Genomic DNA, 71,310 nt, shown 5'->3' with positions numbered 1-71,310 from the left:
GGACTTGATCTCAAGATTGGACTGGATCTCAGGGTTGGACTAGATCTCAGGGTTGGACTGGATCTCAGGGTTGGACTGGATCTCAGGGTTGGACTGGATCTCAGAGTTGGACTGGATCTCAGGGTTGGACTGGATCTCAAAGCTGGACTGGATCTCAAAGCTGGACTTGATCTCAAGAGCTGCCTCCTACCACAACCACTCCATGATTCTGTGACTCTGCAGCAGCACATGGCACAACAGCAGCACTCATCTTCTTTGAAAGCAAACAATACCCAAAGTACAGCATTGCTCATTATTAATTGTTCGTTAGCACAGTTCTCATTGCCATAATAAAGTATGTCTGTTTCCAGACTCTGCTTTCAGTTGCAATTTGACACACTATAATACAATAATTATAACTGGAAGTGCAGCAGTGATCAGATCCAAGAAGCATTTTGGCTGCAGACTCCCAAATTTTCAGGAAGTTCCAGTGCAGATCTGCACCTTGCACCTGGTTCCTGTCTGTGTAATGGGCAGAACCAGCATTTCTTATCTCAACAGCCACCTGCTATTTCAAGACAGCCCAAACCCCACAGCTTTGGAGATATTCTTGTTTAGAGTCAGACTCAAGGTTTTCTAGCCAAGGTCAAGTCTGTTGCTGTAAAATATTCCACCTGCTCCACTGTATCCTGCATCTCTGAATGTATTTTAAAAATGCAGGGTTTAAAATATTTGAAGAGGAGACATTGAATTAGAGCAGAACAAGACAAGAATAAAAATGTTTTTAAACAGATTTGATTTTTGGATTTTTGGCAAGTTTTTCAAATTGCTTTTGGTGACGCACATTGCTAAAATGGAGCCAGAAATAAACTGTTTACAAGAAATTTTTTTCCAGTAAGTGAAAATCCAATTATTTTGATTTGAAGGTTTTGGCATTTTGTTTTTTATTTTAATAAACATTTTTAAATATTTGGGAGATGGTTCTCTAAATGAAATAAACAACCACAGTCTGCAGAGGACTGCTCTCCCAAGGTGATGGTCCTTCTCCAGCTGAAGAACCAGGCACAAGAGGATAAATCCTGGGTCCCAGATCTTCAATGAGAATTTTTACATCATAGGAAGGTCTGGCCTCAGAAGCTGAGAATGCATTTGCTTGGCACCTGTTTCAACAAGCATGCACTCCATTACAAGTAAATGTGCATTGTTACAGTAACACAATTGCCCTGACAGAGTGTAAATTCAGACTGAATTTTTTTCATTTTGCTTTCTGCCGGGCACTTCTGGTGGCACTTGTTCCTGCATAAAGTTGCCTATATCCCCATTGGGGCTATCACATGCATATATCACCTATCTGCCTATATCACACTGGAATTCTCTTAAACCACAGCTACTGTGGGTCAGCTCTGAATGAGATTTTCTGAAAAGTTACCCTAAAACAGAAAGCATCATTTCAAGAGCATTATTGATAGACATTGTCTGCCTGGGCTGACAGTGGACATTGTCTGCCTGCACTTCAGGGAGGCCTTTGACACAGTCTCACTTCAGGTCCTCAGAGAGAAGCTGTTGTTTTAATGCTGGATAAGCAGGCAGGGATTTGGCTTGGACCTGGTTGAGTGGCTGGGACCAGAGGCTGGTGGTTTGTGGGATCTCAGCACCTCAGGATGGAGGTGCAGAGAGGCCGAGACCACCCTTGAGGGGCTCGGGAGTCCTGGAATGTTGTCAGAAGTGTCTGGTGGCTGGACTTTGATCTGACACAGGAGATGAGACCTGTATGAGGACTGGGAGGATTTCACTGGGGTAAATGGTGAAGGGATAAGTTAATTAGAGTGTAAAACACAGGGTTTAGGATTTTGGTACAGGGGGGTCTAGAGAAGTAAGATGGAGGAATTGGGGCGTGTCCTGTCCTTCTTCTTCTTCTTCTTGGCCTCCATCTTCTGTGGTGATGGTGGCACTTGGGGATTGGTTATTACTAAAAGTGCACCGGTTAATAAGAGTAGAAAGTATTGGAGAAAAATGATAAATATTGTACACGTAACTTCGGGTATAAAGATAAGTGACCGCCCCGGGGGCTCGCAGTGTGCCCATGGCTGACTTGCTGTGCAGACCTCTGTCGGGCTGAGAGAAAATCTTTTAGATAAACAATTAATAAACACCGAGACCGAGACAAGATCAGAAGTCTCTCCTCGTCCTTTGAAGCGCCGGGCTCTTCAAGGCCATCCCTGGGCCTTTCCAGGCCACCTAAACAGCACCAGAAAACCTTACAGTGGTCCATGGTGTGGAGTCTGCTTGGAGGGCAGCACCCAGAAATTGCACCCAGGGGTGACACACAGAGTCCAGCCCGGTGTAACCCTCACTGACACCTGGGATGATGGGCAGAGTGTGCCCTCAGCAGGTTTGGAAGGAAGTCACTGGTGTGCCAGAGGGTTGTCTGTCCATCCAGAGGGACCTCAGTGGGCAGCAGAAATGGGACAACAGGAACCTCATGGAGTTCAAAAATGAGAAGTGACAAATCCTGCACACCTAGTGAGGGAAAAATGCAGGCACCAGGACATGCTGGAGACCACCCAGTGGGAAAGCAGCTTGATGGAAAAGGACCTGTGGGTGCTGCTGAACATCAACTTGGGCATGAACCAGCAGCATACTCTTGTGGTCAAGGTCAGTGGTATCCTGGGCTGCATTTGACAAAGTACTGCCAACAGGTCCTCCAGAAGGGTAATCTCACATATTCACAGAATTAAGGCAAAATCTGAAGTTTTCCCCATCCTCAGTGCAGCCAGTCAGAGCCACTGCGGCACATGAGATGCTGTGGTCCCCGTCTCTGACTGCTCCCCATCAGCACAATTTCATGCTTTTTGTCCCATCTAGTTTAAAAGATACCTTCCAACACAAACCATTCAAGGATTTTGTGTGCTGAGCCTATTACCTTTTTTTTTCATGATTGTGTGGGTCCACACAAATAATTTTGGCTCCTAACTTTAATAAAGAGAACCCTGCACTCCTTACCATGCTATGCAAAATGCTGCTAGCCCATGTTGGGAGGGTTAGAGTAACCTGCATGACCACACACCTCTTGCTGTCCTTTTTACTCCATTTACTTTGTGCCATTTTGGCTCAGGAGGGTTTTCCTTGAAGACAGACCTTCAGCAGAGCTGGTGATGGGGATGCCATAGGGAGGTGCAGTGTCCATCCTCACTTGCATGCCAAGATATTGTGAGCCACATCTCAAGTACAGGCTCCTTGTCCTCCTGTAACCCCTGGCAGCAGCACAAACCACGCAGCAAAGCTGCTGTGTCTGCCTTAGAGGCTGCTTTGCTTTTGTGTTGAAATTTCATGAAGCCCTAATAACTCTTACTCATAACTTTACAACTAAAACCTCACTGCTATTGACCCTGAAAAAAATGAATATACAAACAAAAGTCTGAGAAGTGAATGCAGAGCTGAAGTAACTTGCTGATGAGGACTGTAATGGCTTTATGGGTGAAGCATGTAACCTCTGAGTCCCTTGCTTTGGTTTATCTGTGGTGATGAAGAAGAGAGAAAGGCCAGCTGAACACAGGAAATAGGCAGACAAGATCCACCTGTCCTTAGCTATTGGTTATCTTTGCTACTGCAAGGACTCTCAGGAAAGAAAACCTAATATCTGACAAGATTTGTTATAAAAATCATCATCACCATCTCCATCTTACCAGTTTACCACATTCAAAATGGTGGTGTTGGGTAAACACCATGCAAAAGAAATTACAAATGTTAGTAAAAAAATCTCCTCCATCAGAGTTGGACAAGTCCTGAAAACACTGAGCTAAAGCACATTGTGTAAGTGGCAGTCAGGCATAAAACCAAACAGAAAACATCACAAGTTTGGTTCACAGCTCAACAACAGCTCCATACATCCTCATCTACCAAACAAGTAAGGAAAATAAAATGCTTAAAGAAAAGCATTGGGCCTTTGTTTTCCCTTCCTGGCACTCAAAACTTGGCCCCAGATCTACTGTGCATTTCACTGACTACTGAGAATGTGTCTGACAAACTTCAATTGAGTTTTGGGCATTTAAGTAAGCAGCTGCTATCCTCCACAGCATTAATTATCCCCAGTCCTGTCCAGTTCAAGAGCCAGAGACAGTGCAGCCCTCCTTCAGCTGCTGGAGGTGTTGATGGTTGCTTGTTGCTGTTCCTTTGGTTTCTTTCAACTGGGGCATTCTCCTCTGGGAATTAACCCCATCAGTCTTGAAGGTAGCCTTGCAAAAATAGGATTTATATAAATTGATGAATAAGTTCCCCAGGGAAACTGGGGATTACACGCCCCTGGAAGCGTCCAAGGCTGGAGGGTGCTCTGAACAACCTGGTCTAGTGGAAGGTGTCCCTGTCCATGGGGAGGAGTTGGAACTAAATGGTTTTTCTAGTCCCTTCCAACCCAAACCTTTCTATGATGCTGAGATAGGACATGTTTGGAGATAAGATATATAGAGAAAAAAGATATATAGATAAAAAAGCAGCAATGCCCAGGGGAAAAGGGAGGAGACATTTTAATGTTTCAGGAACATTCAGGTTCAGCCCCTGAAGTATAAATGTACTAATCCATTCTGATTTCCTGAAATGATTGAATGCATACTTTAACAATATGGATTCTTGCTTTCAGAGCCCAGCCAGCATAAATCACAAATGTGCATTGTCTGCAATATATATGCCACATTTTATCACCTTGGTTCACGGCTGATACTTAATTTAATGCTCACCCGTTCATATAATATATTGCAGGATATGCATCACTTCACGGTTCTGCACCACGGTGCTCAAATTGCCTATGGTATTGATCTAAATGAAGATTAAACCTCAGCATTCCTTAAGAACCTGGGCTCTCAGAGCACTAGATGGTGCTAGAGAATGCTCTTAGCCAGCTCCGGGGCTGCATCCCCATAAAATCCCTCCATGTACCATGTACTTTGTGCTGTGTAACAGCATCATCTGCATCCAGCACGCACATTCTCAGCAGAGTTTCAGACGGGCTGCTGGCATTGCTCATCACTTTTCCTCTCTGGGTGATGAGAAGTTGTTTGTTGTTGCCAGGGGCAAGCTGTCACCCTCAGGAGTCAAGCACCCAGATCTTGACACTGTCTTCAAAAACAGGGCTCACATAAATTTTTTAAGTGTACTTTTGTTTGCATTCTGCGTCCTAAGCCCAAGGAGTGCTATGATGCTATTTATGTGCTCCCTGGGAAAGCATGGCAGTGCTGGGCACTAAAAAATCAGAGCCAGGCATGGGTCTGAGCAACAAAGTTCAAACCACAGCTCAGACCTGACCGGGGGGAGAAGGCAAGTTTGGTTTTGAACCATCCAAAGTAAAGAAACCACTGTTAGAAACCAGAGGGAAACCACCCTTGGAAACCAGAGGGAAACCACCCTTGCAAACCACCCTTTCTCACCAGAAGAGAAAGACAATCAGGACACAGAGCAGGGAGTTGTGCCACTCTGTGTCTGCTAAAAACTAGAGTAATTTTTTTGGCTGGAGCACATGCTGGGAGAGGAGGGTGTCAGGGAGACCAGAGCAGCCTGCACCCAGCAAAAGGTTTTCTTGTGTCATTGAGGGCAGAGGGAATTTTTAGCTGGTCCCATAGGGTTATGCTGGGAATGTGTCCTGTGACGTGTGCAGAAAGGGAAAGCAAGCGAGCTGCACTTCACCTCAGAGATGACCCTGGCACCAACATCAATGGGTGATTTTGTCACCAGCAGCTGCACCACGTGAGGACAGGCTCTTGGAGAGAAACCCAAGTGTTGTTCCTCCTGCTGCCAGTGCCCAAGGACGTGGGGTGTCCCAGGGAACCGAGGCACACAGACCCTGGCAGCATAACAAGGGTGACACAGGCACTTTCCCACCAGGACAGCTCAGCTGTGAGGCTGCACACTGAGCTCTACAAAACCCAGGTGTTCATGGGGCAGCCATAGAGCCTGGAGCTATTGACACCAAAACCTTGTGGCTTCAATTCCTCACTTCGGAGCTGGACTTGGTGATCCCTGTGGGTCCTTTCCAGCTGTGAATACTCTGTGATGCTGTGTTCAAATCAGCAATATTTTCATGGCTTTGGTGCTGTGAGGTGCTGTGAGGTGCTGTGAGGTGCTGCCCAGCTGTGAGGTGCTGCCCAGCTGTGCCTATCCACAGGGTGGGCACACTGTGGGATGGCACAAGGTGACACTGAGCCACAGACAGCTGCTGGCAGCTGGAGCAGCCACAGGGACACAGGGACACAGGGCAGCCTTGGGTTGGTGCTGGGGGCACAGCTGGGACACAGGGACACAGGGCAGCCTTGGGGTTGGTGCTGGGGGCACAGCTGGCAGCCAGCATCCCTCCTCATCCTCCTCCTGCAGGGCAGGACAGCAGCTTCCCCAGGAGCTGACACCACACGGGCTGGGTCCCATCCTGCCCACACAGCATCAGCTGCAGCTCCCCCATCCCACCAGGCTGCAGGATCAGCAGGGACCCATCCAAACCACAGCTCCCAGGGCAGGATGGACAAGGCATGATGGGGCCCAGCACGTGGTGACACATCTCCTGTGGCTGTTCTTCCTAAAACGGGTGCAGCTACCACAAGTTGATGCAACACCAGGGTGCAGCCACTGGCCATGCCCTGCCTCATCCCACCAGGAGAGTCCATGAGGAGCAGTGCAGAGTGAAAACCATGGCTTGTAAAACATGGAAATCCAGGTGGGTGTCATGGGCCCTGCACTTATGTGCCCCTGATACCACAGACTGACAGCACCTCCTCCTTTTGGCACATTGAACCTTGGTTTCCTTAATGACACGTGTTCCCATTCTGCTCCTGCTTGATGATGGCATTGAAACCAGATGGAAACGCTTTGAAAACTTATATATGATGTCATGGAATTACATCATCACTAAATCAACCAATCAGACAACAGCTAAAGAATGACATATCCAGGGAACCGAACTTTGTTTTCAGCACCATTAAGACGTTTGAGGGACACCGATCTCATTAGGCCCACAGCCTGTTTAGAGACATCAGTGGAATCATTACCATTTTTCTTCTTGTTGAAATCAAATGAATTGTTTGTATGAATTTCAAGAAATCCCTCGAGCACTCAGAGAAGGTGAAACTACAAACCAAAGGGGAAACCCCACTGCTGGGCTGGCTCTCCCAGTTCAGCAATGTGCTTAAAACCTCTGCACTGCTGAAGGAACTTGCCATGGTGCCTCATCCCTGTCTCATGTTATATCACCACAGCCTTCTAACGTCACACAAGGAGGGAAATTTGCTTTTAATTGATTGTTAACCTACCCGTGTCCCTCTGTGTGCCTTTTATTTACATTAGCAGTCTGAAAGAGCAAAGTATTCCCCTTCACATTTCACTCTGCTGGAGAAATGGGTTTGCTGTCATCACTCCTCATAAGCACAGCCTGAGACCTGCTTTCCCAAGCTCTCCCTTCCACCATTTGTCTTTACTACCTCATAGCTGTCAGCTTTTCTTCTAGCTGCTACTATGAAATGAGCACAGGGTCGTTTTGGCCAAAATCCACTCAGGAATCAAGAATTGGAGGAGGAGGGGAACAATTGCTGATCTTCGAAGGGAAAACTGGAGAAATCTGGGAAAGTATCAATTGAGAGTTACAACCCTCAGCCTCCAGATCGAAAATCGCCATTAATCTTACCCAATAATACATTCAAGGGAGCTGTAAGCATTTATTCCAGCATCACCAGGGTTCTCTAATCCTTCTGCCACAAAGAAACCTCTTCTCTTCTCTTCTCAAATAATTTGAAATGTGGAGAAACCTTAAAGTGGCATTCAGTTCTCCTATTGCAACAGCTGTATTAAACAAAGATTGAGATTGACTGTGCTCTGCGACTGCCTGATCTACAGGATTTTCCTTAAGCAATTTATTTCATCCGTGCTGCCTCAGTTTCCCCACCTGTAAAATGGACTGAGTGGGAGCCTCTGGTTTGACAGTGTGTGCCAAGATCTGTCCAAGGAGAAATGAGTTTTCCAAGAGCTCACTGATTTTCTTTCCCAAGCTGAATGGGTACTCAAACACATAGAGATTTAGGTGAGAAACATTCCCAAGAACCTGAGAGAAGTAAATAGCCCAAATTACTACAGAGAGTCCTTGTTTGACCATCCCATTAAAAACCAGTACATCATGTTCAAGCTCTTTAGATGTTAGATGTTTTAATAGACAATCAGATAAATACATTTATTTTCCCCAAAGAAAGAAACCTTCTGCAGAAAAGGCCACTACATTCCAATGTACTGCAACTTCCAGCTGGGCCAGAAAGTTTAAACATTTCTTTCCAGGCTTTTGGTTTCTCAGAAGATGGAGGCTTTTCACTGGCTAGTGAAAATTCAGATGATTGTGTCAAATACTGCCAGGATTTCAGAATGAAAGAAGAGGTCCATCAGGACCAAAAAGAGAAGGCAAAGAATAGGCAAAGTATAGGCAAAGAGAAGGCAAAGAGAAGGCACCTTTCTTTACTCTGTTCAAGCATCTTGGCATCCTGCTGGGTAATTTACCCCCATTTTGGGGACACAGAGAGAGCCCAATGAAAACTTGAAGAGGGAAGGGGGCTGAATTCTCACTTTTTCAGCGAAGTCCTAGCTAAGAACCGCCCACCAGAGGGGTGCTGGCTCACTACACAATCAGATACTAACACTCCAACACCCACTCTGTGCTCTGAGTGGTGACCAGTGGTGGCCCCGATTGTCACCTGGGCGCTGCTGGCGCTGTCCCCACCTGCCTGGCACCAACCCCCAGCAGCCCAGCAGCCCCAAGCCGGGTCTGCCAGGGCACTCCGGAGCCAGGCTGTCCCCTCACTGCCCTCCCACCTCTCCCTCGCCGGCAGCCAGGACTTTGTGTCCTAAAAGCTCATTCTTTCCATAGCGTAAAAAATAAACCAGCATGTGCTCCTCCGGCTCCACCACGGCCCCGGGTGGGTTGTTGTTGTCGCCGGGCTCTGGCTCTCCTTAAATAACAGAATCACAGCTGGTCTGATCCTGCCGAGTGCTGAGTAACAGCTCGTCCCCAATAAATTAGGCAGGCACTCAGCGCCGATATTCGCATCCGTGTCCTCCCGGATTATCGGGCTCTCCTCCTCGCTCTCTGCCCGGCCCCTCGGGGAGCAATTATCTGTGAATGAGAACAGAATAACTCTTTTAGCAGAAGGTTTCCACACTCGCGCACAAGGAGCGCTCTGAATGGATTTATCATGCTTGCTAAAAAGGGAGGTGGCAAAAAATCCTCTCTCCCCCCCCCCCCCCCTTTTTTTTTTCCCCTATATTTTAAGGAGAAATCCCTGAAGCGGCAGCTGTTCCCCGGTGGCTCCACACACCAGGGGGAAAAGAAAAAAAAAAGAGGAAAAAAATAGAGAAAAAAAATGGATATAGTAAAACTTTTTAAGGGAGGCATGAATCGGTTCTTCAGAAAAACAAGGCAGCGGTGCCAACTGGAAATGTTTGCTTTGGGGGTGAGTTAGATGGCTGGCGTCAGCCAGGGCTAAAGACATGCCAGCGGAATGCAATATTGGGGAAGCAGCAGGTCACTCAATCACTGGCAATTTGCCCAGGAGCAACTGGATGCCTTCAGATTTTTCTTTTTTTTTTTCCCTTGTGCGTGCATGTTGCTTTTTTCCCCCTTTTTTTGCTAGGCAAACAGAGCCCCAGCAGTTTTGAGGCTGGGGAGCTGGAGAATGGTATTTCTGAAAGGCACGTTTTTCCTGCAGGAATACCCCCGTGGGTCTGCTGGCCTGCACAGCGGTGACATCTGGGACATCTGGCAGAAGGGTCTGTGTTGGGATGGAGGCTGAATCCTGCTGCAGATGCAGAGCACTGGGCAGCCCCAAAGAGGGGATGGAGCAGAAAGATGGGGCAATGCTGCCAAAAATACCCTCCAGCAAACTAGAATATATTTTTCCTCCAGCAGCAAGTATCAAACATTACAGAACAAACTTTTATTTGTATTTTTGGGAAGCAGTAGGATTTTTTTTTTCAAGGTCAATATGCTTTATGGGAGTGGAGAAATGAGGTAAAAGACAAAAAGAGAAATTTCCCCTAATGAACAATGTCCATTAACTCCTCACAGCACAGGAGGAGGGAAAGACCCAGCAGGCATTTTTGTCTGCACATCTGTAGTTTTTCATTGCTATATCATTTGTGCAGAGGGCCAGGCTGCACACAGAGCCCAAATAAACCAGGGAGGGAAAGCGTCCCAGGAGGAGAGGCTCTAAACGAGGTGCTGGTGCCTGACTTGCAGCAAGCAGCAGCATTAGGGATCTGCCTTTTTGCTAACACGGGAAATCAGCGCTCAGCCAGCAGATGAATGCAGCGCAGTCACCAGCACATGATGGGCTGATGTCGGCCGTGGCAGCTCTCCAGAGGTAAAAAGGAGCAGCAAAATTGCCCTCCTTGTTGCCTTCTCCATCCATATGAATAAAACCCAATGTGTGAGAGGGAGGGCACTGCTTGTGAAAGCAAACCCAAAGACCAAGTTTTACCTGAGACTCCAAACTTGCAGGCTTCAGTCCCACTCTGAAGCATTTTCACACTCAAACAGCACCATCATGCCCACCCAATTTCCACCACAGTTTCACCACTCCACAAAAAGTCACGCGGGAGATTGAGGCTGCAGGAGGATGAGAGGCAAACTGCTGCAAGAACAAATCTTACCAAGCCATGAAAAAACTGGAGAGAAAGTAGAGATGTTGGGAAGCAAACCACAGCTATGGTCAGCAGGTAGGGATCCCTGAGGGGTCTCCTAAGCAGGGTCTGTGCTCTTCTGATGTCTCCTGACCTGGCAGCTGCCCTTGCACAGTTGTGACACAGCCACCAGCCCACCCAAGTCCAAAGACCACTAGGCTTTGAGCTGCAACATCAGCGCAGGACACAGTACCCATTTGAAATGCAGCTTTTTCCCCCCACTTTTGGTTTCCAGAGTCATTGGTCCAGCAAAAATGGTTTTAGTTTGATCACTCTTGTCTCCCTACCAACACCTTCCTTTTTACATTTTCATCCTGGTTTTTACTCTTGATCCAGCTATGGGGAGAAGGAACTAAAATGCCCTCAGCATTCAAGGTCTGCATCGCTCTCCTTTTCTGAGTCCATTTCCATCTCATTAAGATGGATCATTTGAACAAGAGTTTGTCATTAGATCACTGGACCAAGGCTTTATTTAATATGATTGCTTCCTCAGGTCAGTCTCCAGCTTCTTGTGTGATCTTGAGAAGGATTTCCTCTCCCCAGATCCTGCTACTGTAAAATGGATATTGTAACTTTTCCTCGCTGTGTTTTTTTTAAATCTCAAGAAAGAGACTGTCTCACACAAAGTGTATGCACAGCAAAACAGTGACAATTATTTAGTTATATTGTAAAGTATCTTTAACCACTATTTAACAAAATACCCAAGTTCCTGACAATATATTGGCAAAAAAAAAACATTTCACCAACTGTCTTCCCACATGATTAATTCTTGTAAAGAGTGTCACACTGGTGTGTCCAGCCCATACAACTAATCTAGGTGCTGTAGTTGTCCATTCAACCTTGACACTAAATTGCCTGCAAGTGCCTTGCTCTTCCCAGAACACCCCAGTGTGGTCCAAGGGAGCACTGATGGGCAGTGAGGAAGGAAAGGGAGGACACACTCAATCACTCCAAAGGATAAAAGTCACGGTGAGTTCTGTCACCCAACCCTGTGTTCCAGGGCTGCAGATCGAGCCAGGGTGGCCAACAGAGTCAGGCAGGACTGAGCCATTTTCTTCTCCTGCCTCAGTGCTGCTGTGTAACTTGGGGAAATAGGTTTTGTTTCCCACGTCTCAGTTTCCCCATCTGGAACAGGGAAATAATTGTCTTGGCTTCTTTTTAAAGACCTTTCACACGAACAGCCCTTTTAAAGAGGTAAGTTGTATTATAAGCAACGGACTCTCATGTCTGCCAAGAACCAAAAGTGATATGAGGGAGATGAAATTCAGGCCACCTCATCAGCAAAGCATGTTGACCTGGCCTTCAAGACAAGGTTAGGGCTCTTGGTGAGAGCCCATTCCTTTTTGGGATGGAAAGGAGTGGACATAGACCCAGCACATGCTTTCCTATTATTAGGCATTTGTATCCATGTATCGCTGCAAACATGTACAGCCCTCAACAACCCACCAAAGCAAGGGCGCAGCAGCTCGACCTCACAATGGGGGATGAGGAGAAGCTGCCAGGTAATTTCCCTGTGATGACTCGGGCAGGATGGACACAACCAGTCCTCACCAAGCCCCAGCAGCTCCACGAGCCCTCAGTGGGACTGGAGAGGGACAGGAGCAGGCAGCGGGACCTGCCTGGGGACCAGCTGGGCATCCCTGGAGGGCCAGGTGGGTGACTCGCGTTTGGCCGGGGGAAGCAGGCGAGGTGCAGGTTCGTGAGGAGCTCTCAAACAGGGCTGGAAGCACGGGCGGGAGCTGCTTTGCACGGCGGGGCCAAATCCGCGGCTGGCAGCGCTCCGCTGTGTTTGTATAAGGATCCGGGCCTGGCCGCGCTGCGAGGCACCGGCTGCGGGGCCGGCATGCCAGCCTGGAGCCCAGACACCGGGACGGTGCCAGATGCCGGGCATATTTTGTCAGCTGTGCAGGCTGTGAGCTGTCACACGGCGCTGGCCGTGCACCTGTGCGACCCCGAGCCGCTGGAACAGCCGGGAACAGGCGGGCTCCGATCGCTGAGGGCTCGGATCGCTGAGGGCCCGTCCCGGCACGGGGCTGAACCGGCCTCACCCCCCGGTAACCGCGGGGCTCCACTGCAGCCGGCACCCATGCAAATGTTAATGCAGCACTGCTCGCTGCTCGCCCATACAAATGTTAATGCAGCACTGCTCGCTGCTCGCCCATACAAATGTTAATGCACCACTGCTCGCCCATACAAATGTTAATGCACCACTGCTTGCTGCCCATCGGGGTTCGGGATGAGCGGCCAGCCCGGCTCCACCACGCCCGGGTGTAGGGGGATAGAACATAAGTAAATAAAGGTACTATAGGATGTAATCTTACCCCCTAAAGAGTTGCAGCTCGGTTAATTATTAAGGATTAGGAGCAGGCCTGATTTTAACAGGCCAGGCCTGTAACCAACAAGAAGAGTGTTATAAAAGAGTGGATTGGTTGGCTGAGGGGAACTGGAGTCAGTTGGCTGCTGTGAGGACAAGGAAGAGTCAGTGCCTGGAGGAGCTGCTTACAAGAAACATCAAGGAGGTACAAAACTCCAGCAATATGGAACCCTTGCAATGTAATGACAATAGAACTCTTGCACTATAATGACAACACCTAGCTGCTCTGGATCATATGATGCCCAGAGCTTCTTGTGCTTCTGGTCCAGCCCCTGGAGCTGATGCAGCTCTGAAGGTCTCCCAATGCAAGTGTTGAATGTTTGGGGTCCTCCAAGCAAAGATGAGGCCAGCATCTTTGGAGAAGAGCTAACACAGTGACAACCAACACAAGTGTGTTAGTGTCATGGTTTGACGCTGGTGCAATGCCAGTGCCCCCATGAAGATATATTCTACTTAATGTCTGCTGTGAGATGTGACCAGAACTAGAGCAAAGCAGGAGCAAGAGCAAAGTGAAAAAGCCAAGCAAAAAGCAGGAGTTAAGTGTGTTTAGTACCCAAAGGCAAGAGCTGCAGCAGGCACTGACAATTTGGAGGTAAAAATCCTCTCAGACATGAGAGATAGCATCTGAAGGGGTCAGGGAGGGAGACATTGAGGACAAAGCTGCATTTACATATTTCATCACCCCCTCCACAACAACATGAGCACCAGCCCTGAGCAATCCCTGCACATCCAGAGGAAAGGTCCTGCCATGTCCAGTCCCTTAGCAGGAAACACTCAGTGTGTGGTGGCCTTCACATTCTCTCCCTCCTTTCACTGCTCACCCAAAGTAAGATCAATCTGACTAATTACCAGAGTTAATTAGCATCAGGATGAAACATCCAACATGGACTGCAGACTCTTAGGAAATACATTTTGGTGCCTTGAGACACAGAAAAATGATTTCTCAAGCATCATGCGCACAGCACAGCCAGCTATGAGACTTTTTCTCTTTTTCCCCACCAGTTCTTGGTTCTCACATGAAGATGATTTTTAATGCCAAAGCATTGTGCTTCATCTCTCTTTATTTCAGGCCACAGGCTCACCACATTTTGGACTGGTTGCAACCCATCTGGTTTCACTAATACTTCTAATATAATATTTATAACTAGCTAAGGGCTGATCATATGACGGGTGTAATCCATAAGTCACGTGCCAGTTGTGGTTATTCTACACCTCAAGCCATTTTTCTGTATTTTGGTGTCCATAGCCTGCTGGGGTATTTCTATGTTTTGTCAATGTTGTACCTTTACATCTTTGAAGAAGGGTGTCTCAGTAACTGAGAGAAAAGGGATCACTTTTTCTCCACTCAGAAATAGGAAATGAGATGAGATAATCAACCAAAGCCTCTGCTTGCCATCATCTTTGGATTTTCTGAAGGAACTTGTGCTTAGGAAAGTTGTTGAATCTAAACAAAAGCATCTTCTCAACAAGTTCCTCCTTCCCAGTGCCAGCAGGATCATCCAACAGAAACCAAAACCAGGTCTGACAGCTTTAGCTCACCCACAGCCAGCTGTGGGAGCCCAACTCCATCTTCAGCAGACACAGGACAATTCCTGGCAGACCATCAGGTGCCAGGGAGGAAGGATCCTCTGTATTAAACAGGGAGTTCCAGCTGCATGCAGGTAACTTCCTTCTTGTCTTGTTCTCTTTGCCCTTCTTACCCCACATTGCCAAGCTGGGCAAGTGAGAGGAATCTCTGCAAAGATGCTCAGACACATCAAGAAATGTTCTTGACCCGTCCCAAATAGCACATCATAAAATACCTTGAAGAAATTTTGAGTGAGACCATATTTGAGGGGGAAAAACCTAAACAAGCAAACAAAAAACCACTTTTTCCTTAGTTTTGAAAAAAATGAATATCATTAGTGTTAAGCCACTGGCACCAGGCTAGGATCTGGCCCCTGTGGCTGCAGAAGGAGACTGAATTCTCCCTTTCCACGGGTGCTTACAGTTGGCCACAGCCTGCAAAAGCAAATGATTTAATGATTCATGCTGGCAAGCAGGGAAGGATGACTTCAGGTTTGAGCTTCCCACATCACTTCTAGCAGATCCAACACGTCAGTGGCCAAGACCATTGCACAATGCAGAGCCAAGAGGTGCTGCCTTCTCAGCCTCTGGGACCCGAGCATTTTGTATTTGGGTTCCCCCCAAACAAAAGAAGGAATGTTGAATCTGACTCCATGTTTTCAGAAGGTTACTTTATTATTTTATGATACTATATTATATTAAAAAATAGTATATTATACTAATGAATACAGAAAGGATACTTACTGAATGCTAAAAAGATAATAATGAAAACTCCTGACTCTCTCCAGAGTCCCGACACAGCTTGGCCCTGATTGGCCAAAGAGTGAAAACAACTCCCAGCAGAATGCAATGGAACAATCACCTGTGGGTGAACAATCTCCAAACACATTCCACATGTGAGCACAACACAGGAGAAGCAAATGAGATAATTATTGTTTTGATTTTTCTCTGAGGCTTCTCAGCTTCCCAGGACAGAAAAATCCTGGGCGAAGGGATTTTTCAGAAAATGTGAATGCCACAGGAGCACAAAGCTGGCTCCCTCTGTGGCACATGGGAATTCAACACCAAAGCAGAGGCTGTGCATCAAGCCCAGGAGAAGCTAAACCTCTCCTTTTTATGCAGAGCCTTTCAGCAGCAACAACCTCTTCCCCGTGGGTCAGTTTATTCAGAACTCAGCAATGGGATTAAGGAGCTCTTCACTGCTTGGATCCTTTCACAGTGGGAAGATCCAAAATCAACGGATGGAAAACAGGATAAGTCCTCCTGCAGAGGGAGCAGGATTGTTTGTGGAACATAATGATCAAACAATGACTCTGAGCACTTCAAACCTGCCATGCCTGGAGAGACGTATCCCAACCCTGGGGGCACTGGGCACAGTGTTAGTGCTTGGTTGGGACCCCATGGGGGATTCTCTGGGGCTCTCTGTGCTTGAAGGTAGCAGAGGTGACAGGGAAAAGGAGCAGTCATCCTCTCAGGCAAATCTCAGCTGTGAACCTCAGGGCTGGAGGCTCAATCCCACGAGGAGCTCTTGAAGGAACTTAAAAACCTCAATTTCCCCAGAATTTGTGACTGAGCAGCCCCAAATAACACATCCACCATCATATGAATGTAGTGTTTGTGAGGTCCCCAGGACAGGTGAGAGATGAGGAATCTGACTCCATGTTCTCAGAAGGCTGATTTATTATTTTACCATATTTATATTATATTAAAGAATACTATACTAGAACCATACTAAAGAATACAGAAAGGATACAGACTGAAGGCTTAACAAGAATGACAATGAAAGCTCATGACTGACTCCTCAGTCTGACACAGCTGGCTGTGATTGGTCATTAAGTAAAAACAATTCACATGAAATTAATCAAACATTTACCTGTTGGTAAACAATGTCCAGACCAATTCCAAAGCAGCAAGCACAGGAGAAACAAATCAGATAATTATTATTTACATTTTTCTCTGAGGCTTCTCAACTTCCCAGGAGAAATCCTGACGAAGGGATTTTTCCAGCAAATTTCACAGCGACAATATGAGGATGTACAAAACACTCCTCCCCACTGCAGAACTGGGTTTCCCCTTCCCCACAACACCGTGTGCCTTGTACCTTGCACAAGCCCTTATCTCCAAAAAGAAAGATACTCTCAAATTCTTGCAGTATCTACCTTGCCAAACTAATTTTCTGGTTCATCCAGCCCTCCTGGGATCTGGCACTGGAGAGGGAGAATTGGCTCAGCAGCAGCAGGTACCTAGAGCTTGTGACATTAGAGCAAGGCAAATTTTGGAAACCATCAAGCCTCCACCATCAAGAACAGGAGTCATTCAACCAACCTCTCCAAGAGCCTTCGTAGGTGAAAATATTTCACACTAAAGGCAGTCATACATTTAACATGCACACATTATTTCAACTCTGACAATTTTAGGGGCTTGTCAGAAATTATTATTAGAGGCTTTGCACATGTCTTGTTTTTCTTCAGTCTCTCCCATGACAGGGAGTGAAGTTGTGACAGTCAAGACCTTACTAAGGGTTTCCAATGTTCACACAGAGCTTGACGCCTCAAAGTTACATTATTCAGGGTCCTCTTCATCTGGAAGAGTGAATGGACTACAGCTGGTCTGAAAAATTCAGTTTTCTTCTCTCACAAAAATTCTGACATTTGCTTAAAATAAATAGAAACAGCTAAAAATAAACTTTCTGCTTTTAGATATACAACTTCAGTAAACATATGAAATTTCATGCCAGAAAGAGACACTTTTCAAGGAAAAAATATTGCTTAATCCACAAAGGCATTTCTGACAGAAAGCATTTGAGAGGTAAATATTTTGGAGCAGCCCTGGAAATGCTCTTTTGCCTAGCTCAGTGCAGTGCACATTGCCTATTTTAACTATCAGTTGGAACACAGATATCTGGACCTTTAAACAGAGAAATTTTTATTATCCTCCCCTCCAGGTAAGCTCTGTAATAGATCCTCAGAATGATTCTATGCTTTCCTCACATCCCATTTCCACCTTGATTGTGACCAGGTTTGATACTCATCATGATACATCTGTGGATATGAAAGCAAATTGCTATCTCAGGAATGTATCAGGGGCTCTGAATGTCATTAGGAGCAATCAGTAGCAGGAAAAGGGTTTTAAGTTAGGGTAAATGTGAAAATTAAAGAGCCTCAATGCCTTGTTTGACTGTGCATCATGTTTGGCTCTGCTCAAAGGTGGGTGGAAAGCACAGGAATAAAAATGTCCACATGAAAACTGGAGTCAGATCCACAGCACATATTTCACCAGGCTCCTATTTCAGGGCAGCCAAGGTTGGCTTTCTGATCAGCTCAGCCCCAGAATCACAAAGAGAAACATTATCAGCTCTTTCTGGTGTGCTAATATCCAATTTATTTTTCAGCAGTGCAATTTCCTGCCTGCTCTTTGAACAGCTATCAAAGGACAAGACACCAGATCATGGCAGACATTCTTCTAGTGCTGACATCTGCTAAACTAGTCAGTCTGTTCCTATACAGCCCACTCAGTGCATCCTAAAATATTTTATAAGCCACCAGTGGAACAGAGAATGGTAATGTGGGTCCCTGACCTTTATTTGAGCCACCTTGATGTTCAGTGCAGATGGGGAATCACAATCCAGCAGCCAGAATTTCTGGGTCCACTCAGTTTAGGGTTTCTGTTATCTCCAAACCCAATGAAATCCTTTAATGCCATCTGGCACTTCATATCCTTCACAGTTTTTCATCTGAGAGCATTGGCAAATCTGCATATGAAACTTAATCCAAAAACCTCTGAAAACCAATGGATAGACAGTTTTGGATCACGTCTAAAAGTGCAAGACTTTATTTAGCAAACTTCAGGACTTTATTTACAAAACTGCTTTCTACAGCTTTGCTGGAAGGTGTTTGTCCTTTGAACAAGCTCTCAACCAGCAGCAAACACATTCCAAAAAGACATCTGGACACCTAGGAAAAGGTTGGTCCCATTACATTTGGAGAAGCCCAGAAGTATCACTGCTAAGCCATTGCTCAAACTCTGTGGCTATTTTTGCTTTGGGTGACACCATTGATACCGTGAATAAATATCAGCCTGTTTCACAAACATAGACAAGTACAGCAAGGGACTACTCACAGCCCATTTTCAGAGTTATTCATGGAACCTGGAGTCTCTGTGTCACTGCCTCTCATGTCCTCTCTGGCTGTGTCCCAAAATATTTCCCATACCAGTGCTGACTTCTGCCTTAGTTTTGAGGTCTGCAGCCAGGGGAATAAAAAAAAGTGCCTAAGCACCTGGTTGTTTTCTTGAAGGTTTGGTTGCAGGTTTGCCTCAACCAGTCACTGTTTAAGGAGCTCTTTTCAGTGCTTTCTGCTCCCTACCATCCTTCTGTGTCTCCTGAGCATGACCTCTCCTACCCCTGGTTCACATCTCCCTGACTTCATTCCCATTCCATCTGTCCTTGTCCTGGGTCCTCCCCTGTGCCATTGCTCTTACCAATCTTTAACTTAATCCCAGGCTAGACTTTTATTTTCTTCTTGAAAGAGTTCCTAGATGTATTTTGGCCAAATTTCCAGCCCATCATCTTGCTTATCCAGACCATTGTATCCTTCAAATTCATATCCATTGACCACATTGTTTTCATTCACTTCTTATGAGCCCTGCCCAATCCTGGCCACATTTCTGAGACCCTCAGCCTAATTTCTCTTTCTCTGTATTCTTTTGGTACAGTGTTCAGCAGGGCCCTGATCAGGATGGAAGTGAGAAGTTCACAGACTAAACTGTCAGAAAGTTGATAATGCCCACAGAGTATGCATTTATGTGCTGTGAAACATGTTAGGAGGCCAAGGTGGAGAAACTGTATTGCAGAACTGCCTTGAATTTTGGCAGGGGTTGTATTTTATATCATATTAAATGTAGGAAGACATTTACTGACTCGTACAAACCCAAGTCCTGCATTAAACTGATGTATTGGTTACCAATCACATCTTTCATATTTTAAGTAATTGAGCTTTTTCTCTACTTTCAGGATGCTGACAGGCAGTAACACAAAACTGAAGAGTTGTACTGAAAGGAAGCTGAAAGGGAAAGTTAGGAGTCAAATGGTTTCAGGACTCACAGACTTTATTTGAACAGCTCCTAAATGTCAGTGGAGTGAAAAACAGAATAAAGTCTATCAGAAGCAAAGTATGGGAATGAAGATCAGAAAGGGAATGGGGGAGAAACATGCACGCAGGTAAGCCAGTGCTAGAAGTCAATATAAATTTATTAAAAAACCTTCTGGAAAGCAATTTTCTACAGCTCTGAAAGCTCATAACAAAAGCTGCCTCACAGCAGGTAGTTTTCCAGACAGCTGTTCAGACTGATAGATGATCAATATGTGATAGATGAGCACTCAAGACACATTATCTCATGATGGCAAAGTCAAATAAATACTGAGGATGCATCCCACACTGCAGCCCTTCCTTCTCAAGAACACATCTGCAGAGATACCTCAAACTGAAACATCAGTAGGAAAGATTTTCCAACAAACTGATAAAATGAATAGGATCAATCTGCAAGACCAGACAGCATTCACCCAAGAGCTCTGTGGAAATCCAAAGAGGAAATTGCTGCATGGTTATCCATGGTGCAGAGCCAGCCAGCTGTTTGAATGAGCCTATGCCAAAAGAATAGAAGCAGTAAATGTAATGCAGAATGAAAAAGCAGTTTCCAGAGAAGGAATGAATAGAGACAAGTGTGATTCCATGTAAGGCAAACTGATAAACATTCTAAAAAGAGCATTAGAGACATCAGAGAGCAAGGTGCAATGGGGAAGAGTCAAGTGTTGTATCTGTAGGATGAAATTCTGATTCACAAATTGAGTTTTTGGGGCTGTCACTGAGGGAATGGGGACATGAGTGATGCCATTCACTTGACTTTACAAATGTGAGAACCTATGAAAAATTTCATGGTAAGAGCTACCCTGGATGATTTTCTTAAAATGAGAACTTAGTGCTCCATAGGAATTTAAAAAAGCAAAGAGAAAATTAAAAACTAGCAGGAAAATACTTGAGAGCAATATCACAAATTTTTGCACATAGCTCCAATGCAGCAATCTCACAGAGGACAGAACAGAACTACAAAAGGCAAGAAAGGGCAACAAGACACCAGAGACAGGGAACAGTTTCCAGACATAAGAGCCAGAATAGGCTGAAACCCTTCATCTTGGGAGAAGAACCAGCAGAGGGGATCTGAGAGAGGTCTGTGAAGTCACGACTTGCATGGAGAAGGTGAACAGGAAATAACGGCAAATTATGATCCAAAATAAGTGCACCATTTCTCAAAACTTCAAGGGACAGACAGGCACTAATGAAATTATGAGACACCAAGTTAAGAACAGAAAAAAAGGACATTACTCTCACAAATGAGTTATGGGACTGTCATGGGCACTAAAAATTACAAATTAGTACAAATGGGCTTAAAACAGTAATGGTGGCTAGCTCCAGCAGGGCTGTTAAACACAATAACCCAAATTTAACCTCAGGAGATCGCTTTGGCATTTTGCAATTCCCTGGCAGCTGACTGCCAGAAGCTGGAATGAGGTACCACAGGTAGCACCACTCTGCACTCAATGTGCTTCTTATTTTATTTTTTTTTTAGTTTTTCCAGTTTCTTAGAATCTATTTTATGATTTCAAGATAAGTCACAGCAGCATGACCCTGGACTCCATGTCCTTATTCACTAATATGTCACTAAAGAACTGTGTCCAAACATGAAGTTCAAACTTAACCAGAGACAAGGTGCTACATGACATTTTGTGGAAAAACACACAACTGGTATGCTCAAATAATAAATTCAGCCTTTCTGATGAATGATTTATAGAAGAAAATAATAAACTTTTGCAGATGTAAGACTTCCATGAAGAGGAGCCTCCCTAAGCATCCTCTGCCTTTCCAAAACCTCAATTTCTCCACCATGGTGTGAACAGCCCACTGGAGATGTGGGCACATGAACTCACGTAAATGGAGCTGTGAGTGATGGTACTCTTCCCTTTTCACCATTAAAAGCTCTTTCACACCTGGAGAATCTGACCAGGATTCTCCAGGTATAAAAGAGCTTTTAATGGTGAAATAAATATGGAGTAATAAATAAATAATTTGGAATAAATACACCTCTAATTGCACACTCTTTACATAACCACTAAGAGTCACTAGGAGTTCTTGGGACCTTGCAGACCACAATCAACAGCCACCATTGAAAAATCTGGCAAACAAATGTTTGCATTGCCCTCACCCACAAAAGTAAACTTCCACCCCAAATTTATAGGTTTTAACTAAAAGAGAGTCTATCCTGCACCTATGTCCTATCTAAGGTCAACTGTCCTTTTTCTAAAACAAAAGAATATCAAGTGAAAGACTTCAATATCTTCAGGCCTCAAAATTTTTACTTTTCCGGTTGGTTTTTTGTTTGGGTTTTCTTTTTTCCAGGGGTCCTGAAACTTCAAAAGAGAAAAGCCTAGAGAATGCTGTGTGCACATGGGTAACTGAGTTTGAGCTGATGTTGATACTGGGCATCTTGCTGGTGCTGCAGGGGCAGGGAGCACAGGGAGGAGGTGGGCTGGGGCGAGGATGGGCACGTTGCTGCTGCTTGCCAGGAGCCAGGAGATCAGGAGCACTACAGGGAACAGCCCTCCAGGGGATTTTGGCAGAGCTGGGACTATACCTCACGTCCATCTCCACACACAACCCCTCTCCTGACCACAGCAACAACCTCCCAGCCTCAGACAGGTCCTAAGCAAACAAATGGGAGGATTTTTATTGGTTTTAATGATGTATGAGGTCAGATGGAGCTGAAGCCAGAACAGCTGCCAGTGCAACTGTGCATAAATCAGTGCGTTGGCTCACAGATGGAGAAACAGTTGAGGTTTCTGCAGGTCCTTACCCAGCCATTCAGCCTCCCATACACCTCACACCCAAGCAATGCTGGAGCCAGCACAGCTCTTGATGCAGTCCAGGGTGAGCTGTTCCTGGCCTCGGTGGCCCCAGGGTCGCTGTCCAAGCTGGCACAGCGTGGCCCAGCCTCTGGCAGTCACTGGAGACACTTCAATAGTCCCCCCTCAGCTGGGGAGGCACTGAGTCACTGCTTTGGGTAAGGCAGCACTTCCACCAGGGCTAGAATAAGAACTTCAGCTTCTTTTCATTTTAAACAGCATTGCTTTTTCATGAAATTGAGCCTCTCCACCTGCAGCAGAGTGCATCCAAACTGATGCGGTCTGCTTTGCAAAACTGCCAAGGACCCAGTGTGTCCCACCAAGCAGTGTGGTGGTGCATCAGAAAGTCAGATACCTGCTGGGGATTCAGGGCTGGTAGGGCAAGAGGGATCCAGTTTGATTATTTAGTCCAGCTTTCCACACAAATTCATGCAGTAATTCCTGCATCATGTCCCCAGCTTAAAATGTAACATCTATTTTTTAATTGAGTCCGGTTTTTATTTCTACAATTCCAACAATATAGACTCCACTATTCTTTTATGTATTGATCATTATGTTTGGCACAACTGCATTGGTCTGCTCACAAGGCTCATTTGTTGTGCCTCTGGGGAATCACTACAGTTCTTTCTGACAGACAGGAGAGCCATGGGACAGCAGCAACATCCTCCTCATGGAGATGTGGACAGGAAAGAAAAGCATCTCACCCTCTGCTCTGTGCTGAGATACACTGGCAAAAGATATTTTCTGGACCTCAGATGGAGAGGAGAGGAGAGGAGAGGAGAGGAGAGGAGAGGAGAGGAGAGGAGAGGAGAGGAGAGGAGAGGAGAGGAGAGGAGAGGAGAGGAGACTTAAATCTCATCATTCTAAGCTAAGAGAATAAAATTAAGCTGCAGACTGTCATAAGCACTTCTTTCCCTCTAAATGCATATTGACTGTGTCAAGTAAAAAAATAAGCATTTAAAAAGAAATACAATTTGGAGTCAATGACAGATATGATTCCAATTTACATTGTGTGTGAATAATTCTCATTTCCTATCTCATTTCACTATCCTTCCTCAGTTTCATATTATCCAAGAGGACTCCCATAATCCTGCCCATGCACATTTGCCAAGTCTCCAAATAGCTTTAAAAAACCCACTGATGAGAGACCACCAACTTTACGGGTTCTTACAACTCCCACTGTACATTTTATGGGTATTTAGAAATGCTACAGGGTTTTCATAATGCTGTAGAAATTTCACTTCTCTTCACTAATAATAGACATGTGTTTCAGCAGCCTTTCCTCACTTTTCTTCTCCTTGCCTCCCTATATTCTCAAATTGCTGCTTTTTAAGATGTATTTTTCATAGAACTATAAAACCAGAGACTTTTTTTTTTTTCATTTCTTTTCTTTTTTTCTTTTTTTTTATCCTCAGATTAAGGACTGGACAAAACTTTCAGACTGCCAAGCTTATGCTTTCTTTCTTTTTTGTTTTTTTTTGCTTGTTATTTAAATACTTCACAATAAAAGAATGTGCTCCCGATGGAATTTTTACTGCAAAAAGAAAAGTTCTCCCTTTCTTCTTTCTTATATCTTGTACATTTTGAAACACATACTGAAGCTGTGAAACCTCCTGAGGAAGATGGCTGCTGAAATGCTGTCAGACTATTAATGATAATGTCAGGCTGCATGACACATATTTAAACATTAAAAGAAGAAAGATTAAGGCTGCATCTCAGCCTCACTTTGATGATTCAGCTTTACATTGATATCCTCAACATGCCACTTGCAATCAGACTTCTGGTTTTGCTCTTCAACAGCATTTTAAAATAATTCCTCTTGCCTAAGGAGGACATTGGAAGCTGTACATGAGAGTGGATGTTCCTTTTGAATAAGTGCAGAGCTCTGTTTTTTCACAGGGTTTGGAGTGTGTTCTGGTTTTCAGAAGTACAAAGCTGTCACCAGCTGAATCATCCTCCAGAAATGTTCAGGGTGCTTTCCTGGGGAAAATGTCCCATCCCTTGGGCACTGCTTTGGAGACATCCCCCAGCACCCACCTGCAGCATATCTTTCCTGGGCTCTGAAGACAAGCCTTTCCAACATCCCAACTGCACCCACAACTAATTCTTGCCACCTAGTAGCTCATTTCAATGTCCTTTTCCTTCCTACTTATTTGTTTTTTTTAAATATATTGTCTGAAGACCCATTCTGGGGTTTCACAGTAATTTCTTACAACCACATTAGTTTTTATCAGGGCAGAGAGCCACCCAACAGGGTGTGTCACCCAGTGGCAGAAGGCAGAGACTGATTTAGGGTATGGGGCTGATTTAGGGTAAAGTGAGAGCTTGACCCTGTTTGGGTGGAGTTAATCCATGGCTGAGTAGCTCAGTGACACAGGATGCTGGGAGCACAGGTTAACACTTCTCCAGTGATTTTTACCCAAGACTCTTATGTTCTTCACAGGGGACTGGCAAAGGGTTTATTTCCTTATTTCCAATGCCTGACAATCCTTTTGGTCACAACATTTTTCTTAATATCCAACATAAATTTCCCCTGGTGTAATCTGAGGCCATTTCCTCTTGTCCTTTATCTCCCCTTGAAGGCAAAGGTAGCAGAGTTGCATGACAAGTGGTGCTGGTGCTTGTGCTGAAATTATTTTCTCAGTTGGTCTCAAAGCACAGGAGCAACCCCTTTCTCACCTCACCAGTGTGTAGCCATGGCCACATCACCACATCAAAAAATGCCAGGTATATCAAACAGGGCTGGGCTGGGTTAGCTTTGCTCAGCCAAGCACAGAGAATCTCAGAGCTGGCAAAGGGAGGAAATGGGAGTACAGCAAGAAGGAGAAAGGGCAATGGGATAGGACAGTGGCACCATCAGCTTGGCTGTGCCAGAGAGGAAACCTTCCTTGGAGTGTATCTATGTCCTACAAGCACCTGCATTATCCATATCTGTAAAAAATGGATCCACAGGACACAGCAGGACTGCTAAAATGATACAGCTCTGAGTGCAGACAAAGCCGACATAATGTGGTCTGCAGAAAGGAGAGGTCAAAAGTTTCACTACCAGTCATAGCCACGGTGCTGTCACTGTGCATTACTCCCCCAGAGCCAGGTGATTCCCTCCATCTGCTCTGCACCTCATGCCATCCTTCTGGCACGCAGGCACAATGCAGCAGGATGAGCTGCTGCATCCATATGGCTCAGAGCAGGCAGCACCACCTGCAGATTTGTTTGCATTTGCTCCCAAAAGCCATGTTTCTCTGGTGGCATTGCACCAGGACACACTGCTCCCAGCCCGAATTGCAGTGCCAGCACAGGCACAATGCTTTGTTTTCCAGAGGCCAGGTGGTGAGCTCGGGCATCACTGCCCATCCCCACTGCGTGCGGCTCTGGGGCTACCACGGCATGCCCTGAAGGGATGGGTTTGCTCTTCAGGAAACTCACCTTTGCCTAATGAAAGAGTAACCCTTCATCTAAACAACTTAAGCTGGTAGAAAATGTTGCACAAACTCTTTCATGCAGTTTAAATCTCTCTCCCTTCAGTCTAGTCCCATGCAAGTTCCAGTTTCAACCTCCGTGTAGGCAAACAGGAGCAACCGAACCGGATGATGACACAGTCCCCACCCAGACTGTCTTTCTTTAACAAAGGAAGGTGAGTGTTGGAACCCAGGAAATTCCTTTGGCTGCCCTGGAGGGCTCCAGCCCCTGCCCAGGGGGCTCAGGGACCTTGGCACAGAGCCCAAGGCCCCTGTGCCTTTGCTTTAGCCCTTGGAAAAAACAATCACCACCCTTATATGAAGAATTACAACCCACCAAAGTTTAAGTGGAATGATAGTGAATTTATCACGGGGTGACAAATAGATTTTTTGGCGTTTTTAGAATGGGGGTTCAGGGGGCAAGATGGAGGGATCTGGCCATGTCCAGCCTTTCTCCTTCTTGGCCTCCATCTTCTGCTGTGATGGTGGCACTTTCAGATTGGTTTAGAGTAGAAGCTCACTGTCTAACATAGGTGATAGGCATTGGGAAGTAATTGTAAATAATAGATTTTTGGCATTTTTAGAATGGGGGTTCAGGGGGCAAGATGGAGGAATCTGACCATGTCCAGCCTTTCTCCTTCTTCCTCTTAGCCTCCATCTTCTGCTGTGATGGTGGCACTTTGGGATTGGTTTAGAGTAGAAGCTCACTGTCTAACATGGGTGATAGGTATTGGGAAGTAATTGTAAATATTGTACACGTAGTGTTTAGTATAAAAAGACAGCACCACCTCTGAGGAGGGCAGAGTGCCTCTGACTGTCTTGCTGAGAGGACCTTGGCGAGACAGGAGAAAGAATTTTATAGATAAGGAACAATAAACAACGCTGAGACCGAGAAGTGAAGAGTTCTGACTCCTTTGACCGCCGGGCTGGGAAAAGAGACTTTCTAACGCATCTCAGGGTCACTGACCAGCAGAGACCCCGAGAGGTGAGCAGGGTGGGAGCAGGTTTGTGCTCACAGTCTGTGCTCTGGCGCTGGCAGCTGTCACTGCTGTCCCCTCTGGGAACGGGCACAGGCAGGGACGGGCACAGGCACCGCTCGGCGCGTCACGCGGAGGGACAGGGCCCAGCGTGACTCAGCCCTGAGCTGGGCCAACCCGGCCATGCTGTGATACCCATAACCACGGGGATACTAAAAGGAGAGAAGGGGAAGGTCTGACAGGGGGTTATGTGACTAGGGACACTCAGGTTTAGGTTTCTTCTTGGAAGCACTCCGAAACGCAGCCACCAAGGGAGCAGCTACACAACCAGCACTGAGAGGATAAACATGCCTTAGGGGCAAAATGAGGGGGAAAATGGTGTAAATGGCTGCAAATGCCTTTGGTTTTAATGGCCTTCATCTATTTGCTGCCCAAATGGATTTGATTCATTGAGTCAAGCTGGAAGAGCGAGGGGATTTTAGGGAGGCAGAATTTAATGGCTGAGAGTGCAATTTTGGGCCAAGTTGCTCCTCTCATGAGAAGAGCCCCCAAATGTTTCACAGAGGTTCCCACTGAAGGATAGACCCTGCTGGAGGGGCTGGTGCTACTGCCACTCACTGGGATGCTTGGGAGAAACATGGTCAACTGAAAATCCCTTTGCTGGCTCTACGCTTTGAGAGTTAGAGGAACTAAGATGAAAGATGGAGAAAATAGTCATTAAGGCATGCCCTAGCATTAGCAGCAATAACTCATAGGCTCTAGCTGAGGATATCAGGGCGGTTTGCCAGCACCACCACAAGGCAGGGGGGTGCTGCTACCCACACTGGGAAGTCAGGCACTTGTGAGTTCCACTGACTCACCTAAAGTCCTTCTGCAGGGGAAAATCAAACTGCAGGGCCACTTGGGACGTGGAAGGCAATGGGGGAGGCAGCACCGCTGTCACAGATGCGGTGCTGAACCAGCACTCAGCACATCTTCTCCAGAGCTTTCTCCACAACCTCTGCTTTCTCCACGTGAGGAAACCCTTCCAATGTTTGCTCCGGGGCAGCCTGGCCACAGTAGCAAGAGGAAATTAGTCAGCAGGCAGAGCTTGTGTTGCATCACGGACCTACAGGAGGTCAATAGAAGCTCCTTCTCCTCACCCCACGCAGTGCTGAGGGCTGCTAGGTTGACACACCACGGGAGGAAGAGGAGGATGAAGAGGGTAAGGAACCAACATCCCTTTCACTGCTGTGAATCCAAGCATCTCACACTTGCATCCCATTGATTCTCAGTACAACTTAATGTCTAAGGGGTTTAGACAGTTTGAAAAGCCAGGTGCCTAAATAACAGAGATACTTTTAAACATTACAAAGGATCTCCTGAAGTCCCTTCCACCTCAAAATTTTCCTACAATCCTGACAAATGCAGTTTATTCCCAGCTGTGCCACAGCTCTGACTGTGAACTGCACCTCTCCATCCCTCCCTCCCACCCTGTCTGCCCACTCTGCAGAGACCCCTGGCCCCCCAAGGCTGAGGTGAGGGGAATTGAGGTGTTTTGGGGCGCCAGCAGAAGTCAGCCCAAAGCTGGCAGCAGTAACCCACGAGTGCAGGCTCCCTTGTTAGCCGTGTGAAAAACAGGGCAGGCTGTTGCTGCGGAATAATTCTTCCTAGCGGGTCCGAGTCGGTGGCGGGGCAGCCGCCGGAGGATTCCGCGAGCGGCGGGAGGGATGTGGGGATGCGTGTGCGAGAAGCGCCGGAGCTCCCCCAGCTCCCCATCCCGCCGGGGTGCCCGCGGTGCTCCCGGGCACATTCAGGAAGGCGACGTGAAGTCAGGCACCCCGTGCCTCGCAGATGAGGGTCTTGATGCGGAAAACCAGTGATAAGGGAGGAGAAGCGGAATGAAGCGGGTTGGAAACCGAAGCAAATCCCAGATTTCCCTGGGGAAGCGAGGCAGGGGGCTGGGGGAGAAGCGCACACGGTGGGTCGCGGCGAGTCTCCGGGGGGCAGGATTTCTCTTCCATCGCTCCATGGAAAAACGAGATTAAAGAAGAAAGTGGGAGTGGGGTGGGAGGGGAGGGAAGGGAAGGGGGGGGTAGGGGGGGATGAACAAAGGAGATTGGCAGCACAGCTGTTTTGGGAAGAAAAAAAAAAAAAAAAAAAAGCCAGCCTTCCTGTTTCTTTAAAGCCGCTCATCTGCGCGGCTGCCGGCGGCGGGAGGCAGGCGGGCTGTGCGGGAGCTGCGCGGAGCTCGGAGGAACGCACGGACGGACGGAGCTCCGCTGCCCGCCGCGGCCGGGCGGGCGCAGATGGGCGGCAGCGGGGCGGCGGCAGCGGCAGCAGCGGCGGCAGCGGCAGCATCGGGAGCGGCGCGGCAGCGGCGGAGCGGCCGCGGCTGAGCTTCGCCGCGCAGCGCCCCGCGCCATGCGGAGCGCGCCGCTGGCCGAGGGCGAGCCCTGGCCGCGCCTGTGCCCCGCCGAGCTCGGCGGGCTGCGGCGGCTGCGGCGCAAGCACGGCGGCTGCAAAAGTTTCCGCGTGGAGCTCAAAGTGCTGAGCGGGCGGCGGACCGCGCTCCGCGCCCCCCCCGCAATGCCGCCCCCCGCCGCCGCCGCCGCGCCGCCTGCCTGGGAGCCGCGCAGCGCCGCGCTCGGCCCCGCCGCCGCCAGCAGCGCCTTCCCCGCCGCCCCGCCGCCGCCGCCCGCCGCTTCCCCGCGCCCGCGGCCGGGCGAGGCGTCCGGCGTCTCGCCCGAGATCAAAGCGCTGCAGCAGACGCGGCGGCTGCTGGCCAACGCCCGGGAGAGGACCCGCGTCCACACCATCAGCGCCGCCTTCGAGGCGCTGCGCAAGCAGGTACCTGCCGCCGCCCGGGCACCGCTCCGCCCGGCCCCGCAGTGCCCGCGGGGGCACCGCGCAGCGCTCCGCCTGCCCGGCCCGGGCTCTGCCCGCCGGGACCCGCGGGGTGTGCGGGGAGCGCCCGCGCTGCCCCGGGGCCGGGGGAGGTGAAGGGCAGGAGCCGAGTGGCCGCCTGACAGGAGGGGAAGTCGGTTCAAAATGCCTGGAAGTACCAACCCTAGAACTGTGCTAACGCTCAAGATAAATAAATAAGGGCTTTTAATTTGCTTGCAGTTAGAAAGTTTTGGACTTTTTTTTTTTTCTCTCCCAGAGGGAGAGTGGTGTAGAGAGCGAAAAATAAAACAAACCTGATAAATCCCTCCGAGGGAGAACAGAGTGTGTAGAGAGGCACTTGGTCAAGCTGGGAGCTGGGGTGATGCTCCTGTACCTAGAGCACGTGTACTTGCCAGCTGTGCAGCTGCGGTGAGCTGCCCCAAAGGGATCACCGGGAATTTGGGCAGCACCGTGCTCCTGTTGACTTTGATCCCTCAGAGCCCTTGGGGTTCTTGCAGCAGCCTCTGAAACGTTCTATGAGGGATAGCCAAGCTGAGCTGTGGTACTCCACCAGTTAGCTTCCCATGGCTTTTACTGTAGGCTGTGTTTGAAGTGTGTCTTGTGCTGGGCTTTCTTGCTGAGAGGACTTGAAAATCCTGATGGTTGGCTGTAAAGGATATGTTCACAGTGTCAGGGTGGCACTTTTGAAAGGTAAATGAAAGGTTTTGGTCAAAATCCTTCCATTACCTGCCCAGGATGAGGAGAGATGCATAGAAGCTGCAAGGATCTTGTATGTTCTGCACAAGGATAAATCAGTGCCCTGGCCCCTGTACTCAGCCTTCTGTGCATGTAGGCACCGTGTAGAGTGCAGTGATAGACAAAGATGTGCTGTCACATTGTGCAAGCCCAGATGTGCTGGCTTTTCTGCCTTTCTGTTAAACGTTGATGGGACTGTTCCAGGTGTGCAGGAAGGAGGAGAGGCACAGGGCTCAGAGGGTGGTAAGCTGCAGATGAGTCTGTGAGAAGCGTTAAGCATCACCTCTCCCAGGATGGTCCCTCCAGCCTGGTGGGAGCAGCGTGCTCTGCTTGCAGGGGAGCTCACACACACAGGCTTTTCCCTACCATCTTCTGGACATTACTAATGTGAGCCATTCCCCAAGTGTGCTCACTTTAGGACTCAATCTGCTCCCCTGCTTAGAGGAAATCTGCTTGTTCCTCTCTTCAGCATGCTGCCTAGAGCCCTTCTCAATGGCTGCTGTGTCCTGGGTGGTTGCACCCCAAGAGTTAATCCTTTCCCGACATCTACTTTGGCAAACAGATTTCAGGGGCTGAGACCAGAGCTGTGTGTCAGGAGAGAATCGCTGGTGAACAACTAAACGAGAGCATTTCTGATCACTGTGCTGTGGTGGTATCTCACTGCTCCTGTTATAATCCCAGTAATCCAGTGTGTGCTGGGTGCTGTCCCCCGGTGCTGAGGCCACCCCTTGTCTGTGCAAACTCCAGACTTGATATATTTTGTTTCTGTGAGCTGCTTCCATATTTCAGTTTTTTGGTGACTGTTTGTAACACGCCTGGAAGTGTCAGTCTGATTCTCCATGGACAGACATCTACACCACCAAAACCGCAAGGGGAAGTAGCACTGATTTCCCAAATCACTGGCAATCTTGTTCTAGGCTGAGCCTCAAGCACAAGTCAGGCAGGCAACAAATTAAAGCCGCACTCTTTGGGGAAATGGGCAACTCTTGAAAAGCCTCAGATTCCTGGCCTTGGCCCTGTCTCTATAAATCTCTTCAGCCATGGACTCAGCTGGGAGCCCAGGCAGCCTGGAGAACAAGCTGCCGTCCTCTCCTCCTGTGAAAGCCGCTCTCCAGGGTCAGCACTGGAGCGAACTGGCCGAGCTGTGCTCGCTCTGCAGAGAGAAAGAAATCATTCTCTGGGACATGTTTGCCATGAGGTTTTCCTAGCAGTTTGCTGAGGGGTGGGCTGGCTGTCCCGACCATCATTGGATGACATTTGTATTCATTTCTTGTTGGGCTGCCAGCGGCGCGCCGGGTGCCGTCGGTGACATCAGGTGACAGCCAGCTTCATTGCACACACGCACGGCGCTGCTGCCTTGGCACTCGCGTCATCCGTGACGGCAGAGGGGATTCTGGGGGGCTGCTCACATCGGGGGACAGGAGGGTCCTTTCTGTCACACCTTGGCCAGCAGGGCTGTGGAGATGCCCTGGTGGAGGTACACGCAGTAGGGAGGCTTTCTCAGGGCAGCACCGCCTTCCCACACGCCAGGGCGTGCCAAGGGCCTTCAGCCCCTTGAGAGAGGCAATCCCTGCGTGCTGTCTGCTGCAGGCCTCCCCTCTTGTTCCTTGGTTAGTCCTCTGTCCCCTCCTTGTCATCACATATCAGGCTCTTAAGCAGCTGGGAGGCTTTTCCTGAGGCACTGAAACTGATCCGTCCCTGCGGACAGGAGGGCGAGGAGCAGGGGACTGTGCCGTGCCTGCACACAGCCCACCCTGGCCCCACGCTCCTTTGGCTGGGGGTCAGGTGCCGCCTGTGCAGCTGCTGGAAGCAGGAGCCTTCCTCAGCCCCTGGTACCCAACACCCACAGGTGTCCCTGCTGGATGCAGGAGTGGAGATAGCCATCCTCACTGGCACACGTGGGATAAAACCCCATTGCTGCAGGATCAGACCCACCACGGCCACGCTGTAGGGAGCCCATCCGTGCTTGCTGAGGAGGAGGAGGAGCAGGAAAGGGAAGTCGTGGCTCTCTGCAGGACACTCTCCCTGTCTGAGCAGCCCACCTGAGGGCAGGCGCCTGGCACGCAGCAAGCACGGCGCACAGATGGGCTGACGGCGGCGGCCCGGCGCTCCACAGCTGCCTGCATATGGCACACATGTTTTGGCTTGTGCTGGCTGACTCTCCAGATGGCAGGAAGGGGTGTGGGTGCTTTTTTTTCCTCCCAGTTCTTGGTGGAGGAAGAGCCAAACGCAGTTGTTTCGCACAAGGAGAGGCTAACCCAGAACCCAGCCGTGTCCCTGAGGACTGAGCTGTCCCCAGCTTGCCTCGGAGGCCAGGGCCCCTCAGAGGTGGGAGGCAGGCGGGCAGCTGCCAGCTCTGGGAAGCTGCCTGCTGTTGAGAGAGAGGTGTCCTTGCCATTGTGTTCACCCTTGGTGTCACAGCCACCAGGAACGAGGATTTCTCTCCCTCTCTGTATTGAGCTGCTGTACACCCTGCTGCCTATGCCATACAGCCACAGCACTGAAGTTGGACTGGAGAGCAGATGCTCCTGAGAATCAGCTTCTTCCCTCTGGTCTTGGTATTTGTGGTCTTCAGCTATTAAGTCTGGAAGAGATTTCTCCCCCTTTGTCCCCCAAGTATCATTTGTCCAAGTGATCCTTCCACTGACAGCAGGCTCCTGAGGCAAACTGGAGTTCTCCTTGGAAAACACTGACCTGCTCTGAGGCACTTGGAGGTGGTGAGATACTTCTGCTGTACTTGGCTGTCCATCTGCTGCTGCCTTTCTGGTGTCCCTGTGACTGGGCAGCTCCTGTCCCTGTGACTGGGCAGCTCCTACCTGCAGCACTGCTCTCCTGCCCCCAAATGCCCTGGCAGGTGCTGGTCAGTGAATTCTTGCACTGCCCTGGCTGCTGCAGGACCCTCCACATGTGACATGGGGTGTTGTCACTTCCATCCCTTTCATCTTCCTCTCCCTGCCAAGGTGGGTGGTCAGAAACCCAAACATCTCTGAGGCAGACAGAGACAGCACTGAGTTCACAGGGACCTGGGGTCACCTTGTCCTCCATGTGAAGATTCCTACCCATCCTTTTCATGTTCAAATTCATGGAGTGGTGCTACCGTCTGGAGGAGGCAAGATGTGACAACAACATTGCCTATCTTCAAAGCAACTGTTCTCCAGGCAGTGCAATTCTGTCTCCTTTTTTTGTCTGCAAATTCCTATTGGCAGCGAGAGACTCATCCTCCAGCAAGTCCCATCTGTGAAACTGAACCACTGTAACTTTTATTGCAGTACGGCCTTAGCCACCAGATTTTCTGCTGGAAGCCCTGGCCAGAAGGGAATTGTGCTCTTCACCATGAGACTGCATGGACAGCCAAGCAAACCAGTATGTTGCACTCCCAGGAGCTGGGACTGAGCTCCTCAGCTGTGCTGACAGCCCTAAGGTGGCAGCAAACTCTCCCTGGATGGATGGAGACAACCAGAGCAGCCTTCCTGATCTGGAGCCTGCCTGGGCTTGCACATCTGGTTTGTCTCTGGAGCACTGCTGTCCAGCTCCTCCTGAAGAGAGTGATGCACGGAGCCACAGCGAGCTGGAGTCTGTGCCGGGAGCAAATGTGTCCACAGACATTTATCTTCCCCTGAAGTGCTCTGGCGTTTGCCTCAATCTTTTCACCACCACGTTGCCAGGACATTCTCTGCCTCAGCAGCTGACAGCCTCGCTCTCTGCACTCGTGTGGGTTCTGGAGATGCTTTAGGGTTTTATAGGGCTTTTTAGCTGCTGGAATGGAGGTTTTTCCCCCCACACAGGGTTTTCCCTTTCACTCTGTGCCTCCGGCACGCACGTGGCTGCTGTGGCTTGCTGTTAAATCAGTGCAGAAAAGTCCCTGCTCCTTCCCGTTGGGAGCATGGTGAGACATCAGGAGCAGAAGCCTCCAGGCTGCAGGAGGAGATTTTGTGGCTGTGGGGACAAACCGTCTGCAGGGGTTTGAAGGGACAAACCAGGCAGTAGATGGAGGAGCTGTGGCTTGAGCAGTGCCTTAGCCACAAGCCAGCAGAGGCTGAGGCCGCTCTGTGGGTGCATCACTGCGTGCTCACCCTCTCTGTGTGCCATCCCAAGGGTGGCTGTGGTTTGTCACCTCTGCAGGCAGGACCCTGCATGTGACCAGTGTCACTGACGTGTCCTGGCTGAGAGCTGTCCTTGGTCACCTGCTGACATCTGCCAGCCCTGTTCCCAGTGATTCATCCCTCTGTGATCCACCAGCAGGAAACCCTCGGGTGCCTTAAAACCCAGCTCCTGTAGGCAAACCACCCACTGAGCTCCGGGAGTGAAGGCTGGGCAGGAAGGTTGGGCTGTTGGAGGGATGCAGCTGGACTTCAGGAGAGCAGGAGCATCTTCCAGACACAGTGTGCAGTGCCAGTGCTGGGTGTTGTCACTGAGCAGCCCAGTGTTAACCAGAGCATCTCCGTGGCTGCTGCCAGTCCCAAGTGACACTGATGGATATTTGGAACCCAGAGTGGGGCAGCCCTGTGGTTTAACAGCTAAAGAAGATGACAAAATACTGCCCTGAAGCAACACAGGAGGAAAGAAAATAAGGGGGAAACCAAACAAAAGGACAAAAATCCTGAAAACAATGGCTGTGTGTCACCAAGAACAAGGCATTTTTGCTCCCTTGGCTGCTGTCTGGCTGATTTTATCCTTTGCTACAAATCCTGCTCCTGTCAGGAGGTGTTTGCTCTGCCTGCTGCAGCCACCCTGAGTTAACCTCTGTGTTTTCTTATGTCTCCCACTGATATTGGAGAAAAGAATCTGCTTTTCTCCATCAAGCTTTGACTCCAGCCTCTGCTCCCTGCCTTAATCCACTGTCAAATTCCTTTCTGGACTGCAGTGGGGAGGTGGGACACTTCTCAGTGCCTTGCAGAGATCTCCCCAGGCTCTTTGTTCCCAGCCTGCATCTCCTTTGGTCAGTGCCATGTGTGTTCCCCAGGTGAAATATCCCATCCTGGTCCTGGTTTGCACTGTCCCCTGTGCCAGGCAGGGATGCAAACAGAGCCATGAGTGTGCTGTGGGAGGTTCTGCTCCTCTGCAGCTGCCACGGGCTCATGGTGACAGCTCCTGGGGCTCAGCAGTGACAGCAAGAGAGGGGAAAATCCTGTGGTGTCCAAGAGTCACCAAATCCAAGCTGAGTTAATGCCATTATCTCCAGTGGAGCTTGCTTTACTATTTACCAGGGATTTGGATCCATTGGACTTCAGAGATGCAGATGGCCACTACTAAACTACCACCCAAAAAAGTGTTTTCCCACTATAGTGCAGCCCCTTTCTGAGGAGATTTTCTGTGCCCAGTAGCCCTGGGATTTCTCCTCTGATAACCCCAGTAATTGTCTGTCTAGTTACTATTTTGGGGAGTGGTTCAAAGAACCAGCAATAAGGTAAGAGATGCAGCTGGACTTGGTCACTGCTGCAGCCCAGCAGTGTGATATTTTTCAGGCGTGATGCTGAGGGAGTGTTCTGTGTGCCCCGAGGATGGGCAGGAGGCTTTGGGGGTGCAAAACCTCTGTGGGAAGCGCAGGACAACTGTCCCAAAGGGAGCAGAGCCAGGCCTGGGGCAGCATTCACCAGGCTGCCATTTGGAAGGGACTCCTGGTAAACTCACCCAGCACCACACCTAGGTTTTGTTTGGAGGAAGCCAGTTCGTGCTCCAAGCAGTGAACTCATGTTTGTGTAATGTGAGCGATGGGGGAGCCAGGAGCTGGGAGGGAAGCAGGAGCTGGGATGTTTGACAGCCTGGACCCACCCAAGAGGCAAAGGCACCTCGGTCAGCACTGGGGCTCCTGCCTGAGCGGTGCTGCTGCTGTTCCTGGTGGCATTTTCCAGCTGGGTTTGGGCCTGGGCTGAGCACTTAGCTCCCCGTGGTGAGGCAGGGGTGAGGCTTGCTTTCAAACTGCTGGGATTGCATTGCTGGCACAGGGCTGCCCCTTGCTGCCGCTGCATTTGGGGGCAGAGAAAGCAAAAGCCTCTCAGCCCCACGGCACGGAGTAGCTGCTGGAGTAGAGCTCTGTGGAACATCTGACCCTGTGACACCAGGGATGGTCAGGGGAGGTGGCTCTTCCCCTCTGCTCTGCTCTGCTCTGTGAGGCCCCACCTGCAGTGCTGCATCCACCTCTGGAATCCTCAGCACAGGAGAGATGTGGATCTCTTGGAGCAAGCACAGAGGAAGCTGATCAAGTGAATGGCTGAGAAAGTTGGGATTGTTCAGCCTGGAGGAGAAAAGGTTCTGGGATATTTTTTCAGCCCCTTCACCCCTTTCCCTTAAAGGAAGACAAACTGTTTGGTACACCCTGTTGCCATAGGCATAATGGTTTTAAACTAAAATAGAGTAGATTTAGACTAGATATAAGGAAGGTTTTTGCAATGAGGCTTGTAAAACACTGGCACAGGTTGCCAAAGAGAGGTGATACATATCCCATCCCTATAAACATTCAAGGTCAGGCTAGACAGGTCTCTGAGCAACCTGATCCAGTTAAAGATGTCCCTGCACACTGCAGGGGGCTGGACTAGATGACCTTTAAAGGTCCTTTTCAACTCAAACTGTTCTGTGATTCTTTGGGGCCCTTTCCTAGCAGCAGTTCCATGGTTGCCATGCTATCTATCCACACAGCAAGATCTGGCTTTAGATCTGGCTGGGTTCAAACCCAAGGGTGCTGCCCCAAAGGTCCAGGTCAGGGTAGTGAGCACCAGAGGAGCCATGGGTGGGTCCTGGTTGCTGCTGTGCTGCAGGAGGGATATTTGGGAATCAGCTCTGAAGGGATGTGGTAGGACTGTGAAAGGATGTCTCAGGAGTACTTGCAGGCTTTTCCATCCTACAGCTGTGTAAGTCATCATTGTCCCACCTGGAATATTAGAAGGACTCAGGGCCTGCAGCTGTTGAGACAAGGTAGGGAGACCAAGTCACCTTGCTGGTGAACCTGAACACACCAAAGTCATTAGATGAGTCCTGCAAGCAGCAAAAGGACACATATGTGTTCACTTCACCCCCAGAATTGAGTGGAAAGAGAAAAAGGCTGGCTCTAAACCCTTCCCTACAATGTAACACATCTTAAATAGAGCCAATGATCTGGGCAAAGCCTTCAGCTTGTTAAGGATCTTACTCATGGAATCACAGAAGGGCTTGGGCTGGAAGGGACCTTGAAGATCATCCAGTTCGAACCCCACCCTTCCTCTAGCCCAGGTTATTCAAAATGACATCCAGCTTGGCCTTGGGATGAGGCATCCTTTCAGGGATGAGCATCCCCACATCCACAGCAGCTCTACAGATAATTTGAGATCATGCAAGAGGGGCTTCCCCTGTCAGGGCTGACAAGGCAGGGACACTGTCAGTCCTCTGCCCCACCCTGCCACTGTTCCCCAAGGTGCCTGAGCCCCAGGAAGTGTCTGACTCACCCTGGGCTAGAAAGGGATGTGCAACAGCCAGGACTGTGAAGTACTGGACATTCATATGAACCTCTGGAAATGTTTTTGGCAGGAAGCTCAGCACAAACAATGAGGCAGCGCCGCTGGGCTGCGTGTTGGGATGCAGGGAGAGGCAGCCAAATGTTTTGCTGGGGGAGGGGGGCAAGGAGAGGGGCCCTGATGTGTTTTAACTCCCAGAATAAAAAATAAACCAGATGAATTAGCAGGCAGGTAGATTCAGCAGCTTATTATGGCATGTTGAGGAGCTAGCTCAGGAGGGCTTGGCTTGTGCTGCATCTCAAACTCTGCCTTAGAGCAGTGCCTTAGAGCTCTCCACTGCCTTAGAGCTGTCCCATCTTCCCTGCTGGGCCTGGGGGGCCCAATTCTGCCCTGTGTGACCTTCTGTGGAGAGGATCTGTGCACGTCTGTGCTGCTAAATCACATTTGGAGCACAGTCACAGAGACATCTGGACCCCCAGCACCCAACACCCTTCTTTACCCCAGCATTTTCATGCAGTGTAAAAGCAGGCTTGGTTTCACAGATGTTATCTGTACAGGTCCAGAGGGTGTTCATGGAAATGGTATCTATTTTATAAAGACAGAGCTACACAGAAGCTCAATGATGTGAACTGGCTTAATGCTCCCAAAGTGCACAGGATGCTCCTGGTTGTTCTCTGCAGAGCCATCACAGTGAACACACTCTGGACCCTCATCTCTAGCCTGGTTGCCCCTGGCTCTGGATGGACCTGCTCAGCTCACAGCTGCCCCATCAAAGCCCTGAATTCTGTTCAGTTCAGGCATGAGGAGCAAGAAGGTGACAGAAGGGAAGGGTTTGGTCCTTGCCAGGAGCAGGACAGATACCTGCTCACGTTCCTGCCTGAACATACTGTGTCACCCTAGAGATGGGCGACACTTGTGCCCTTTCACCATCTCCTGCTTTCCCCAAGCTCCTCCTGCAGCCTCCTCCCCTGTGCCATGTCAGAACCAGATGCCAGCCCCTGGCTTTGGTGGGTGACAGTGATGCCCTGGGGAGCTGCAGTGGGTCCCTGCCCCGCTCAGGAGGGCTGGCTGCAGGTCAGGAGCACAGCAGCCTTCCCACGGACTTCAAAGGGAGCATCTCTGGTTTTCCAAGGGCGCTGCCTCCGAGTCTGAGACGTCAAGGATAGACCAGACCTGTTAGGTCACATCCCTTTCTGTTTTCCTGCCAAAGAAGGGCTCTTCTGCACAGGGATATGTCCCAGGAGCATTCATCTTGCCTTGCTTCAACTCCTGCCAGCCTGGGGATCACTGATAAGACCCATGAGACTCTGCAGAGCCCTTTGCAGACACAACTAACAAACATCCTCTGGCTGGAGCTCTGGTCCCAGCTCACTCTGTGCTGATGTCCCAAAGCTGAGGATGGTGCTGGTATCCTTGCCTTTCTCGCAGACAGCTGCATTCCTCAGGGCTGGTGTGAAATTTCAGTTGCAGTTCCTTCCTAATTCCTTTTAATCATTGCAGATTTTGCAGGCAAGATGGTGAGCTGTGCTGCTGCTCCCCAGAGACCGGTGAGGTCAGATAAGGGAAATATTTCCATTAACTGCCCAGGAACTCGAGCCTGGTTCCCCCTGGCTCTGGATGGACCTGCTCAGCTCACAGCTGCCCCATCAAAGCACTGGAGCCTGTTCAGTTCAGGCATGAGGAGCAAGAAGGTGACAGAGGGGAAGGGTTTGGTCCTTGCCGGGAGCAGGACAGATACCTGCGCACGTTCCTGCCTGCCAAAGTTCTGTGTGGAGGCTCTGTGGGAGCTGGCAGGGTTACACTTGCAGGGCCACACCAGCCTCAGGTGTTTTTCCCACCTCTAAAACACTCTCTCTGTTTTAAGTTGGATTTTGAAGATTTCTCTGTGTGTCACTGACACCCCTTACTGCAGTTTGTACAAATCTGTCCCCTCTTTCCTGTAGACTTTGTGTTAAAGAAGAGGTAATACCAAAGTTACACACAGACACACTTGGGGAAGTTTTGGCTCTGGTTTTGAACTAAGTGGCTCATTCCTCTCTTAATTTCCCATGTTTAATTCAAAAGGAAACATTAAAATGGCAGGAGCTGAGCCAAGACAGGGAGGGTTCCTATGAAATAGTTTTTCTAACACTGTTACCATGGCAAAAAAACCTCTTATCTCTTAATGTTGGAGCCCTGCACCCATCACAGGACTCTCTGAACACCTCAAGGTGAAACTCTTCCCATGGGCATACAGGGCAGCTCCAGTTTGGACTCTGCTGCAGCAGTGTGGGAAAAGTGCTGTGTAATCCCAGATGAGGGTTTTGTCAGCTGTGCTAGCACTGAAATCTTCCTTGCCTTTTGTAGCAAACACGTCCTACAAAATAGTTTGGGTTTTGTTTTGTTTCTTTTTGTTTCCTTAAGAAAAAGAAAAATCCCAAAACACAAAAGAAAGAGCAAAACAGATGAGGAAAGGAGACATTGGCCTGCCGGCTTGTGTTGTAACTGGACAGCGTCTGTGCATCAGCCTCAAGGATTTCATGGTCTATTTTCCTTCCACTCAATTTAACTTCCCTCTTGCTCTAATTCTGAAATTACTCCCACATTTCACTGAATCCTTCCATTTTAGTTTCCATCTTGCTTTGTTCTTCCCTGGTGCTGTTTGATCTGGGGTCTCTGCCGCTTCCCTGCGCTGGCGTCCAAAGAGCCCTGGGTGTTCCTGCTGCTGCCTGGAGCTCTTGCTTTAAAAGAACTCAGCTCGTTGCATCTGGGCACCAGGTACTGAGGGCAGGAGCATTGCTGGGAGCAAAAAAAAGTGAAGGCAGGGATTTAGAGAGAGGTTTTGTCGGACAAAAAGGAGCTCTTAAACAGAATCTCTGCGATGTCCTTGCCCATGGCAGGGGGAGTTTGGAGTAGGTGGCCTTTAAAGGTCCCTCCCAACCCAAGCTATTCTGTGATTCCTTGTATTTTCAGGGGAATCAGTAGTAGATGGTGCGTATTAAAAAAAGGCCATTTGAAGTTTTATGGCTGGTTTCTGGAGAGGCACCTCAGCCACATCACAGCTGCAATCCTGTGTTCAGTTTTGGGTCCCTCTTTACAAGGACATGAAGGTGCTGCAGTGTGTCAAGAGAAGGGCACAGAGCTGGGGAAGGGTCTGATGAGGAGCAGCTGAGGGAGCTGGGGCGCTCAGCCTGAGAAAAGGAGGCTTGGGGGGACCCTCTGGCTCTGCACAACTCGTGACATGAGGGTGCAGCCAGGTGGGATTTGGTCTCTTCTCACAGGCAACAAGTGATAGCACAAGAGGAAATGCCCTCAAGTTGTGCCAGGGGAGGTTTAGATTGGATATGAGAAAAATACCTTCACTAAAAGTGTGGTAAATCATTGGAACAGGCTGCCCAGGGAGGTGGCAGAGTCACCATCCCTGGAAGTGTCCAGAAAATGTGTAGGTGTGGTGCTTGGGGAGAGGGTTTGGCAGTGCTGGGTTAATGGTTGGAGCCCATGTCCTTAGGGTGTTTTCCAGCCTAAAGGATTCTGTGTGTTGTACAAGACATGGCCCATAGGGTCAACAGCCCTAAAATCCTTGTGCTCTTGGGAAAGGGTGAGCCAAGCAGCCAGTTTGGATTTCCATAAGCACCATGGCAGAGTGTTCCCTGGGGAAGAAGAAACCAAAGAGCTTGGCTGGGAGTGTGGGTCAGTGGTCAGTGTAGAGGCAGGGAATGGTGGGTAGGGAAACTGGGCCAGTTCCTGCAGGGAGGGACATCATGGGTGGACAAACCAGGACCTGACTCTGAGCTCAGCCCTGCTTTGAACAGGGAATGTCAGGTTCCACCGCCTGAAATTGTGTCCGTGTGAGCTGTGCTGAGGTTCATGACTCTGAGTGATGAGGTAATCATATGGCAGAAGAAATGAATACCACACAGATAAAGTGGAGTGATGCATATGGAAAAACCCATACCAGAGTCCATGTGTGAAGTGATAGACTCTGAACTGATCATTATTTCAGAGAAGGGAGACCTTGGGGTTTCTCTAGATGGTTCAAGGAAAGTCTCAGGTCAGTGTCTGGCAGCAGTCACAAATCAAATCAGGAATTAGGAAGAAAGGAACATTAAAAAAAAACAGAGAACATAAGCATCTGTTAGATACATGCACCCACAACATGAACACTTTGTGTTGTTCTGATCATCTCCTCTCCAAAGGGACTGGGAAAGGTTCAGGAAAGAGCAGCAAGGGTCACCAAAGATATGGGATGGCTTCCATAGAACAGTCTGCTGAACAGGATTAATCTTTTTCTTTTGGAAAAGAGGCTGAAAAGATGATGGTGAACTAAAAAACATATGTCACAGGAGGTGAATAAATATCTGTTGTCCTCTCTTCTAATACAGAACTGTAGTACCTCAAGGGAAGACAGTAGGAGCCAAGTTCAAAACAAGCAAAAAGAGAAAAAAATTTATATAGACTGGAGAGAACACTTTGCAAAAAGATGTTGTGGCTCCTCAAAATCAGCAGGGTTGGTTCAGCTTACCAGACCAAGTTCATGGGCAGAAAAGATCTATCATGGGTTGCTAAATTTGGGGATGGCACATCTCGCTGTAGTGATGGAGGTGATGGTAGCTGGAGCCTGATAGAACACTTGGGGAAATCCTGTCTGTGCCTGAGCTGTTCTGCTCCTCCTTTGGCAGCTGTGTGTGGGTGCTGTGGGGTTTGTGGAGGGGCTTGAACCCGTTTTACCTTCTGTAAAGTCAGGGAAAGCATTCCAGGGGTGATCCCATCTTTGTGTCCTGTGGAGGAGAGAGAAGCTGAGGCACGGGCATGGCAAGAGGAAACAAAACTCCCCAGCCCTAAGCTGAGTGTGACACCCTAGAGGGCTGTGGAGAATGGAGACTGGTGCAGAGGCAGGTGGTGGAGAAACACTGAGGTGTGCCAATGATTGATGATGTGAAGGCTTTGACAGGTGGTCAGACAACCTGAGGGGCTCGGATGGGTTTCAGATGAATGCACAGCTTCAGTTTCCTGTAGGCAAGAGACTCTTGCTCATTAAAGGCTGAGTGACCTTCAGCAATTTTGCAGACTAGAAAATGGGGTGCCCAAGCATGTTGAATTCAGAAGACCTCTCTTTAAGCTGGACATATTAAAGTTTTATACCTAAAATCAAGTGTAGAGGTAGTGTTTTTATAGATCATGATTGAAAAGCAACCCACCCTTCTGCAGCAAGAACCACATGCTGCTCAGTTATTGAGCCCCATTCAGAATAGTTTGAATTGTTCAAATGTTTCACGTTGCAATAGAAATCTTTAAGGATGAAGAAATAAATTGCATAAGATACACCCAGCTCCCTGAAACAGGCTCTGTTTTGGTCTCTTTTGTGGGGTGAGGTACCATGATGGAGTGTTAGAAATTAGAACAGGTAGAAATTACTGCTCACTCAAGGTCCTGCTACTCAACAACATTGTGTTTTTGCACGGGCTGAAAGTCACAATTGTTGATTTTTGAGTGATACAACTGCTCATATCTTCTTATTGCCTTATTCTGCAAGACCTGTGATGATATGGGAGCTGATTGTAGGGAGTAAGTTACTCGGGACAAGTTACTGGGAGGCATGGGGATGCAGGTTTCTGAGAAACAGGGCCTCCAAGAGGTGACCTGAGCAGCAGGCAGATGTCCTGGGCTGTATCCTGCCATCACATTTTAAGCAGAACTGCCCTGCTGAAATCAAGAGGCTTCGTGCTGCTTTCATCCCCATGGAGATCAGCAGGGGAGTTCTTCTTAAAAACCCGTTGGGACCATATGGTATTTTATCACTAGAGTTTCTATTTGTGTTAAAACTGCGAAGAAAATAACTGAGAGTTGTTTTGTCATGCTTCAAGCGAGATGTTTTGTTTATCTGGCCTAATTTTTAATTATTTCTTTTTCCCTGTTGCCCTTTCTAGGTTCCCTGCTATTCTTATGGTCAAAAGTTGTCCAAACTGGCCATCTTGAGAATAGCCTGTAACTATATCCTTTCCCTGGCCAGACTAGCAGACCTGGATTACAGCGCTGACCACAGTAACATGAGCTTCTCTGAATGCGTGGAGCAGTGCACTAGGACCTTACAAGCAGAAGGAAGATCTAAAAAAAGGAAGGTATGTTACAGCCTCTCCCCCAGCTCACCCCCTAAAAAATGGTAAAAGTTACAAAAGGGAGGAGAAAAAAAAAAAAAAAAAGAAGAAAAAAAATCCAAAGTAGTTTCCTTCTTTTCTGAACCTTGTGAAATTTGCCTGATATTTTTTGTCCCTCGCCTTTCTCTCTGTGTGTTTTTCTCCTCCATCCATCTGATCTTGTAATAACCACATTCCTCCCTAATCAAAAGCTTTTCTCTCCTCCCTGCTCTTCCCCTTGTTAGTCACCCATCGTGTGTTTCAGCACGAGCTGATCCCATTAAGAGTCATCTTGGGACTGTTACTTGTTAAACCAAACCTGCCTTGAGTCGCCTTTGGGAGCCTGTGAAACGCTGTCACCCTCCTGTGTTTTCTGTTTTGTTTAATCTCACACTTATCTCCGAGAAAAATCACCCGACAACAAAAAAAAAGGTAGCTGATGGAGACATTATATGTATAAACACATTAGTAAGATGTATGACCTGAAGGACATGTGGGTATCTTGAGGAAACAACGTTAAATCTAATTACGCCTTGCATTCCTTTAGGTTACTTAACACTGAACCAATTAGGTGAAATCATCGTCAAGCGGCGGGAGGAAGAAGCAGAGCGTTCTGCCAGTTTTCCTCTCAGAGAGTGACATGGCTGAATTAAAGGAGTGATTGATGTCTTTGTTCAGGCTTTTATGACAAAAAGAGTTTTGTAAACTTGAATTGAACTTCCCCCTGCTCCCTGAGCTTGCTTGTCAGGCAGGATAATAAATCAGCAGGATTTGAATGGATGAATGGGCAGCTAAGCTGGGGAGCAGGCTCCTTCCCCGGTGTTGTTAAGATCTGCCTCTGATTCGGGCAGGTTTCCTCACTTTTTCTCCTCTTCAGCCCAACAAATCATCCTGCAGCAACTCAGTTTATAAATAAACACAATAGCACACTCCCTGTTGCTTCCTCTGGCTGTCAGGGGCTGTATTTATGCCCACGGAGCAGCAGTGCCAGGCAGAGAGAGACACAGCCCCGCGTGCCCACAGCTGGCAGCTCTGCCTGGGACTGGGAGGTGTGGGGAGCTCCAGGGCACAGCCCCAGACTGGGGGTTCACCCTGGGGGTTCACCCTGGGCTCTGTAGTGCCACAGGCAGTGGTGTCCCAGGGACACTGAAGTGGTGCTGCCAACCCTGGGGCAAGCTGAGAGTTGGTTCTTGGGTCTCCTCTCCAAGTTAAGATGGGGGAGGAGAAAAGCATAATTTTTGGGGCTTCAGAAGGTTGCTGGTTGGGTCTAGGGACCCCTCTCCATGTCAAGAAGAGGATGAGCATCCTTTGTGAGGCTTTAGTAGATTGCTAGTTAGGTCTTGGATCCCCTCCCGAAGTCACAAGGGAGGGAAGGAAGAGAATGAGCATCCTTGATGAGGCTGCAGCACATTTCTGGGCTGCTCTTCAGGCTTTGGGTGCCCCGTGGGCTGAGACCCATTGTCTTGGTGTATGTAAACCAATGCAGGCTTAAAGACAGGAAACAAGGAGCCAGACTTTAAGTGGCTCCAAATCCCAGGGTGTTTACATCTGAGGGTTAGAGCTGGGCCCGTCCTTAATTTAAAAATTAAATTAAGAATTAAAAGAATTAAAAAAACACCATTTATGGTGGTTCCCTTCAGAGTGGATACATGGAGAAAAGCCCCAAGCCAACCAAGAGTGCCTGAACAATGAACTCTACCAGGGCACCTCCCAGGCACCACCAACCCACAGAAACAGCATCACCAGGAGAGAATCTGCCTTTTCTCCACGTTCTTGAAGGGCACCCACCCTAAACTTTCTCCAAAAGCCCTCTCAGAAAAAAAAGCCAGGCTTGGTACCCAAGGCAGGGTCTTAGTCCCTGCTCTGCCTTGCTTTTCTTGCTGGAAATTATAGTTCTGCTGCCAGTTTACGGCAGCCCTTAAGGATGACAAGTACACTTTAATTTCCATCAGTATTTGCTCAGGTGATGGCAGGAGCTCATCCAGCTGCTGATGAAGCCAAAACCAGCAGGTACCACTGAGTAACTCTGGTAAACCCCAGTAGATGGGAGTGGGGATGCAAAGCCTGCGTTGGGAGGACTCATCTTGCACGCCTCCCTTTCTCCTTGAGCCCAGCAGATCGTGAGCTCAGGGGAGGAAAAGGCTGTTGTCAGAGGGCAATTACAGATGTGGGATGGCTGTGCAGCTGGTCCAAGCTCTGGGTGTCAGGTGGTGGGGAGGGATGTCTCTCCTGGGGGGTCTCACACAGGCAAATGGATGAGGGTACAATGGCTTGGCCCAAAATCGCTGCTCCCTCATTCATGTTGAGATCGGCACGTTTCTGTGAGCTCTGTGTGGTTTTAATCAGGTCTCTGAAACCGCTGCTCGCTGAGCAGTTCCTCTGAATTATCGGCTTTGGGGTGCTTGTTATTTTTTGTTACTGTTACTGTTTTGTTTTGAGTTTCCTTTTATATTCTCTCTTTAAAAAATCCCAGCGATCCTGAGCACAGACCTCCTTGAGCTGCACCTTAGGTCCACAGCACCCTTATCTCCTGTCATCTCCATTTTATTGTGTGTCTGCCTCTCTCTCAGATCTCTGGTTGCAATGTGCTGTGGCACCATGATCTTTTCACACAAAAAAGTAGCTGGTTGGAGTTTGTTTTGGCAGGCAGAGACTCCAGATGTTGCATTTGCTGGATTGTGCATTGCCTTTTGCTTTGTTTTTGGGGGCAAATTATCCTGTGTCCCTAACGCTAGGTTGTTGTTCATATTTTGCTGTTGCAATAGGAAATTTACTGAGTGGTTTTACCCCCCCCCGCCCTTTCTATTCCCATTTTTGTTAATTAGAAAAGTTGGCTTTAGTCTTTCAAAGTTGACTAGAAAAAAAGAAAATCCCCTTTTCTGTCCTGACTGCAGTTATAAGGTGATTTTAGTTCTTGCAGTTGAGGGTGCTTGGTGATGGGAGATCTCATTTATAAGCAACAAAGGAGGCTTCAGATGCCTTTTCTTAGAAAAAGAAGAAAAAAAGCTGACTGTGGGGGGGTGGTGGTGGTGAATTCTGATGATAGTTTTCATTCCTTAAAGCTGCCTCTTGCTTGGTTATAAATGATCTGGACTAAGCCTCGTCCTTAACCGTGCACCCAAGAGTTGCACCACGTTGGAGATCTGGGTTGCAACACCCTCAGCAGAGCCCCAAGTCCTGCAGGGGCCACGCTGATGTCCTGGAAAAAGGGGGGAACTGCCTTCAGCTCCGGCCAGGAGCATTCTCCAGCAGCACAGAGAAAGGAAAGGCAGCAGCAGCAAGAGAAAGGGAAGGCCAAGTTTTCCTTACCCCCAGGGTACCCCGTTTCTGCATGGCACAGGATCCTCAGTGGCCAGGGGGTATCTGAAAGCCTCACAGGGATTCTGTGGTGTTTGGGGTCCAGCTTGCTGCTCCCAGAATCTCTTTTTTCCAGGGCTGAATTCTGGTGCCCTGCAGGATAAGGGTGTAGGGTGCATGGCTTGGGGGCTCTCCCTGTTATTTGTAGGGTGCAGAGCTGTGCACTGGAGCCCCCCAGCCCCACAGGATCTGACCCCAAAACTGTGGGGCAGAACTTTATTCACAACCACAGTCACTCAGTGCACACAGAGCAGGATCCAAGCACGGACCAGCACCCAGCACCCCAAACCCCAAACCCCCGTGGCAAGGCTCCTTTCCCTTCCCCTCAGGATCAGCCCCGTGCTAGGCCGCAGCGTCGCCGCGGCCATGGGGGCCCAGCCGGAGCAGGGAGCGATGGGTGAGGGACATTTTCTCTCTCTCTCTCTCTCTCTCTGCTCCATCCTCCCCCCGTGGCGGCTCTTCTGGCAGTCTCAGACTCCAGATGTTCGGAGCGCGAGCTGGGAAGTCCTGCTGGCGCCACTTGGGGCAGAGGGCAGGGGAAAGGCACGCGAGCTGGAACCCGGAGTACTCAGTCACTGCAGGACTTGGCGCATTCCCCAGCTCGCTGCTGGCACATTCCCCAGCTCTCTCCTGGCCATCTGTTCCAAAAAAACACTTTCAGAACCTCATCATCACTCAGGATACAGCACTGCGAGCAGCTGTTAGCGAGGCAGAAGGGGAGGGAAAAAAAAAAAGGGGAAAAAAAAAAAAAGAAACACACACACACATTTAAAAAAAAAAAAAACCAAAACCATGCGAAAGGTCTCTTTGTGAGAGAGGAAACTGGGTTATGAATAACAGGCGAGCTGTTGGAGCTCAATAAAAGTTTTCGGCTGGAATTTAGTTTCTTGTTTTTGTGCCTGTGTGTGTGGATGAGCACAGACGCAAGGAATTAAAAATTAAAAATAAGCTGTATATATGTCTTTTCCCAGATAATTAAACTATATAGAAACATATATGGAACAAAAAGCTTCTCTGTTTGTTGCAGCCTGCTGCACTAAAAGGGCTGACATTATGTATGTCATTATTGCATTATATAAAATAGTTATTGTGGTGTTGTGCCATGCCTTGATGCCCCCTCATTGCTACTTTGCTAAAAGCAGAGCTCCTGCTGTAGGTAACACTTATTCCTGCTGAAAAAATTAGAAGGAGGGTGTTCTGCAGGCGTATTTACCTGCAGGAGTGAACAAGTTAAGCGTTTATATTATAAAAGAGAAATGGTAGTGGCAGACTTGATTTGTACAGCACTGAAACCATTTGCTTGGAGCATATTTTTTTGATAACACTGTATCATGACTCGTGATTTATTTTGACAAAGCCCTGAGATAAAGCCACAGCTCCCACCCCCTGGTTTGTGCAGCTGATCCTGACTGCAGGGTCTCGCTGTTATTGATCATCTGATATTGATTATCAGAACCATTCAGAGCCAGCACAGTAAAACCTTGATGCTCTGCATGGCATTTCTTCCTCGTGGCTTCCCATCCTGTGTGGGGAGGAGGAGGGAGGGGGTCTCATTATGAGATTCGACCTGCCTTTCCCCTGCAGTTTGCCTTAGCAGAGGTTCCTCTTTAAAAATAGCTTCATTTCCCTGCTCGGACTTGCCGGCGAGCGCGGGCAGCCAGCCAGTCTGCTCCCCACGGCCGCCAGCTCCAGGGAGGAGCTGCACCACAGGAGAGCCCAACCCGCCCTGAGCCACCTGTCCCTCTGTCCGTCTGCCACGGGACAGCATCCCCGGGGGCACGGAGGGGACCTGGGTCTGCCCGGCCATGGGTTATCCCTGCTGCATGCTGGGTGAAGGGTTACCCACCCAGGGACCTGCTGATAAACAGCGCAGTGAGAGGGTAGTGAGGGTAATTTGTTTATCACTTGTGCATTGCGTGTCCCTGCAGCCCAAAACAAGGATTGCAGGTGGGGCACGGGTGCTAAGGCTCGTGAGGAGTTCATGAGCAAGATCACTCAACTCTGGACAGGGTACCCCAAGGGCACTGCACACCCTGCATCAGCCCACTGGGGCATTGAGCATCAGGACCCCAAAGAGCAGGGCCCAAAGCTTTTCCTTGCAGAAGGATGTGATGTGGGACTCCGTACCCCAAAGAGCAGGGCCCAAAGGTTTTCCTTACAGAAGGATGTGATATGGGACTCGGTACCCCAAAGAGCAGGGCCCAAAGCTTTTCCTGACAGAAGGATGTGATGTGGGACTCAGTACCCCAAAGAGCAGGGCCCAAAGCTTTTCCTGACAGAAGGATGTGATATGGGACTCCCCTGTTCCATCACAGCACCCCAAAAGCCCCTTTGCTTTAAAGTCACATCACAGCACAGGGATGGGACCAGGGATTTGCTCCCTTGGTGGGAGCAGGATCCCAGCATAGGATCCATCCCCTCTGTAGCAAGGGTGTTGCCAAGAATAGGGTAAGATCCACCCCACAGATATTGGGTAACTGCAGCAGAAGGAAGATGTGAGTAGAAGAGACAGGAGAAGCCCTGGAACAAAGGCTGACTCAATTCCAGAAGTGCTTTGATTTATGGAGATTGAAATGCTCCAGGATGCTGCAAACTCACCAAGGTCATTGGGCCAGTTGTCAAATTCAAGAGCCATGGGAGTTCTGATGTTATTAGTTTAAAGCAGACCCAGGCTCATAAATCTGTCTTCAGAGCTCCTGGCTGAGTAAAAAAGGGTGGAGGGGGAAATAAAAGCCTCTTCCCACCACGCATAACCCGTGGCCAAGCGTTGGGCAGTGCCTGGGGACCCGTCCAGTGGTGCCAGTGAGGTGTGCTGAGCATCTCCATCGTGTTGCAGGGGGATCTCTCCATTCCCCTTCCCGTTTCCTGTGTCTGGAAGGCACAGCACAAATGCCCTGGCCTGGTTTGTGCATATTCCCTCCTGTTCCCCCATGGTTGATCTTCCCCAGCTGCAGCGACTTCAGAGCAGAGACCTGGCCCTGAGACTCCTCTTCCTAAAAGCCATCCTGCTTCCCCAAACCCACAAATGCTTTTGATCTCTCTGCTGTCTTTTAATATTGATGACAGCAGTCATTGCTTCCCTTCTTTCACATTTTCTTTCCATTGGTAAATGTGGGATAAATTAAAAAACCTCCTTTTCTATTACAGGTTATTAATATACATTACATATTGTTGAAGGGTCCCAACAGAAACATTGGCAATGCATAAGGCTGTTTGTCATTCTCCCACCTGAACCTCATTTATTCAAAATCCCAAATAAAACCTTGAATCAGAGCAAGTTCCTACATTTTCTCTGAGCAGCTCTAGGTAGGATTGTCCAGAGACAGCTCCAGGAATCCAAGGTCCAGCAGACACCAGCATTCATTGCATGGAGGATGACCTGGGTGCTTTTAGTGAAATATTCTTATCAAGAGAAACCTTGATGGTCCTGGGGCAGTCCTGAGCTTCCCTGGGTCTGCACTTGACAGGAGGGGGTGAAAAGGTGGACTTTAGGTTCCCCTGTCCCTTAGCCTGTCATGGATGACCAGCTGTAATCGTTGATATCACAGCAGCTGCCCTAATGATAGCCGTAAATCAAATAAATACCAGCAGGTTACCAGCATTTTATACCCTGATGTTACAATGTCCAGCGGTGGAAAAGGACAGGCAGTACAGAAACAAAACAGACTGGGGAAGAAAGTTTTTCAGGCCAGGCTTTAAGGAGTTTGACCCTGTTAGGACTGACAGAAATGTGGCTGACCTGTTCAGGGAATTGGTGACTGTGTCCAAAGGACTTTCAGAAGCTGTACTGCACTCTGAAAGGTTCTTAAATCCACTGGCAAAAAGCAAGAAACGCTGGTAGCACTAGCTAAATGTGATCTCATTTCCAAGTTTCTAATTCCTAAGTTATTTAAAAGAGGATTTAGAGCCCACGTGATGAAGGCAGTTTGGACAATGGGGATGTGATCTCATGAAATCCTCAGGCCCTGAGGATTTTCTTCTGTTTTGAACTATGTTAACCATTGTTTGTGGGATATTTGTGGCGCTTATTTTAATGCCGAAGGGGGTTTAGATGAGATTTCCTTGTCTCAAGCTGCCACGGTTTGGAGTTGACCATTTTCCTATGGACCTGGCCATAATATTCTGTAGCCCAGTGTAATTTCCCAAGTAATTGCCACAGCTGTGACAGGCACATGGGACAAGTTGCAGTCCCACAGACCGAGCAGCTATACCTGCAGAAAATTCAATGCAACAACTAAGATGTGGAAGGAAAGCCCATCTCCTGCTTAAACCCTTCTAGCTGCCACTCCTTTGCTTTCTGAGATCAGCTCCTGAACTGAAAATAGCAGATATTTGCCATCACTTTAATTATTTATTTGTTTCGGCAGGCAGGAGTTAGACCCAACGCCAAATTACTGTGTTGTTTTTCTTCCCCAAGCCCTCCTCTTCCTGTCTGCCACCCCCTGTCCTCTGTGCAGGCCCTGGCCTCCACTGTGGCACCCACAGATGGTTCCAGTGTGAGCCCAGCTCTGGAGCATTGCAGATCCACGGGCAGCGGTCCCCAAGGACGAGGGACACCGCGTGCCCACTGATCTCACGGTGCTTCTCTCTCCTTCCAGGAGTAACAACCAGCAAGGGAGGATTCACAAGGGCTTCCAGCCAGAGCTACGTCTGGTCTTGGCAAAGGTTGCACGATCCAGATGAAGACTGAAAGCAGCTTTTTTGCAGAAACCCCTATTGGAGATGACGATTGGCCAAGGAACTTTCTTAATCTCTGGAACGGAAAGGAAAAAAGGAAAAGGAAAGGAAAAACAAAAGGACAGGGATGCTTCTTATTGTTGTTAAGCCAGCCACCTTTTCGTACGTGCAATTTATTTAGCACTTTTCCCTTTGCTTAACTGGGAAATGTTACCCTCTCAGCTCATGTGTACAGTAATTTTTTGTTGTTGTTGTTGTTGCTGTTGTGCCAAAGATTTGATGGAGCTTCTACACTGTGTCTTATTTTTGCCTTAATGTTAAACCTTTGAGCCAAAGAAAAGTCAGAGGAGCCATTCAGATCGTGGCAAGCAGGCCAGCCAGCTGTGGGTGACAAAGCCCAATTTCTGTACCCTTCTGTGAGTTACCTCTTATTTCTGCAGCCTGCACTTCCCTGGAGCCAGCTTTTGGTGTGGGCAAGAGCTGGGGCAACACCGAACCATGCTGTGGTGTTCAGGTTTGCTTCTTCCTTTGAGCTACTCTATAGTTCTGCCTTTTGGGCAATTTCCTGATGTTCCTGCCTGTGCGACACATCCACAGGGTAGAAATACTGACACTAAGTGAGAGCTGAAACAGGAGCTATGGATTTATTTTTTTTAATAAAGAAATAAAATTAAACAAGCGAAAGCAAAGTGCCATGTAAAGCAAAGAGAGAGAGAGAAAAAAAAAAAATAGAAATCATAAGAAAGTTCAGCCAGGCAGAAAGAAGTGCAGCAAAATGATTCAGCCGGTGTTTCAGGTTTGTGAAGTCGTTTTTTCCATGGGGTTTTTCAAGTGGTCAGAAACCCGTGTAATGCAAAAGCATTTGAATCCTGTACTGTACCTTTCACTTCAAATTGAAGTAAAAAAAAAAAGAGAAGAGATGGAGAAACATTTGCTTGGAGTAAGCAGACTTTATAGGTAATGCAGTTCGTATGCAGGACATCTGCTAATGATGGAGGGACAGAGCTCTGTGTTCAAGTAAAAAAAAAAATGAGTTCCCAAACAAAGATTAACATGTTTTGTTAATCCCAGGGGGAAATGCCGTTATTTGTGGGGCCAGATTCACATCCTGGCCCTCAGTGTGAATCAGGTTCCCTCCCCTGTGTCTGACTTACTCCAGTGGGGTCTGGCCCAGCCCCGCCAGGCACTGGGGCAGGCAGGAGGCACTGGGCAAGGGAGGGAACAGTCTCTGTTTTACTGACGTGATTATGCAAAACTTGAGCTCCTCAGTGCCTGCCTGCTCGTTTCCCAAGCTGAGCAATGGGCTGGTGAGCCCCGAGCTCGGGAGCTGCTGTGCCAAACCTGGGTCTGGGGTGCCAGGCTGCTCAGTGCCAGCCTGTCCCCTGGCTCCCAGGGAGCTCGAGATGTCCTCTGCCACATTTCTGGGACACGTGGGACAGCTGTGTCCAAACCCCCTCCCAGGAGCTCATTATATGGCTCCCCCTCCACTCTCACCGCTGGTCATTATTAGCAGCCCAATAAAATACATTTTTAGATTGTCATTTGTATTTCTTTATTAAAGCACGGCTTTTAACGATGTCTTTTATTATATACATTAAAGCCAGCTTTTTAGCTTGTAATGGGGAGAGGGGCTGAGCTCACTGACTGTGGGAAATGCTCCAGGGCTGTTTGCACTCATGTCAAAGGACTGGGTTTAAAGTGCTTTTGCTTTCAAGAACCAGCAAGCAACTGGACCTTGTGTGTGTGGCCCAGCCAGAGAAAACAGTGAGAAAAAGGGAAATGGAAGGCAGTAGGGAAAAAACAAAACAAAACAACCTCACAAGATGACCTAAAGGGAGAACAGTAGGTTTTGCCATGGCCATGCTGCAATTCTCCCTTCTGGGTTTTGAGCAAGAGCAATGGGGACAACCCCAAGTTGTCCTGGTACACACAGGAAACCCTGTGGGCATTTCATTCTTTGAGCAGAGTGAAGCATTCCCTGAGTATTTTTAATTTGAGAAATGCCATCATATTCTAGTTATGAGTTCTGCAATGGCTCTCAGTTTGAGTTAATAATTATCAGTAAAGCAAGGTCTGCAGGGAGAGCCAACGATACAATACTGCTGATAGGCTTTATTTACCCTTTTTTTTCCTTTCAGTGCCTGTTGTAGATAAGGAATTTGCTGCAAATACGTAAGTCACAAGCTGGACAGCATCACTGGGTTGCAACTGGGGCTTGAGGTCACACAGTATTTTTTGTCCCCCCGATTAGGGAAATATTAACCCTTGGGATTATGTTGCTCACTTAAAAATTCCCAGATTCACTTTCCTTAAATATTCCCTGCTATTCCCAGATGGCAGGGAGATGGCAGAGAGAAAGTCCCTAAAAGCTAAAAAATTAAACTGGTTTGCCTGATTTAAGTGAGCAAGACTCCAAAGAGGATGTGTGGGTGCTTTTGAATCACAGGGAGGTCAGGCAAGGTGAGAGGAGCAGCAATGCCACCCCTGCCACTGCCCCCCGCACCTCGGCCCAGCCCCACCAACCAGCCCTGACAACAACAAGAAGGATAAATGTTTACAAAGGGTGGCAAACATGTGAGTTTGAGCGCTGCCATGGAGCTTTCATGGGCAGTGGTGTCAGCTGAGGTACAGAGCTGACCTTGCCTCGCTCCTCCCCTCCCCGAGAGGTCTCTCTCTCTGAAGATAACAGGGGATGATGTTTGTTATCATGCTGGAAAAGCAAAACAGCCCTCGTGCCGTCGCCTCCCTGGGGTCAGCAGAGCCAAAACCTTTGCTGCCAGTTGGCGCCGGCTGCCAGCTCCACGTATTGGATGGGAGGGCACAGGAGCCTTGGACACACAGCCCACAAAGGGTGGCGGCTCTGCTCACTGACCCTGACCCACTGTGGGAGCAGGGGGAATGATGTTCACTCTGTAAAGAGGAGATATTTGCGTTTTTCACAGATGCTGAATGCCACATTAGACCCAGATGCCATAATAAATCAGAATTCACACACCAAAACAATAACATTGCCTGGCTGTAAAGCACTGTACCCACTGCTCATACTGCATCCACTGCAAAGTTGTGGTGGGTGAAGAGCATCAGCTCTTCCCCTTAATTCTGATCTAGCAATTGCTGAAGGAACTCAGTGGCCAAGTTGATACTAAACCAAAGGATCCTCTTATAAAAGTGACAACACTGCCAGACTTGTTCAAAGTACTGCTCAGGATTTGCAGCAGCAGTCACCTTTTACCTGCTTGTTAAATAATGTCCTTGCAGCTGCCAAGCCCTTCTTGCACAAGGAGCTCTGTCCTGCCGACACCTCTAAATCCAAACTTTTTCAAGCCAGGTTTTGTATGACCACTTATATAACACTTCAAGGTGGCAGGGGTTGAAAGGCAGTCTATGAAGGCTGTCTGTGAAGTCTCAAAGATGTGTGGAATAATCTGCCCCATAAAGCCAGATTCCTTTCTTTTGAGGGTTTCCTGTTGCTCATGGTTGGTGGGTTAGTAGAGATGCAGGGGAGTAATATGACTTTTTCTTACCATTTCTATCCTTGAACACTGAGCCCAAAGTAGCTTTCAGTGTTGGATGTAACCATTATGACCCAAAGAAACAGCATGAAGTTGTGTCGGAGGATGTTTAGCTTGGATATTAAGAAAATGCGCGTCACCCAGAAGATGCTGGGAACTGGAACAGGCTCCCCAGCAAAGTGGCCACAGCACCAAGCCTGGCAGAGCTTGAGGTGTGTTGGGATAATGCTGTCAGACACACTGTGGGCTTTTTGGGCTTCTCCTGTGTAGGGCAGGGAGTTGAGCTTTGATGATCCTTGTGGGTCCTCCCCAGTTCAGGACATTCTATGATTATATGATTTCTAGACCAACACAACCACATTTGCACAACAATCCTTGCCAGGCTCAGCTGAGCATCTCCTCCCACTGCCCCACATCAATAGAAACACTCCCACTCAGTGTTTCTATAGAAACTAACCCATCAGTCTTTGCATGGCTGGGTAAAATCCCTTTGGCAGGCTGGTTCTGGCTGCCATGGTTCCCATTCATCATCTCTGCTCTATCTGGGGTATTTCCATACCGAAATGTGGCCAAAACAGAAACTTTCTGCCCAAACCAAGGTGGCCAATGCAAACCAGGTCCTGTTAATAACTCCCAACAATGCGCCCCTGAGGACATGCCTCAGGGCAGACCCAAGCATACTGGTTTAGTCTCCTCCTGTTGTCACTTAGAAATGCTCTGGAGACCTGAGCAGAATGAGAGTGGCTGACCCTTGTCCTGCTGCCGAGGAGAATGGGGGCTCAGCATTGTAAATCCAGGTTAGTGTTGGCAAAGGTGCTGGTGGGCTGCTGCAGACAGAGCCCAGAGAGCAGGTTAGCCTGTCAGCAAAGGAAGCAAATCTCAGCCTAAACTGTGCAGCAGATATAAATATGTAGATGTTGAAACAAAAGTCACTGCCTGAACTTTTTGATATAGTAGTACAGGAAAAAGAAATCTCCATTGTTTCTACCCTCCACCTCGTGCTGAGATGGGGCATCTTGGAGTGCTGGGACAGCAGTGTTAATCAACCCATTAACCAATGTGCACCAACCCAAATCACACATAAAGCCTCATAAACCCAAATGTATGAACACCAATCCCTCACAGAGCTGCATGCAAAGGTCAGGACTGGCCTTGAACCCTTCCTGTGTCCTAAATCCCCACCCAGGGCTGTCTGACAGATGCCAGCACCAACACCTTCTCCCTACAAGCCACGTACCTTTGGCAGGGATCACCTTTTAGGGGAGGTCTACTGTGACTCAAAGCACCTTTTTCACAAATCCTGGGGCTGAGCCCAGCTTTACCAAGCTGGAAGGTGAGACACAGCTTGTGACAGTGTTCACAGGGGTTTCCAGGTGAGGGAAGAGACGAGGATTTGACTCCATGTTCAGAAGGCTTGATTTATTATTTTATTATATATATTACATTAAAACTATACTAAAAAGAAGGAAAAGTTTCATCTCACAAGGCTAGCTAAGCTAAGAATAGAAAGGAATGAATAACAAAGGTTTGTGTCTCAGACAGAGTCCAAGCTACCTGGGCTGTGATTGGCCATTAATTACAAACATCCAACATGGGCCAATCCCAGATGCACCTGTTGCATTCCACAGCAGCAGATAACTATTGTTTACATTTTGGTGCTGAGGCCTTTCAGCTTCTCAGGAAGAAAAATCCTAAGGAAGGATTTTTAATGAAAAGATGTCTGCGACAACAGCTCACCTGGTGACCTGCTGCTTCATCTCCCTTTGCTGCTGCATTTATAGGATTCCTTCTCTCCCTCCACAACTCTGGGGTCTTGAAAACCATCTCCTCCTTCCCATAAATAACTAGGAGATCCATCATCTAAGCAAGAAAATGTGGATTCCTCTTCCTGAGTGTTGATGAATCAAATTCTCATATATAAACTATAAAGAGAGGGTTCCCACCTTGGTTTTCTTGGATGTGGTATTTCATGGACTCAACCATATTTCAGGGGAAGTTTCCTCTCTCCTGCCCCTGCCCTGCTTGATGTCACAGTGGCACCAATTACACTGCAGCTGTAAGATGGGTATTGTCATTATTAGTAATTGTATTCACCCTCTCCATTTAAAAATATCAGCACAGGAACATGAATGATTTGTGTGATGATATATTTGCTGTTATTAGGACCTAATATGTTATGCCTGTAATTACATACTATGCCCCATATAATAAGCTTGGAATTGCTGTGTAAATTTTGGGTAATCGAGGAAAACTGTGCTACAAACAGGTCCCCCTAGACCAAGTTCAGCATTCACTACCAGGAAATAACCATCATTAAGGGCTCTGCAATAGACAAAACACTAGACTAGGAGCTAAAAGCCTTGGGATATGTAACAACAATGAAGAGAAACAAATAACCAGGGCAGGAGAGCAAGAGGAGCACCAGTCCAGGTAGTGCCATCCCTGGGGAATATTTCTTCTAACTCTGGTTTCAGGAATACTCCAGCAAAAGGCCAAGGAACTTGCAGAGGGTGCAATGGGAGCTGCAAGTAGCATAAACCCATTCAGATGCAACTGTTTCAGAGGATTTAGAAGCCATGCTCCTCATTACAAAGGAAGTTAAAATGCTCACATCTAGATTAAAAGTCTGCCAGAGGTCATCACAGCTTAATGCATAGTCAGGCTTTTCTGAATCGGCAGGAGACATTGACATTGATTAAATTTATCCTCTCCTTCACAGGCCCAAGAGCTTTTCCAGATTTCAATGCATTTTTTGGTGAAGCTGATCCTTCCTGTCCTCGCTGCAGTATCTGCACATCTTCCATCTAAAATCAATAGGCACAGCATGGTCCCCCACGGGCTCCTAGCTGTTGTGAGGATGGGACGTGATGGGGAGAAATGAGATCAGCCACTTTTATGGCCCAGTGAATAGTTATGGGGCTTCAAGGGCTCTCTCATGGTCATGAACCTCTGAACAATTTCTGATTGTTCGAATTTCACTGCAGCCTTCCAGCTTCGTCATCTGCGCTGCCAACTTCTATTAAGGTTCCATTAAAAGGCAATGAAACACAGGGCCTTTTACAATACCCTTGACAAAACAATTTCCCTTTCTGGATACAGTAAAAATTTTCAGCCAAAAATACAACTTTTTGGTTAAAAAAAAAAAAGAAAAAAAAGAAAGGGAGACAATGTCAAGCAGATCAAAATATTTCATAAAATGCTGTCAGATTGTCTCAGCCAGAAAAAACAATCCAGAAAAGACTAATTTTCAAATCAAAACATTGATTTTTCTCTCTGCCTATCATAATTACATTTGTTTCCACTTGCTTATGAAAAGGCGTAGGTATCAGACAATATTTCATTTTGTGTAGAGCTAAGTGTTTTATTCAGATCAAAGTGTTTTCCACAACACATTGTCATTGATAGGTATTTGGCAATTTAATTTTACTGTTATTAGTGTACCTTTTCCTTCAAGGATCATTTTAAGTGTAACCACACTTAGCAGCAGAGAAGCACAAATGCTGCCCTCAGATATAACCAGGTGCATTCAAGCAAATCCTGATTGAATCAAAATGTGTTATAAAAGTTAAGTGCTGGGGGGTGTATAAAATTTAACCCAAAGTGACACATAGAATAAGCTTGCCCAAGACACTGCTTCAAAAGTTTTAACCCACAACACACCAATATCTTACAAAATCCGTGTCCTTTTGTTTCAATATTGAAACAAGTGTGATTTGGGGACATCAATGTGTTGGATCTTTCTAAGCCCAAGGGATTTCTCAACATTAAGAACAAGAAACCAGTTTGGTGTGTCAGGGATGTCAGAGTGTCAGGGATGGGTTTTGTGCAAGCAAAGATCATTTACTTCAAACACTGGTGGGTAGTAAAATTGAGGTCCTGTCCTCATGAGCATGTTCCCTCTGATAAAATCATGGAATCATAGGATCATTAAGGTTGGAAAAGGCCAAATCCAACTATAGAGCAAATACCAACATGAGCCAGATCACAAAATGCCACACCTGCTTGTTTTCTGAACACTTCCAGGGATGGACACTCCACCACTTTCCTGGGGACCCCATTCCAGTGCTTCCAGTGAAGAACTCTTTCCAAACACCCTGGCCCCCATCCCAAACATGTGAGAGAGTGTAAACCATGGGCTGAAGTTTAGGGGCCTTTGCAATGAAGATCCCATTGCTCTACTCCTTTCTGTGACACACATTTTAATAGCACATAACTCATTAATTACACCATAAATCGCTCCCAGGTTTGATGTACAGAGGGAGTTGTTTTGGAAGAAGGCTGGGAGGGCTGAAAGTGAGACAAGTTGGCCAGAGCCATGGACAGCCTTGAGCCAGCAGCAGAGAGCAAGGGGCTGTGGGGTGAGCAGGGCTCCAAGCAGCCAGGCTGAGAAGGGTAGAGCTGTCCCACCTCACTGGCAGCACCCATTGCAGCAACCCCGAGGCTGACATGAAATGAGAGTGGGTGCTCCTTGCAAGAGCAGCGCCTCTTTGGTGAGCTGAAAGGAGCAGATCCTGCACAAAAACACTGCAAAATGGTCACGAGTCCTCCACGAGACATATGTTTATAAAAGCTGAAGGAACACTGGAGATCAGGTCTCCACTCTGGAGCCTCCTGACTTCTCCACGATGGAGTCTATAGCCTCAGGGTGGCCTACAGACATACACTACCTCAATACTGACCTGAGTTTTACAGACTGCACATTTGCAGGTCTGCAGTTCAAAACTAATTGCTGTGACCTCGCATAAAATAGTAATAATCAACTATCAATAATACTTTGGGAACTGAGGGGAAAAAGAAAGGGAAAATGTTCATTCTTAGTAAAAGCTGGTGCTGACGGTCAGGAAATTGAACCTTCTGCAAGCATTAGTCACAGGAGCCAAAAACATTGCTGCTGAGTGTTTCTGGGGAGCATATGCTTCATATATTGAAAGATATTCTTCTATATCGAGTCTTTGTAATTACAGAGACATGGCAAATAAAGGCAGAAATCATAAAGATTTCCTTTTCCTCTGGTAGATAATCAGTCCAGGGTGTATTTATGCACAAGCAGAGAGCTGTCTCCATCCCAGTCTCTCTGCTCCCTGCATCTCCAGGACGCAGAGTCTGATGAGCAGCTAGCTGGTGTTCCCCTGATGAATCAAACCATTTGCTGCAGAAACACAAGATGTAGGGCCAATATTTTCAAAAGCTGCCTTTAAAACTCTGGCAGCAGTTCAGTGTGGTCATGTTTCCGAGTGTGAAGTTCTCCATGTATGAATGCTTGCACTCAGGATTTATTTGCTTGGACTGCACTCACATCCGTGCAGGGAGTATGACTGTGAGCACAAAGTTTTCCATGTGCTATCTGCTAGGTGGGGGAAAATGGGTTTAAAGGATTAAAAGCCAGGTAAGGACTAGAAATCTGGTGAGGATTTGTAGCTCCAGGGTGGTGTTTAGGGCTTTTGGGCAGTCAGTGAATTAGAGGAAAGGGGGGAAAATTACATTTACAAACCCAACAGCTTTGCTACATTCAGTACTACCTTTCTTTCCTTGCACTTCACTAAAAGTGGAGGAGAAGTGTCTTTCTGTGGACACCTGGAAGCACAGCAGCACAAAGCACAGTGCACAGATCCCAGAGCTGACCTCAGAGCTGGAAATGGTCTGGCCACATCAGCATCATCCAAAATCAAAACTAATTAGTCCTTCTGGGAGCACATCAGCCCCAGTTATGTGATGTTAACATGACATGAGACTGCAGTCAGGGCCTGAATGGGGACCTGCTGTCTGGGGGTACTAAACCTTTCTGAGTTTGCCTGGGGGCTCCTTGCACGCCCCTTCCTCACACCTCGTTTGTTATCCATTGTGCTTAGAAGGGAAAGGCCACTGCTCAAACTGAGAAAGATGTCTGCAATGTGTATTTTTGAATGTTCTGTGATGTGCAGCATCTCACCCACAGGGCAGGACCACACCACACTGTGCAAACCAGAAAGACGCCACTTGCCTCAGCCCACAGTCAAACCCACCTATCTCTCTATCACCCCCATTTTAAGCCTTTTCTACTTTTAAAGAAAAGCCAGATTTAATACAGAAATAAACCCACCAAGGGTCCTGCAGTTTTCATGGAGAACAGCGTGCTTGCTCAGGAAGCGTGAAATTAAAAGCTCTGGAGCGTGCACTTGCCCAGCTCCCCATCACATGTACCTCACCAGCTCTGCAGCAGGGCAGGAGCTCAGTCACCAATTCTCTCCATGGCCTCATCCTGCAAACATGCACCCCTGCAAGCGAGGCTTACTCATGGAAACACTATGCCTGCATTCCCAGCAGCGAGCACTCAGGAGGAACCTGCTCCCTGGGCTGCCCTGGGGACACGGCTGGCACCTGGCGCTGTCCCAGAGTCAGCCTGGCACCATCAGCGGGGCTCCAGCAGCACAGCCAGCCACCAAGCCCGGCCAAGGAATCCCACGTGCTCCGAAGGACACCCTCTGGCCGTGATCAGGACTCACTTGGATGGTTTCTGACAGCACAGGACACCAAAATCTCTTCTTGAAATATAGTGGCTCCAAACAGCTTCCAAGAGGGTCCAGGGACATGCCCAGGATCTTTACTAAAAGCAGCTTGCCTGTCTCTCCATCCCTGTGTTACCAGAGCTTTCTTTGTGTGTGCCTTCCTTCTCCTTATGAAAATTTGGATGTTGGAACAGCATCAGCCTTCATGTCCTCTGGGCTGGGCATGAGACACACCAAAAGGACTGCTGAGACCTGAATCCAGCAGCCCCTCACACGTCTTCAAGGCTGAGTGGTGGCCAGTGTCCTGCTCCTCAACATCTCAGACACAGCAGGGCAGCAGAGCCTTCAGCCCACAAAAGGTTTTTCTGGGGCAAGACTGGACCACACCAGGTCTGGAAGCTCTGTCACCTGTGAGGGTTCTCAGCTCAACCCATGGAGGTTTGGTGCTATGGAAATAACTGTGTGCTCTGACACATCACCCTGTGTCCCTGCCATCCCCTGCTGGGAGGCCCTTCCCATGTGGAAGAGAAGAAAGCCAAGGGACCTGCCCTTCTTTGAGGGATGGGGTACCAAAAATGTCACTTGCTCGCAAACCTAAGAGGGTCCAAATTTTCACAAGGAGAACAAAAGCATACCACAAAGCAAAATTTGGTGACACAGGGATGGAGAGACAGGCAAGCTGCTTTTAGTAAAAGACTTGTGACCCCTGGAGAGGATCCCCCTTGGGTTTGAGGGGTTCAGGTACCTCCTAGGACCTCATACACGCCCCATGGACCACGGTGTCTCCATGGGGTTCAGGGAGCCCCTGTTGTGACCCCCTCCCCACGGCCCCAGCTCTGTTGGTCACAGTGCCCCAACACACACATGTAACACATTCCAGACTCCTCTGGTTTGACAGATGAGTATTTTGACAGCTCAGAGAAAACATTTTGCAAGATGCACAGTCAAAGGCTCTTTCAAGGCGGGGTGTTGTGGAAAGCCGCGTGAGCTCTCCAAGGCGCTATCGCTCGCTCTCTCTGCCAGCCACGCTGATGAAAGCTCCCTGTGCAGGCCAGAAGATGCAGCAGGGAATAACAGAGTCCTTTAAATAGCATCCTGGCTGGCTTGAGGAGGCCACGGAGATTTTAACTCACTTATAATTTCCCTGTGGTTCAGCCCTCTCTGCCGCAGCAGCCTGCCTGGGCACTGCGGCCAAGCAAAGGCTTGGGGAGCCTTGGGAATGGCAATAACCAGCAACCCGTGACTGTTCTGGGACTGCCCGTGCTCGTGTCCTTTCCCAAGCAATTCCCACCCTGGGTGTGCTGCTCAGACCTTCATTACCTGGAGGAATTTGGCACAGGAAGACACAGCACTGAGATCAGCAGAGGAGACCTTGTTCCGCCCATGGCTGAGCTCAAAGAGATGATTGCTGCAGTGACACAAGGCACTGGCCAGGAAATGCTCCCCTAACATCTTCCATGTGACATTTTTCCAGAGGCAAAGCCAGCTAAAGAGGTCCCTGAATGTTTTCCTCCTTAGGACCTGTTCAACTATCTGTAAAGCAGGTCAGTGAAAGAAAACACTTGGCGCCAAAGAGGGGGAAACAAAATAAGTGAGATTTAAAGAAATTGCACACACCCCATTTGCAGCACAACCCACGAGCAGCAGTTTTGGCATGGCTGCAGGACAAAAAACTGCCAAGCAACAGAAGGAAAATGTGTGGGGCTAAGAAGCATCGGGAGTCCCTTCAAGCAGCTTTGCTCAAGGGACTGAGTCCTGAATAATGAGGAGAAGAAGAAAGATGAGGGCATCATTGAGAGGTTTAGAACTTCCATATAGAAAGAATTATTTAAATTAATTCCCAGCCTCATGCCCCACAGGAAATGTTGAAGAAAATCTTGAGATTCAGTGGCAACACCAGCCTAAACAAAAAATAAAGAGAGGAAAATTTCTTTGGGGGAAAAAATATCAAAAGGATCATTTTCTCTGCTGGAAGCTGAAATTCTTCCACAAAAAAGTCATTTTGCCACTCCCCCAAAAAACCAGAAAAAATACCAGCATTTTCCATTTTAATGGTTGCCTTATTGTCTTCAATGTTCCTTCTGCAAAGCCTCCCAGCCCTGCCCTGGCCTCCATCAGCTCTTCAGGACAGAAGGTTTCTCTTTTGTGCAGTTCACAGCACAGTGTCAGTGTTTTAATCAGGTTATGTTGCTGATGGCAATACTCTGACATTGCCATAGCTTCAGAGTTTTGTGATGCTGAAAGTGTGTGTTACCAGAGCGTGTCCAAGGTTCTGGGCTTTCTCTCTGTTTTAATTTCTTCTTGCTTTTCTCTTTCACTACCCCAGAATATGTCAACTTCTCATCCCAAATGTTCGGTTCTGTGGAAATAACTGTAATATTTTTTGTGAAGCAAATGGTGTCAAACAGTCTTAACACAAGTGTCCCATATTTTACAGGGGTATTTTAGGGACTCTCTCTTAAGTTTTATCAGGTGTTTTACTTTGTTGTGCAGGTCTACAAAGGATATTTTATATCACCCATCTTGTCATGGGCTTTTTGCAGATCTAAATGATTTGTGTTGCATAGATCTGTCAGCGATCTGCTCAAGTTTATTATATTAGAAAAAAGGTTTATGGAAGTCTCAGCATAACCAGATCTTCTTTTATCTGGGAACATCTGGTTTATCCATAAGCCTTTACCCCGAGAAAAGCAGTTCTTTGTATTTTTCACAAAAAGAAATTTGGCCTCTTCCTCACTTATTTTGTTTGGGAACAGATAATTTGCTTTAAGCTAACCATGGTCAGGGTTCCTCAAACTTAAAGCGCAACTCTGTTTGCTACAAATCCATCTCCATGGAGCACTTCCAGCACAAGAAAAAGGCATCAAAACAGTTTTTAGTGGGAGCTGGACAACTTTCACTCTTCCAGCTGCAGCTGCGTCAGAAGGAACCATTCTGAAATATCATGGCTTTTCTGGTGACAATGAGTACAGGTGGCTTTCCATCCCCTTTCCAAACTACAGTTGCAGCAGCTCCAGCTTTTCAGGCTGTAAAACAGCCCTTGGCAAGTTTGTGGTGAGGGTGCCCCATGCCCTGTCACCAGCACAGTGGGGACCAGGGCACACTGACAGCACTCCCCATGGGGATTGGACCCATGGCAAATCAGTGTCAGCACCAGGCATGGCCCTGCTGCTGTAGGACTTGCCCTTCATTGCAAGGGTTTGCTCACAAGAGAACAGATTTGGTGTTTGGTTTGATCTTCCCCAGCACCTGTTTAAAACATTCAGTGCTCACAGTACTCACACACGGAGTTACTCTGCACTCAAATTTTGATGAGGCCATGTCATAAAATCCCCACGTGGTTTGGGATAGAAGGGGACCTTGAAGATTGTCTCTATCCAAGCTCCCAGCCACAGACAGGGACACCTTCCCCTCGTCCAGGTTGTTCAGAGCCTCATCCGCCCTGGCCTTCAGAACTTCCAGTGATGGGTTCAGCTGTCATTTCTCAGCTTCTCTGAGAAACCTGTGCCAGTGCACCACCACCTGCAGAGTAAACTGTTTCTTACTCATATTGAATCTAAACCTGCCTTCTGTCAGTTTGAAACCATTCTTCCTTGTCCTGTCACTCCATGCCCTTGTAAAAGTCCCTCTCCAGCTCTCTTGTAGCCCCTTTAGGTACTGGAAGGTGCCATAGGCTCTCCCCAGAGCCTTCTGTTCTGCAGGCAGGACACCCCCAGCTGTCTCAGCCTGTCCCCACAGCAGAGGGGCTCAGCCCTCTGGTCTCCTTTGTGGCCTCCTCTGCACTCCCTTCAGCAGGTTCAGCTCCTTCTGGTGCTGGGGGCCCAGAGCTGGACACAGCACTGCTGGTGGAGTTTCACGAGAGCAGAGGAGCAGAATCACCTCCCCTGACCTTCTGGTCACCCGTCTTGTGATGCAGCCCAGGACACAGTTGGCTTTTTGGGCTTCATGTGCACATTGACAATCTTCTTTGGGGGCTATGTTGAGCTTCTCAACCACCAACACCCCCAAGTCCTTCTCCCCAGGTCTGGTCTCAACCCATTCTGCACTTATCCCGTGTCTGTGCTCGGGATTGCCCCAGGGCTGGCACACACGGAGGTGCCATCCAGGGACTTCAGTGACATTTGTGACCCCCAGCCAGGAGGAAGCAGCCTGAGAGCACATCCACGGCTCAGCCGCAGGAGCCTGCAGCCCTGAGAATTAAGCATTCAACAACCACTGAACTCCAAAATAGACAGTAGGCGCCAAAATCCTCAGCTGTGGCTCCTTGGACTGCGCTGGATTTACGCTGATTTAATCCAGCTGAGGATCAGCACCAGCGGGCCAAGTCCTGCTGTCCTACCTCAAGCTGATGGCCAGTTGACGTGACTGATGACTGAGATTCCCATTTAGCCTAACTGGAAGCATGAGCAGGCCTGTGTAGCGCTACCATTGTTGACTCCAGCCTTTTGTCTCGGGCTGTAACCGATAGGCCTAATAGCCGAAATCATGCTGCATGCATTCATTCACCCTCTTCACAAACAGCATGTTATTGAGCTCCGTGGTGAAAAGGCATGCACAAACACAATGGGGCTGGGATTAAGCCCAGCTGCATTACCAAAGTAAATACTTTTGCTGCTGACAGTTTGTCTGTGGGGATTTGGAGAAAAGTTTTGTGCATCTACTTAGGCAACATATGGTTTTATTTTTCCTGTTAACAAAAACAGTAGTGGTCAAAAGTCAACACCCTCTGATGACTGTTCGGTGGCCAGTGTGGAATGGGCTTGGTGGTCTAAGTCCAGTTCCTTACATGTCCACAAAAAAAAAAAATCATCCTCTTCCTGCATTCCTATCTCACTTGGCACTGTGGTTTGCAGGAAGCCAGGGGGGTTTTGAGGTTAATCTCATCTGTCCTCCTTTCTGATTGAAAGCAATGGGTGACGTGGTTTGGGTTAAGATACTCTGCTAGCTTCTTTAATTCCCCTTGTGATGAAAACCCCTCCACAATCTGTTTCCTTGAAGCCTGAGGAGAGTCAGAATTAATCCGCATTAGCTGGCGGCCGGGGCATGTCAGCCAGTCAGACTTCTAAAGCAAACACACAGCCATGAGGAGGAGCAGCATGCCAAGAGCACAAATGGTCTGAATTTAGCCCTTCATCTCCAAGCTGAATGCACACTGTTCTCCAAAGATCTCTGCAACACTCCATCAACAGCTGGTCACCTCCACATCTGAAACCAAGAAGAAAACCCACTAGGGCCTGGCTTTAAATTTGGCAATGATTTCAGCAGGCTGGTAAAGGGCAAAAAGATTGGCTGAGCTGCCACAAGTGCCCATCTCACATAGCTCCAGTGAAGGAGCTGGCAGATACTGGCATTCAGCATTTTTGGGAAGAAAAAAACACCCCATCATCAAACCCTCCGTAGGGATTCCTCTAAAATATTTTAAAGCTTTTAAGGTGCAAACAGGTCTTGTCTATGCTGAGGTAATGAGAATTACAGCAACTAGAGCACAACTGCTAACACTTAGCATCTGCAGGGTCAGAGGCAGCTCAGAGCTGGAAGGAGTGCTAACTAGATCCACCACATGAAGTAATTGTTTTTAAGGGAGTGTATCCAAGCTGGAACACAGCGATGCAGAACATGCACACTCAGACAGGTGTAATCCCAGGCACAGTGGGTGGTAAGCAAGGCTGGAAAATCACAATCAGGAAGCCAAGATGTGTTGCCTAATCCAGGCTTCCCCACCAAGATGAAGGCAGATTTTTGAGGGCCAGATCCTGCATAATGCTCAGCTAGTCCTGTAATGTGTTTGCAACCCTCAGATGCTCCTGACATCTCTGGAAGCTGAAGGCTCAAAGGGTTTTGCAGGGGATGCTCAAACCTGCCCACAAACAGCCAGAAATGGGCAGAGAGCCAGGGCTGGAGGGATTAAACCAGGCAGAGAAGGTGCTGCAGCTCAGGTTGAGAGCAAATGGAGCTCAGAAATGGAACATCACAGTCCCATGGTCACACACATCCATCTACGGAGGAAAAAGGGAAAAGGCAGGAATTGTTTCTGCTCCTATGAAAGACAATCGGTGAAACCAAAAGCTTATCTTAACACTTTTCTGCAGAAGTTCAGGGGTTTTCATTCAAGAAGCAAAAACTGAAAAATGTTTGGTTTCTGGCAATCAAAAACTGGAAACATTTTGGCCAGAAACCAAAACAATTTGGGATTTCTGGTTTTTGGTTTTCATCTGTTTTTTTGCCAAACTCCTTAGCTTACTTTTGCCAGAAAACTGCACATTTTTCAAGCTTTTTCTTCCTCAATGAAAACCTTAAAATTGTTGTTGAAATTGGACATTTCCCACAGATTTTTGGTTTGATTTTTTTTTTAAAGGCACTTTCAGCAAAAAGAATGTTTTGAATGAACAATTTCACCCAAGAGCTCTGTAAGCAGATCCACTGCAGGGATTATCATACCTGCACTTTTATCTCCTCTCCCCTCCTCTCTTCTCTCACCCAGGGGACTCAGGGTGGTGATCCTGGTCTGGTTTTGACCACCACAAAACCAGGCTTTAGAGCAGTGGAGCTGCCTTGGAGGACAGCTCTGAGCTGGGAATGGCCTGAGCTTTTTCTGAGATACCAACTCTCAGGAAATAAAAAATGCAGCAAAGAAAAATAAATATCTGGAGCCTGGATTCAGCAGTGTTTGTACTGGGAATATATTTGGGCGTGTGGCTCTGGGAGAAGAAGCTGCTGGTACGTGTCCTCCAGAGTGCCTAAATGTCAATTATCCTCAGGATTGTTGAAGCTGCTGGCCCTGGGTCTACCACAGAGAACTGGTACAATCTGTATTAATGTTCAAAGTTTGGCACAAAAAAGGTGGATGTGAAAGGTGGACAAGAAAAATTAGATATTATGGACTCCTGACATAAATACTGTGCTGAGACTAAACAGAAAATTAAAAACACTAATATGTGTCTGCTCTGAGCACTGAACTTGGAGGTGGAACTGAAGAGCAAACCCAGCTCAGAATGGAGAGGGTGTAGGCACCCTGTCTCCAGGGGTAGCTTTGATCTGACCCAACATTGAAACCAGAAACTGCACAGAAGAGGAGGAAATCTGGACTGGAGTCAGAGTGCCAGAGTTTCATACTGCACCTTTACAAAGCAAACTACAATAAAAATTTGGACTGGGTTTTCAATTTCAGACGTCCAACCAAAGAGATCTTGGAGTCCTTGTAAGCAGAGCCATCTCATGGCTGCATTCCCCCTTTAAGTACCCCATTTTTCTTGCTTTCAAGGCCTGTTTGGGTGTTTTCTGTGGTTGTTATTTGATGCCCTGCCAGAGCAGGCAGAGGGAGACCAGGAGAAGGAAAGACAGCACAGGGAAGGCAACCACACATCAGTGCTGAGTGGAAGAGTGTGCCAGGAAGAGAAGAGGTGAATAGTCTCAAATTTAGGCAAAAATGGGATTGCCACACAGCAAAAGTGCCAAGTTGGAGGACTTTGAGCAGGACGTTTGGAGAGATCAGCCAAGACAAGAACTGCTGGCAGAAGGAGATGGGTTTGGGGTGGGTTGGAGAAGGGGAGGAATAAAGAATGTGTGGGTGAGGAGGAGAGAGGCCATCGGCTGGTTATGAGGATGGAGGTGTTGTCAGGATTTGGGGATGGGTCAGGGATAAGGAGGAGGGTCTGAGGGGCTGCTAAATTCTCATAATCCAGGCAATAAAGGCGTAATGAGGGATTATGAGGGGACCGAGTGGTCAATGAGGAAGAGGAGCAGATAAGGGGTTTTCTTTTCTTTTTCCATGTTTGGATAATAATGGCCTTTACACTCTTTTAACTCTGATTTTCAGCAAAGTTTATTTAAGCTTTGACACAGTGCAATGCTGCCAGCTGAGCCGTGCTTAACAACGCTGTCTCCTAAGCCCAAGGCAAGCAGGGCAAGGGGAATAAATTAGTTTAAACCTCTGCAAAGTTTTCCCAGTTGCAACAGGGTGAAAGCACAGGCACAGTAAATTACTGCTGTTCAGCTCTCTGTTAATTCAGTGTCTGAATTCTCCAAACACAGAGGAGACACTCTGTCATTGATGCAAACCTAGAAATGAGCTAAAATAACAGCACAGGCTGGTTTCAGACGCTCTGACATGGAGCAGTTAGCTTGGGTGGTGAGCTGGAGCTGCTCGTGGTGAAAGCTTCACAAATGGAGAGGTGGGTGAAATGCCAGACAGCCCTGGGACAGAAGGCAATGTTTATATTGATTTATTCTGACATGTTGAACTGTGATGTCCTTGTCATAAAGCCCGCCCCAGGCGTGGTGTTACTTGGATGGTCCTGATAGCAAGAAAGCCAAGAAGGGGAAACTGAGGCAGGGCATGGACGTGGCACCCAGCTGCACAAACCCCTTTTGTGGCCCTTTATCGGGGCTGCTTTCTCCCGTTGCGTACTCACGTAGTTAAGAGGATCTAGGAAGCTGCGACTGCTTTGCTTTCCAAAGCCTTCACTCAGGAAAAGACTAATTAAGTGGCTGTGTTATTACAGCAGGTCCTGGAGCCTCGGAACACGACCAGCGGCGATTAGGCAGGCGTCAGCTACTGGGCGGGATTTCCCACTGCCCAGCTGTGTAATTATCGCCGCAGCTCAGCCAAAATCCTCCGGCAAAGAAAGCCAGCTGCGGGCTGCGGGGCTGGGAGATAGCACATGGCCAGTGGAGAGAGAAAGAACAACCTCCTCGCTGTGTTTTTCCAAAAGAAGGAGCGGTGAAGAGAAGCGCGCGCGTTCCTGTGTTGGAGCAGATGGCAGTGATGGTTTTTGGGGAGCTCATGGAATAGGAGTCAGGGGCGCAGCACAGCTTGATGCACTTTTTCTGGGGAAGTGGATATTCACCTGCCCTCCTCATTTAGGGCCATGGAGGTGGCAGATGAGAGCTGCTAAGGAGGGAGGATCTGCTGCATTGCTTTGTCTCGGGTTGCTGGTGTTAATTGCTGCCCCGAGATGAGCAGGGTGTCTCTGCTTCGGCCCGCGCAGCTGAAGAACGAGTCTGGACTCTTCACTTTTCAGTCTTGAGGTTGTTTATTAATTCTTATCTATAAAATTTTCTTTCTGCCCCACTGAGATCTGCTCAGCAGGGCAGACACAGGCACTCTGTGTTGTCC

The 71,310-nt window shown here is 48.1% G+C and overlaps 1 protein-coding gene across 1 annotated transcript; it reads left to right on the top strand.

The window, feature by feature from the left end:
• Window positions 1–29,406: 29,406 nt before the first annotated feature.
• On the top strand, window positions 29,407–53,707 carry ATOH8 (atonal bHLH transcription factor 8). The gene is made up of 3 exons (XM_058803821.1): window positions 29,407–29,832; window positions 43,958–44,149; window positions 52,120–53,707. The coding sequence occupies exons 1-3, from the start codon at window positions 29,407–29,409 to the stop codon at window positions 52,123–52,125; spliced, it is 624 nt and encodes a 207-aa protein (XP_058659804.1). The 3' UTR covers window positions 52,126–53,707.
• Window positions 53,708–71,310: the final 17,603 nt, after the last annotated feature.

Source organism: Ammospiza caudacuta, chromosome 4 (genome assembly GCF_027887145.1).
Source record: "Ammospiza caudacuta isolate bAmmCau1 chromosome 4, bAmmCau1.pri, whole genome shotgun sequence".
Taxonomy (NCBI): Eukaryota; Metazoa; Chordata; class Aves; order Passeriformes; family Passerellidae; genus Ammospiza; species Ammospiza caudacuta.
This window is presented reverse-complemented; position numbering and strand designations above follow the sequence as displayed.

Coding starts and splice junctions, on each gene's coding strand:
- ATOH8 (XM_058803821.1), top strand. CDS start 29,407: ATGCGGAGCGCGCCGCTGGCCGAGGGCGAGCCCTGGCCGCGCCTGTGC. Junction 29,833..43,957: donor TCGAGGCGCTGCGCAAGCAG/GTACCTGCCGCC, acceptor TGCCCTTTCTAG/GTTCCCTGCTATTCTTATGG.